General features: G+C 39.4%; 1 long non-coding RNA gene and 1 pseudogene across 1 annotated transcript; one reads left to right on the top strand and one right to left on the bottom strand.

Moving 5' to 3' along the window:
* Positions 1–18,862: 18,862 nt before the first annotated feature.
* On the bottom strand, positions 18,863–23,913 carry LOC136170284 (uncharacterized). The gene is made up of 4 exons (XR_010663626.1): positions 23,835–23,913; positions 21,765–21,871; positions 21,256–21,393; positions 18,863–19,381 (listed from the first exon to the last, which is right to left on the bottom strand). It is a non-coding gene; the product is annotated as an uncharacterized lncRNA (long non-coding RNA).
* Positions 23,914–41,547: 17,634 nt separating this feature from the next.
* LOC136170297 (methylosome protein WDR77-like) lies at positions 41,548–43,315 on the top strand (annotated as a pseudogene).
* The last annotated feature ends 8,111 nt before the right edge of the window (positions 43,316–51,426 follow it).

The following is a 51,426-nucleotide window of genomic DNA, read 5'->3' as shown; positions in this document are numbered from 1 at the left end:
GTATTTCCCCCTGTCTATCCTACAAAGTAAGCTAAAATATCACTTTTTAGATAATGATTTGTTTTAGTTCCCCAGTTGGGTATGAGCATTTAGTTTATATGATCTTTATTGAATTTATTATTTACACCTATAAATGATCAAATGATCTTTGAAATCCAAGGACCTTTCAATATACTTTCTGGCAGCTTCTGCAGTGTAACATAGCACCTCACATTCCAGAGTTCTCAGTAAATATGTATAACAGCGTGAATAAATGAATAAATGTCTAGTCTCTGGTCTTATATTTATGCTATCTATTATTCATAAAGCAACCTCTCAATTTTTTTTATACCAATCTAAACTTATTATAGGAATAAATTATTTTCAAGGACTAGGAAAAAAATCCATTTTCAGTAATGTGACCCATGACACCATGCCATTAAAATAATTAAAATAATGAAAAATATTTTTAAGTATATCTCATATAAGCAAGAAAATAAGGCCCCTCAGAGACCAAAAACTAAGTAAATACAGGAATCCAAAGAAGTAAGCTGAACTTTGACTCTGGCTTTTACTTCGAGGACATTTGCCCATGGAGGTGAATTTGGGTCTCTGTATTCATAGGTTACAAGGAGATAAATCCTGGGAGCTACCTGACCAAGATGAGCAATCTGATAGGAGATGCCTTAATAAATCAGGTACCTCACAGGCCTAAACTTTCCCGGTATATGTGAACTAGAAATAAATCCAGAGGACAGCAAGGAAAATGGCCTATTATAAAATGTGTCATTGGGTAGAAGCAAACACTAAATCGCCGCCTTGGAATACCTACCCACAAGCTGGCCCTCACTTGAACTGGTAGCTGAATCTCATACCATCTGGGTACATCCAAAAAATCCTCAGGCAAAAAAATTAAAGTGTTTCCATGTTGGTAAAGTTACCCAAAATTTGGCAGAAGCAAAAGCAAGTAGTCACTGGAGATATAAATTGCAAATACAGGGCTTAAAAAATTCAAAAGATAAAATTCACAAACATACGAACTTATAGTTTAAAAACTCACACAGGGCTTCCCTGGCGGCTCACCAGTGAAGAATTCACCTACCAATGTGGGAGACACAGGTTCGATCCTGGTCTGGGAAGATCCCACATGCCACGGGGCAACTAGGTCCATGTGCCACTACTGAGGCTCTGCTCTCGAGCCTGAAAGCTGCAACTACTGAGACCACATACTGCAACCACTGAGGCCTGAGCGCCCCAGACTCTGCTCCACAAGAGAAGCCACTGCAATGAGAAGCTTGTGCACCACAGCTAGAGTAGCCTCTGCTTGCTACAACTGTAGAAAGCTTGCATACAGCAACAATGACCCAGAACAGCCAAAAACAAATAAATAAATAAAACAATTAAATTTTTTAAAACTCATACAGCGTATCAGGAAACAAGCCACCTAGAGTCAGTGGTAATAGAAACAACAGATAGCAAAGTCAGATATGTGAAGATTTCAGATATCGGATTTAGAAGACAGGGACGAAATATTAAACTTATCTATTTTAAAAATTAAAAGGAAAATGAAAATGTAAAAGAAAAATAATAATGAATGTTTTAAAAAGACAAAACTAGTTTTAGAGAGAGAGAAAGAAGGAAGGAAGGAGGAAGAGAAGGATAGAGGAAAGGAAAGAGGAGAAAAGGAAGGAGAGAAGGATTAAAGGAAAGAAAGAAAAGGGGTGGGAACTACATTGAACATTTAGAAATTAAAGCTACTAAAGGGGAATAAAAAGACTCAGTAGACTCTCCTTTCCCCTTCTATTTCCCTTTCTCTTGCCCCAGCCCAATAATTCAGCCTTGATTTTTTTTTAAATTATCAAATTGTCTTAACCTAATTAAGAGTATTTATAAAAACTACCAGTAAATGTCATACTCAATGATAAAAAATTTTCCTTTCCTGATCAGGATAATGACTAGAATGTCCAATTTTTCAGCTTTTTACTGGAATTTCTAGCCAATACCAAAAGGAAATAAACAATAGACAGAATATAGGGGAAGAAATTAAAATATCATTAGTGTCACAAGATATGAGTGTTATGAAAATTCAACAGAACTGCAGATATTTTCTAGAATAAGAAGAGTTTATTAAATTTGCAGGGTAAAATCTATTTATACATCAATAATACAGAACTGAAAAATATTTTTGAAACCAAAATAAAAATTTATAGAATACTCAGAAATAGACTTAATAAAAATATGCAAATCATTATGGACAAAAATATAAAGCTATGCTGAAGAACAGTAAAGACCTGAATAAATCAAGAGATATATCATTCCCATGAAATAAAAGAGTAATATCATATAGATGTGAAGAAGGAAATGGCAACCCACTCCAGTATTCTTGCCTGGAGAATTCCATGCACAGAGGAACCCGGCGGGCTACAGTCCATGGGGTCACAAAAGAGTCAGACTGAGTGGACTAAACAACAAACAACAATCATATAGATGACAACTCTGTAATTGTTATGTAAATTCAATGCAGTGCCACTAAAAATCCCGTCAGATGTGTGTGTGTACAGATTAACATGCTGAGGCTAAAATTTGTAGTGAGATTTAAGGATCAAAAAATTGTCAAGCTACTGTTTCAACTGAGGAAGAAAAAAAAAGTTTGGAAAACTTGCCTTACTAGAATATCAAGATTTTCAATACAATTATAGATATTTAAATCAGATGTTGTTTACACAGATTGACAATTAGAGAAATTAAGTAGAGTAAAGAGCTTAGAAATAGACATATATTTATCAGTTGATATATGACCAAGGTGGTTTTAAAAGTTCATGGAGGAGAAATTGACTTTTCAAGGCAGTTCTGGGATAGTTGAGTATCCATAAGGGGAAAAGATGATATTATAGCCTTACCCGATAGCATAAATATTCAGTTTTATTTGGATTAAATATCTACATGTGACTGTTAAAAATATAATTAAAATACAATATAGGAAAATATAATTATGACCTCACAGCACAGAAAAATTTCTTAAAATGTGCAACATAAAGGAAATGATTGATAGAATTTACAGAAAAATAAAGAACTTTTGTTTCTCAAAAGATACCATAAAATGATTAAAAACAAAGGAGCACAAAGAGAAGAAGATATTCCTGGCAGAAGGATTTATATCTAGAATATATAAAGAATTCTTATGAAACAAAAAGAATGCAGAATCCAACCAGTTTATTAAAAGTATCCTTCCAACAGATTTAACCTGTCTACAAAAACTTCCTAAATCTCTACCTCAGTGACCCCTAGCCATATTAATTTTGGTAAATTTAACATTGAAGTAATCTTGTTTTTCCTAAAACTAGAGTCATCCAAGTTCAAAACTTGTAGTCACACTTAACATTTACCTGACTTTGCTTTCCATATTCAATTATTTATTAAATACAGTCAGTTCTTTTTCTGCAAGTTTTCTCACATTTTTGTCCTTTTCACCACCTAGTCATCTTCATCTTCATGAATCAGAACCTCATTTTCTTGACTTGTGGTAAATTCCTAACTGGTTTCCCTGCCTCATATTTCTCTTTTACAATTTTCCTGGCTGTTTCTCAACAGACTTAGATTCATCCACCTAAACCACACTTTATTTTTCAACGAAAACACATTTAATCACAACCATATAACAAAATGTTGTTGAATCTGATCTAAGAACAGGGAGTGGCTTTTTTATTACACAAGTCAAGAAATCTGTTATATGACAGCATTAGCACCTCAATTTGGTAGAGAATGTCAGAATTCTAAGTGGTTAACCATTTGGAAAAAATAAATTATACTCCTAAAGCACACTATATATATCAAGAAAATCATGTATTGAAAAATAAAACATTTTTGAAGAAAATGAAAGAGACTACCAATAAAACCTTAGGATAGAAAGGGCTTCTTAACTGACACAATAAGTACAAATTATACGAGAAACAATGATAAACACAAAAGAAAGTGAAGTCACTCAGTCATGGCTGACTCTTTGTGACCCCGTGGATTGTAGCCTACCATGCTTCTCCGTCCATGGGATTCTCCAGGCAAGAGTACTGGAGTGGGGTGCCATTTCCTTCTCCAGGGGATCTTTCCGACCCAGGGATCGAACCTGGATCTCCTGCATTGTAGGCAGATGCTTTTACCGTCTGAGCCACCAGGGAAGATAAACACAACTACGTCAGAATTTAATACTTGTGTGTACCCAGAAAAATTATTTTAAAAAATGAAAAAGATAAATCATAAATTGAAAGATCTGCATCACAAACTACTGTCAGATGATTAGTATCCAGAAGATATGTTTCAAAAACACACATGTTCAAATCAATGATTAAAAGACAACCCAATGGAAAATAGGCAAAGATCTTCAGACCAAATAGAAACAAGAAGGACCAAAAACATAAGAAACCGTGTTTAATCTCATTAGTACTTGAGATATACAAATTAAAACTACACTGAGTTACCAGATTAGCAGGAGTTGAATAAAAGTGACAATAATAAGGTAACTGTGGAACAACTAAAACTTTTACATGACTCTTGGCAGTGTTCTGATACAACACTCACTCTTGAAAAACATTATGACATTATCTGATAAAGTTGGTGCAACTTTATTATCCTATACAGTTGACCCAGCAAATATACTCCTAAGAATATGTCTCCCCTACAGCGACACATGCACACATGCTCCAGAATACTTGCAAAAATAATGTTCACACCAGCATTTACTTGCGACAGCAAAAGCCCAGAAACAACCCTGCTGCTGCTGCTAAGTCACTTCAGTCGTGTCCGACTCTATGTGGCCCCATAGACGGCAGCCCACCAGGCTCCGCTGTCCCTGGGATTCTCCAGGCAAGAACAATGGAGTGGAGAAACAACCCTAGTGTCTGTCAAAACTACAAGTGAAAAGTGAAGTCACTCAGTCATGTCTGACTCTTTGCAATCCCATGGACTGTAGCCTACCAGGCTCCTCGGTCCATGGGATTTTCCAGGCAAGAGTACTAGAGTGGGTTGCCATTTCCTTCTCCAGGGGATCTTCCCAACCCCGGGATCGAACCTGAGTCTCCCGCATTGCAGGCAGATGCATTACTGTCTGAACCACTCCATCAAAAATACAAGGAATAAATAAATTATGGTATATACACACAAAGGAATTTCACATATGACAGTAAAACTTAAAGAAGTACACCTACACCTATACAGTATGGATGAATCCCAATGACATAACATTAAATAAAAAAGCAAGCTATGGAAAATGCTTATAATATGATTCCATTCATATAAAGCATAAAAGTATGTACTACCTACTGGGATTTTTTTTCATTTATCAATATTGTTCATTCTTCACAATCAGAAGCAAGCAATCTATTTTGCTAAACTGTGAAAATAATTTCACTATATATTACTTTCTTGGGAGTCAACCAAAGAGTGTCCTGTCCATCAGTCTTTTTCCAGAAACTGATGAGATGTAAATCAGAAAGGAAGAAAAACAGAATGAGAGCATTGAATGGTAGAGAGGTAACTATATTTTCTGTGATCAAAATCAGTAAATATCCATATTTTTCTTCTTTTTTTTAAGTTATTTATTTATTTTAATTGGAGGTCAATTACTTTAAAATACTGTAGTGGTTTTTGTCATACATTGACATGAATCAGCCATGGGTGTACAGGTATTACATATCCATCTTTCGCCTTTCTTCTTTCTTTGTTTTACTTTTTCTGTGGCATTCCAGTAACTAATCTTTTACTCTACTTGACATGGCTCAATAAAATGCACAAAATATCGGTCAGAGATTATAATAATCAGTTATATTCATGTCACTATTACAAAGCAAGGCAAAAAAAAAAAGTTCAAAGACTTAGTTTCCAGTTCTGGTTCTCCAAAGTTAGAAATGTGTCCTTCATCAAGTCAAGCAACTTCACTGTGCTTCAGTTTTGTCTTCTGTTAAAACAGGGATAATCATGCCTGCCTCAGAGCATCCTCATGAGAATTAAAACAATAAACTTATTTTTTTTTTAATGGACCAACACATGGTAGACATTCAACCAATGTCAATTCCCTACTACCATCATTGTGCTACCTGAGCACCTGAATCACTTATAAGTACGAATAGAGGCAAGGTGGGTTGGGGTGGAGAATGAGCAAAATTGTACCTCAGGATGCAAGCAGCTGCTTAATTTGCTTTCATTCCATAATTACAAGGTCACCAAGTCTTTTGAAAATAAATGTATGTCTGTTGCAACAAAAAGAAGGTCATGGTAATTCTAACTTGTGTTTTCTTTAGCTATTAATGTCATTACATAATCAATCATTATGCTTATTTCTTTCCCCCCTTATTTTATATAACAGCCCTTGCCAATTTGATGACAATCATCATGTCCTGTCACTTGTTTCCTATTCTTTTATCTAGCTTTCTTGACCCAGATTCCAAGTGCCAGCCTTATCCTCCTTTAAGATGCCACTGACTGCTTCACATGCAGTATCTTATGTTTATGCTTCTGAAAAAAACTAACCTAACATATGCAAGTTCCTCTGACTGCTTAGGCCCACCCTCTTCAGTTACTGAACATGGAGGACTGTTTGCAATCACTACCACCAACTGTGGCATCTAAAATGAGCCCAGAATCCATGTTATCTGATACATACACCATAATTTGTATACTATTTCTAGGGGTTAAATGTGACCCTATTTCTAACAACTAACTCACAATAGAACTTCGAACTCAACCTATTACTGAATGATTTGCTTAAACAGAATAAGTCAAAAAGACTTCTTGCCTTAATTCATTCTCTATATCCACGCATGGGACTTTTGACCTTCTTACCACTTTCATGGTACCTAAACAACAATAAATATTGCTGACTGACCATTTCTTATTTAAAAATATGACAGAGACTATAGGAAGGTCACATTTCCCCACTCTTTGCATCTAAGTCAGGTCATGTAATTTTGGCCAGTGAAATATGGGTGGTCATATAACCACCCATGTAACATCCTGACCCCCATAACATCCCATGTGGCCCTCAACCCTCTTTGCTAATTAGCTGGCCAAATGGAGGGTACCCACTGAAGGAATTGGGAGCCCCTACTAGAATTACAGCCACCAGCTAAAATGGGCCTGGATCCCTGACTCAACACTGGAGAGAACCCCTGGGAGAGCCATCTGACCTGCCTTGGGCTGTGACATGATTAAGAAATAAAGCTTTTTTGTATTATGTCACTGAAACTTGGGATTTGTTCGTTATAGCAGCTAGTGTTAATTATCTTGACTAATAGCATGAACCCGACAGTGTGCATGTCAAAATAAAACACCAAACAAAGCTGTAAACTTTCCTAAAAGAAATTTGGACAATTCGGGGAAATGCAGTCTTTAGACTGTGATTGTCCTAGTCAAGACTGTATCCGTATGTTATCAGCTTTATGTAGTTGTGCTCTTCCTAAATGTTAAATAGGAAAGATATACAACTGTAAAATCAATAGATAATCTGGGAAATATTTGGCAGATATTAAACCAAATTGTTTTATTCATATTAATCCCTGGTTTTTGGTAGTTCCCAAACTTTTACGACAATAGTCAAGCCTATAAGACTCTGAGCATAGACTCTCCGACATAAATCTCAGCAAGATCCTCTATGACTCACCTCCCAGAATATTGGAAATAAAAGCAAAACTAAACAAATGGAACCTACTGAAAATTAAAAGCTTCTGCACTACAAAGGAAACTATAAGTAAGGTGAAAAGACAGCCCTCAGATTGGGAGAAAATAATAGCAAATGAAGAAACAGATAAAGGATTAATCTCAAAAATATACAAGCAACTCCTGAAGCTCAATTCCAGAAAAATAAATGACCCAATCAAAAAATGGGCCAAAGAACTGAACAGACATTTCTCCAAAGAAGACATACAGATGGCTAACAAACACATGAAAAGATGCTCCACATCACTCATTATCAGAGAAATGCAAATCAAAACCACAATGAGGTACCATTACACGCCAGTCAGGATGGCTGCTATCCAGAAGTCTACAAACAATAAATGCTGGAGAGGGTGTGGAGAAAAGGGAACCCTCTTACACTGTTGGTGGGAATGCAAACTAGTACAGCTGCTATGGAGAACAGTGTGGAGATTTCTTAAAAAACTGGAAATAGAACTGCCATATGACCCAGCAATACCACTACTGGGCATACACACCAAGGAAACCAGATCTGAAAGAGACACATGCACCCCAATGTCCATCGCAGCACTGTTTATAATAGCCAGGACATGGAAGCAACCTAGATGCCCATCAGCAGATGAATGGATAAGGAAGCTGTGGTACATATACATAGTGGAATATTACTCAGCTGTTAAAAAGAATTCATTTGAATCAGTTCTAATGAGATGGATGAAACTGGAGCCCATTATACAGAGTGAAGTAAGCCAGAAAGATAAAGAACATTACAGCATACTAACACATATATACGGAATTTAGAAAGATGGTAACGGTAACCCTATATGCAAAAAAAAAAAAAAAGAGAGACACAGAAGTAAGTACAGAACACACTTTTGAACTCTGTGGGAGAAGGTGAGGGTGGGATGTTTCGAAAGCTCAGCATGTATATTATCTATGGTGAAACAGACCACCAGCCCAGGTGGGATGCATGAGACAAGTGCTCGGGCCTGGTGCACTGGGAGGACCCAGAGGAGTCAGGTGGAGAGGGAGGTGGGAGGGGGGTCGGGACGGGGAATACGTGTAACTCTATGGCTGATTCATATCAATGTATGACAAAACCCACTGAAATGTTGTGAAGTAATTAGCCTCCAACTAATTAAAAAAAAAAAAAGACTCTGAGCATAGTTTCTTCCATATTACCCCTTCTAAAGAATACCCCTTCTACCTTTAAGACTGAGCTGGGAAACTTAATGCTTTTGGTTGAAGATGTGTATGTTGAGAGACAGTTTCCCGTTTATCTTTTGTGTTTCTTCACATCATGTAAGCAGAGGCCATGATAGCCTTTTACTCTGGATTATCTCTTCTAGGATAGCTGCAGAGAGAGTAGTCTTGAAAGATAGAGATAGTATGTCCCTTTGGAACACAAGCTTGTTTTTTTACTGTCCAGTAAAACAAAAATAATGTCTCCCTTTAGTTCAAAGTTTAAGCGGGTTTGGGTGGGTTTGGGCTTTCCTAAGCTTGAGTTCCTCGGCTGTGACATCAACCTTGTGTGTGTACAGCACCCATCTAGGGCCATCATCCTTACTCCCCAGGACTTAGGGGAACTGGGGAATGGGCACTCACATGAAGCTCATGCTGCCTCCTGTGCCATGAGTAATTCAGCCCCTAGTCTCTGACCCAGGAGTCTCCTGAGTTCTGCCAGCAACCATGAAACGGTGACAGGCTAACTTGCTAGCCAGGGTAAAATCTCAGACACCTTACGATTCATGATGACATGATGTAGGAGGATAAGTCCACTCCAAAGAGAAGCAGGATGGAGAAACCTCTCCACTCTCACAGTCCAGGGAGAGTGTGAGAAATACGAACAATGAGGAATTAGAGCAGTAACAACAAATGACTGTGCTGCCTCCCTGCCCTCTCAGAGTGGAATGCCTAGACAGAGTGGGGGAATGAGACCCAGTAGAGTATCCAGGTTGGTAAGGGGATTCCAAGAACATCCATTAGGAATCAGACGAGGCTAAGGCAAGCTTACCCAGGGTAACAGATGCTCTGGTATGGCACCCTGTTCTTCCCTTCTTCAAGACTAAGACACCATTTCCCTGGCTGGTGGGAGTATCGATGCTGACAGTTCATAGCTAAATATTTCTCAGAGAACTGTTCTCAACTCAAGACAGTCCCACTACCCAAGGGAATCCCCTCTGGGGAGCAGGAGAGCACCTTTCATCCAGGGACTGGTCAATACAGAGTTACACGTGCCTTATTTAATTCAAGACCACTCTACCATTCATTTCAGCTTCAGAGATTCTCCATAGGATGAGCTGTCTTTACTATATTCCATCATACCGTTGCTGATGTTACTGACCCTGATGCTGGCAAAGATTGCAGGCAGAAGGAGAAGGGGATGACAGAGGATGAGATAGTTGGATGGTATCACTGACTCAATGGACATGAGTTTGGGCAAACTCCAGGCGATGGTGAAGTACAGGGAAGCCTGGCGTGCTACAGTCCATGGGGTCACAAAGAGTCAGATACAACTCAGTGGTTGAACAACATCCATCACACTGTTGTCATTCCCCTCCTCCAGGAATAGTTTCCAGGGAAACTTCTCAATAAACTTCTTCATGCAATGAATCTCTGTCTCAGAGTGTCTCCTGGTAACCTTATCTACAACACATAAGCATAGCTTAGAGACTATGCCCCTAGATGGAGTGCCACATACAGCCTCATCTGGCATGGTGGGAAGAAGTGATGCAGTGATGGAGAGATGAGCCTGGAGCAGCATTCATGTCCTCCTATAGCCCACTCAAAGGATGCAAGGGGCACACAGCACTGCACTAAGAAGCATAAGATTCTGAGAACTGTAGGACCAGCAGAAGTTTGGACTGTGAGGCCACAATGTATGGAGATTGTGACTCCAGAAATACATGTCTAGGACAAGGGTCTAATGTTTGTGGGTTTTTTTCATTCAGTTGCTCATGTGTGTCCAACTCTTTGTGACCCCATGGACTATAGCAAGCCAGGCTTCCCTGTCCTTCACTATCTCCTGGAGTTTGCTCAAACTCATGTCCATTGAGTCAGTGATGCCATCCAACCATCTCGTCCTCTGTCATCCCCTTCTCCTCCTGCCTTCAAACTTTCCCAGCATCAGAGTCTTTTCAAATGAGTCAGCTCTTTGTATCAGGTGGTCAAAGTATTGGGGCTTCAGCTTCAGCATCAGTCCTTTCAATGAATATTCAGGACTGATTTCCTTTAGGATGGACTGGTTGGATCTCCTTGCAGTCCAAGGGACTCTCAAGAGTCTTCTCCAACACCACAGTTCAAAAGCATCAATTCTTAAATGCTCAGCCTTCTTTATGGTCCATACATGAAAGTGAAAGTGAAAGTGACTCAGTCATGTCCGACTCTTTTCTACCCCATGGACTATACAGTCCATGGAATTCTTCAGGCCAGAATACTGGAGTGGATAGCCTTTCCCTTCTCCAGGGGATCTTCGCAGCCCAGAGATTGATACATGACTACTAGAAAAACCATACGTCTGACTATACAGATCTTTGTCAGCAAAGTAATAATGTCTCTGCTTTTTAATATGCTATCTAGGTTGGTTATAGCTTTTCTTCCAAGGAGCAAGTGTCTTTTAAAAAATTTCATGGCTGCAGTCACCACCTGCAGTGATTTGGAGCTCAAGAAAATCGAGTCTGTCACTGTTTCCATTGTTTCCTCATCTATTTGCCACGAAGTGATGGGACTGGATGCCGTGATCTTAGTTTTTTAAATGTTGAGTTTTAAGCCAGTTTTTTCACTCTCTTCTTTCACCTTCATCAAGAAGCTCTTTAGTTCCTCTTAGCTTTCCGCCAAAAGAGTGGTGTCATCTGCATATCTGAGGTTATTTATATTTCTCCTGGCAATCTGGATTCCAGCTTGCTTCACCCAGCCTGGCATTTTGCATGATGTACTTTGTATGTAAGTTACATAAGTAGGGTGACAATATACAGCCTTGACATACTCCTTTCCCAATCTTGAACTAGTCCATTGTTCCATGTCCGGTTCTAACCAGCAGAGTGTCCAGGCTCAAGAACATTTCAATGCATACTAGTCTAGGAAGAAAACCAGAAGAGCCACTCCACAGCAGACAACCCTGTACTCTACTATGATTGTGTAGTCACAGAGCCTCATCCCTAAATACACACAGATACCATTTTGGAAAGGTAGAGGAAGAGGGGAAATAGATTTTAAATCTAAAAATCTGAGTCAGCCAGAAGAAAATACTTAAACCAGAAGATACTGTAAACTGGCAAATTTAAAGTTTACATCTCTTTCTCCCCCACTTCACCATCACTAGACATGAGAAGCCTTCATTTTACTGGTACACTGTACAGTTGGCCCTTAAACACACAGGTTTGAAATGCATAGGTCCACTTATATGGAGATTTTTTTCAGCAGTAAATACTGTAGTACTACATGAATCCAGGGTTAGTTGAATCTGCAGATGCAGAACTTGTGGATACAGAGGGCAGACTATAAGCAGATTGTTGACAGTGTGAAGGGTCGGTTCCCCTAACCCCTGTGTTGTTCAAGAGCCAACTGGATGAGAAAATTTGCAACCACTGGTAAATATAGGTCTATAGCAGTATCATTTTAAAAATTCTAGTTTTCAAATCCTAATGCTCATTAATAACGTATTACAAAGGACTAGAACCTACATGGGTGGTTTGAAAGTCCTCTGCTGCAAGAATATGAATTTTAAATTGACCAGACTACCAACTCCTTGAGTATGGCAACTGAGCTTTACTTATCTTTGAATCTCCCCAGTGGCTAGCAAAGCATATAATGAATAAACATTTCAACATAATTTACTATCAGCCTATTATGAATCATTTGGGAACCTATTGCTCCACTTTTTGTCCTTCAGTCCAACCCTTTTGATACTGTGAAAATAACCTTGGAAGGATCATTTGTTTAGCTCCTATTAAAAAATAATTTATCAGGATTAACCCAGGGCTGAGAGTAAGAAGAGAGCAGAGTTCTGGGAAAGGAGAAATAAAGCTGGAAGGAAAAAAAATTGACAGGTCAGACAAATCGAATCACCATTTTGCCTTGGGCCAGCCCTGAAAAAGAGCTTGCAAGAATAGCAATTTTACTCCTGAAATGTATTTTACACTACAACAGCTGAAGCAGTAAACTAGTATGACTGAGAAACAGCAAAAGGAAAACAGTATTTCCCAATGACTCTGCCCCACTTCAGACATTATCCATTCTTCTGAGTTAAAGTATTTATGGTTGGTAGGATTATGTACTCCACTGGAAAGATGTCCATGTCCTAAGCCCTAGAACCTGTGAACATTTGCCCTTACATGACAAATGGGACTCTGTGACTGAGATTAAGTCAAGGACCCTGACCTGGGAGACTATCCTGAATTAACCAGGGTGGCCCCAAGGTAATCATGAGGGACCTTAAACATCGTGAGAAAGACTGGACAGGCCTTGCTGGCTTTAAAGATCCAAAGGGATGCAAGAGATCCTTAGATACTAGAAAATGCGAGAAATCAGTTCTCCCGCAGGGCCTCTGGAAAAGAACACAGTCCTGCCAACATCTTGATATTTGTCTGGTGAGAACTGTTTCAGACTCCTGACCTCCAGAACTGTAAGATAATAGATGCCTTTTATGCCACTAGATTTGAGGTAATTTGTTTCAGCAGCTATACTAGGGAACCAATCTAGTGTTCACTGAAGATTTCTTTTAAAATGTAAACATAATCTTGGGGAAGAAAAGCAAGGCTAAAGCAAGAATCAAATCATTATTCAGCCAGTGTGTTTGTTTAATCACTTGAGAAGAGGTGTGTGAACTACATCTCCAGACACAGACACTGTCACTCGTTTCTCCATCAGGAAACATCCTACATGGCGTCTCTTCAGAGAACACGTCTGACTGAGCAGCTACCGTGGGTTTTTATACAGGAAACAAGAGGCTAGACGAGAGCTAGAGATACTGCAATGGAGAAGGATCCTAGGGGCTTTTTACATTTCCCTTTTCCTGAGAGATTTTTTTAGTGTGAATGGTGAAAAAGGATCACAGCAGTACATATTCATGCTGGTGGGATAATGAAAAAAATCAATCATCTCAAAACAACTTCATTTCTAGGGTGACCTCAGTAATTTAGGAAATAATGGCCTGTCTTAGATATGAGTATGTTTCTTGACTTTTGGAAAATACATGCAATCTTACATTTCACAATAAAAAAAGAGGCAGGTGACAATTAATTATTTATTGACTAAATATTCTATAAATACATTTGAAGTTAAGCTAGAAACAGTCAGAAAATAATAATGTATCAATTTTTTCTTTCTATTCATTGAGCATTTTTCAATTAAAATTAATGCTAAGAAAGAAACCAAATTAACAATGGTTGTCTGTAGGCAGTCAGTCTAGAGAGTTGTCTATTTTTCTTTCTACTTTTTAATATTTTTCCAATTTTACACAATAAATGTGTATCACTTTTAAATTTGATTAATTAGTAGGCCTTAAAAATTAATGAGAAAAGTTTTTTTAATGTTGTGAAATGTTAACAATTAAAAAAGTAAAGTCACCTCTTAATCATCAGGAGGCAACTTTGCATTGTATCAGTGATCTATAAAAGTTTTCTGAGTAATTATACCCTTAAAATATGCCTGTGAAAAGTAACCCACCCTCTTTAGGAGACAGTCATTCTGCCCTGTCTTCTGAGAAATTTACTAGTGACATAGAGACCATAGATTCTTTAAATCTACAGACATGAAAACACAATATTATTGAATTTGTACTAACAAAAAGGGGTGATCACAAACAACTTAAGCTTTATCTGCAATGTTTTCATTTTTGGAGCAGGGGTAGACAAACTTTTTCCATAAAGGGCCAGAAAATAAACGTTTTAGGCTTTGCTGGTCAGAAGGTTTCTGTTGCAACAGTGCAACTCTGCGTTTGTAGCTCAAAAGCTCAAAAACATGCACGCAGCAGAGTTACTATAATGGATTGCAATTTTAGTTTTTGCATGTTATGGGATGTCTCACAATTTTCTACCCATGAGTCAAATGTGAGGGAGAAAACAAGTATGCATGAATATAAATGTGGAAAATCAAAGTGGCCTTGAGTCTTGAAGGACACACCAAAACAATCTGATGAATTTTGGCCTAAATGAAGTTTTATAAAGGAGTCTCAGAGCAAAAGTAGTAGATGTGGTTTCTTGTTCTACATCTACTCCCAACAAACTTAAATTTAGAGGGCCCTCAGTGTTTTCCTATGTAAAGTGTGTCAAAGCAATCAGATTCCCTCATTCCTAGGCTGCAGAGAACCACCATCACAGTCACACAGTTATTTTTATGGATGCTGGAGCTCCTCTCACTAATGTATTTCTCAATGTCTCAGTGAAGGGAATGATTGCTGGGCCTTCTCTAACGTTACAGTGGAGGGAGTGGGGCAGTGTGAGACTGCGTATAATTAGTCCACTCCAAATTCCCACCTCCCTTAACTTTTGAATTCCTTCCTCAACATTACACCTGGAAATCCTGGCATCTCATCCTCAATGAATGTAGACCACCAGTGAGCCCAACTTTAATTCAATTAATCAAGCAAATGGTTACAGCCACTTTCAGCCACTTGAACCAGTATATTAAATCCAAACTCTCTGTGAACGCGTATCAATAAAAAAATTTAGCCTAATCCAATGTTATAATCCATCTATCTTAATCTAACAAGTAGAAAATCCATTCCCACATAAATTCACCAAGTTCCTGCCAACATATAATAGCAAATTTTGCAACTCTTTTGAACATAGCTATGTAAGCACTTTTTGGCAGGTAAGAGCCCTTTACAGGAAAGAGTTCTGCAGGAGGCCCCGTTGTCTCATCACTAACATTAAACCAGGCACCCCAATGCTCCACTCATCTCTATCCCGTGCACACCTTTCACATCTTTTGATCACATACTACTTCGCCTAACTTGTTTGTTCTTTCCATAGATCAAAGATGTAGAAGGGAAGAATAAATAATTAACAGCTAACAGTATCTCTTCTCTAGCTTCCCCTTCAGTAATCTGGTGGATAAACTGTGTGAACAAAACAGCATTGAAAGAAGAATCACAAGAAGTCAACAAGCCTGCACACAGGCATGCAGGCGGTGGGGGATGCCAGTGACTCTGATACCCTGTCCCAGTGATTGTTGTTGTTTAGTCACTAAGTCAATTCTGACTCTTTCTTGACCCCATGGACTGCAGCCTGCCAAGCTCCTCTGTCCATGAGATTTCCCAGGCAAGAATACTGGAGTGGGTTTCCAATTCCTTCTCCAGGGAATCTTCCTGAGCCAGGGATCAAACCCATGTCTCCTGAACTGGCAGGCAAGTTCTTTGCCACTGATCCACCAATAAAGCTCTATCTCAGTGAATAGCTGATATGATGTCCCTTTCGAAGCTTTCATGGCTGAACAGAATCTTCAGAGATGGTTTTTGGGGAACACAGGAGTCCACCATCTCTCCGGATTGCCGGCATTCTGCTTAAAATGAATTTTCCTTACTACCAACACTTGCCTCTCTCACCAGTACTGATTGTCAAGTAGGAAGCCACCAGACCTGAGCTCCTTGTACTCATGACCTGTACATGTTCTGACTCAAGTTGTACGGGTCAGAACAGATGATGCTGGTGGGTCTTGACAAGGCTAGGCATGAGGTTATTACGGACCTTGCTGTAAGGGAAAGCCAGTTTCCTCAGTGACAGCAGGAGGCAAAGGAGGCTCAAAAAACCCAGGGGTTCCAAACTCTCAACTTTGTCTGCATTTGCACAGTTACTCCATTCCAAGTCCCACTCCTTCCCAATTAAGGTTTCAACTTTCAAGTAAGAGACTGACAGTGTATAAATTCAACTTGTATTGTAATTCTGCAGTCTACACAACTAAACTGTGGCCTGCTCTTCAGCAAAGTCCATCCAGGGGCTATAGTAAGTAAAAGATTCTTTTTGGGCTGCTATAGAAACTCTCTGAATCTCCAAGAGTGTCTTCAGCTGAGAGCTAAAAGGTCTGAATTGGTCATTTTCTCTCAGAAAGCTCATCAGTTCAATCAAGGAGTTACCCTGCCTTTTAGATTTTATAGTTTTCACTACAAACAAAAAAAGATACATATGACAACCACTTGGTCTCCAAGACATTTGCTTCAGCAAATACTTCATCACCATCAACCACAAGAGATTATTTAATTAATCATGACACTAGTGCATGTCATGGACTATTAACAACTCATTTTTTATTGCTAAGGCATTAAGCAGTAATTCAAGGCCAAGAATATAACTGAACCAAATCCAGAAATCTATCTTTTAGGATATGTTTCCTGGGACCGTTTCTGTTACTACACATTGGAATCTAGTCAGGAAAACAGACACCAATGTAAGTATTTCAAGAGGGAATTAAATATAAAGAATTGGTTATACAAGTGTTGGGGGGCTGAAAGGGCAAAATAGAGACACTGGGGTAGGCCAGAGAAAAGTACACACAGAATTCCCCGGTAGCCCAATGGTTAAGATTCCACCACCACAATGCAGGGGGCACAGGTTCCATCCTTGGTCAGGGAACTAAGATCTTGCATGACGTATGGCACAGCCAATAATAATAAGTGTAGCTATCACCCCTTATGCCAGGGAAACACAAAGGGGAGTTTAGATTATCAGAGCCTGGAAGCTCAGAGGAGGGAGACCTGGCTGCTCCAGGTACCTCTGAGCAGACAAAGGAGCAAAATACCTAAAGAAGATGGAGCCTGGAACAAAATGCTCATGTAGATGCCTTACAAACGGGAACAACAAGCCAATAGGATAAAAAAGCTTTTCTCGCCTCCTCTTAATATCCAATTTCTTTGAAAAACCTGCTATTCGAGGAAACTGGCAGGCAAAGATTTCTGGGAAATATAGTTTACAAAGACCTAGCTCCAACATTACAGAGTAGACTAAAATAGGTTAAATGTAAAGTGAAATGAAAATGGCTAAGTAACTGGTACATTGCCATCTCCCAAGGGTATACTCATGTCAGTTCAGGAAACTGAAGCATCAAAAACCAAATGCCCACTTAATATTATACAGTTTTTTTAATTGTCATACAACTAGAATGCACAAAGCCAATAGGATCAGCACATTCTCTCTCTCTTTAGAGGCAGATTTCCATGAGGGTAAAGACAAGAAGCTTTGACCTTCAGTTCCAATTCAACCTTCACATTTAGAGCATTGCATGCAAGCTAAGTCGCTTCAGTTGTGTCCAACTCTGCGACCCCGTGGACTGTAACCTGCAAGACTCCTCTGTCCGTGGGATTCTCCAGGCAAGAATACTAGAGTAGGTTGCCATGTCCTCCTTCCAGGGATCTTCCCGACCCAGAGATCAAACCCATGTCTCCTGTGGCACCTGCATTGCAGGTGGATTCTTTACCACTGAGCCCCTGGGAAAGCCTCACACTTCAGTTCAGTTCAGTTCAGTCATTCAGTCATGTCCAACTCTCTGAGACCCCATGAATCGCAGCACGCCAGGCCTCCCTATCCATCACCAACTCCTGGAGTTTACTCAAACTCATGCCCATCGAGTCAGTGATGCCATCCAGCCATCTCATCCTCTGTCGTCCCCTTTTCCTCCTGCCCCCAATCCCTCCCAGCATCAGGGTCTTTTCCAATGAGTCAACTCTTTGCATGAGGTGGCCAAAGTATTGGAGTTTCAGCTTCAGCATCAGTCCTTCCAATGAACACCCAGGACTGATTTCCTTTAGGATGGACTGGTTGGATCTCCTTGCAGTCCAGGGGACTCTCAAGAGTCTTCTCCAACACCATAGTTCAAAAGCATCAATTTTTCAGCGCTCAGCTTTCTTCACAGTCCAACTCTCACATCCATACATTATCACTGGAAAAACCATAGCCTTGATTAGACGGACCTTTGTTGGCAAAGTAATGTCTCTGCTTTTTAACACGCTATCTAGGTTGGTCATAACTTTCCTTCCAAGGAGTAAGCGTCTTTTAATTTCATGGCTGCAATCACAATCTGCAGTGATTTTGGAACCCCAAAAAATAAAGTTTGACACTGCTTCCACTGTTTCCCCATCTATTGCCCATGAAGTGATGGGACCAGATGCCATGATCTTAGTTTTCTGAATGTTGAACTTTAAGCCAACTTTTTCACTCTCCTCTTTCACTTTCACTAAGAGGCGTTTTAGTTTCTCTTCACTTAGAGCTTTAGATATGTGTAAACACCAGTGTATTTACACTGAATCCTGTGTCAAAATTCTAATTCATCGTCTCCTTTTAATTAGTCCATCCAGAATACCACCTGAGACTTTGCCTACTAAACTCAGAAATGAAAACTACCACTTCTTCAGTTCTTCAGGCCATTGTATTCTTCAGGTTCCCTTGTATTTAACAGAAAAAAATTAACTTCTCAAATTAACTTCTCAAAGCATAATCAATTAGGACTCTTTGTGACTACAAATGACAGAAGCCTAACACAAAGTAGCTTATGCAAAAAGTAGAATTCATTAGCTCATGCAAATCTGTTGACATATGTTTATTAGGTATACCAAGTTCAATTATCCAGGTTGGGGATATAGAGTGAAAAGCTCTCCTCATTGGTGTGGCCTGGAGTTGACTGTAGGTGCCTGCTCTTCTTGCTTAATAGCCTGCAACTATACAAAGGACCTATCATCTCCTATGTTCCAGTTCCCTCTTCTTTTACCTATGCTCCAGCAAAACACAGTTGTCCCCTGAAAAACAAAGGTTTAGGCACACTGCATTATCCAAGTAAAACTTATATAACTCCATTATCCACAGTTTGTACATATCCCCAGTTCCACATGTGAGGATTCAACCAACCTCAGATGGATAGAACCGTAGCATTTACTCTTGAAAAAAATCTACATATAAGAGGACCCACGAAGTTCAAACCCATATTGTTCAAGGGTCAGTTGCATGCAACCACTAGACCCTAAGGACAGTTTCAGCAGTTCTTTATTCAGTGGTTCGACAGAACAGTGCCAATTGTAGAGAACCAGGGAGTAAAGGATATAGGATTAACCACTGAGCCTCCAACCACTTCATTCCTTTCTTCTATAGTCAGCCCTCCATATCTGAGAGTTCACAAGCACAGATTCAACCAGACATGGGTTGAAAATAATTGGGAAAACACATTCCAGAAAGTTCCAAAAAGCAAAACTTGAATTTGCTGCACCGGAAACTTTTTACTTTGCATTTACATTGTATTAGGCATTATAAGTTATCTAGAGATGATTTAAAGTATATATGCTAGGATAAGTGTAGGTTACATGCAAATACAATGCCATTTTATACAAGGGGCCTAAGCAGATTTTGGTATCCATGGGGTCTTGAAACCAATCCCCAGGGGGTACCAAGGGATGGCTGTACTTGGAAGGGGGAGGCCTCTTTGCTATCTGGGGCCTCTGGAGGAAGGAAGTCAAGCACAGAGTTCAACTTTCCCTGCTTTCTCCCTTCTCTCCAATAAATCCTACAGTCCCCTTTTCACCTATAGGTGTCACCAATTCTCTCCATATTCTGAAAAGTTGCTTCCCCTGTCTTCTTATTTCTTACAAATTATGTTGCATATGGAAGCTTTTTCTATCAGAGTCTATTGATTCTGCTAGAGAAGAAGTGAACATGGGTCTGTGGGAAGTAGGGGTAGAAAGAGGTGAAAACTCTACCGCTATCAGTAAAAGAGAAAGTGTTGGAATATGATCTTCAAAAATCTAAAATCAAGGAATCATAACAATAATTGCTAACATTTATATAACATTTGGGCTTCCCTAGTGGCTCAGATAGCAAAAGAATCTTCCTGCAATGTGGGAGACCTGGTTTGGGAAGATCCCCTGGAGGAGGACATGGCAACCTACTCCAGTTTTCTTTTTCTTTTTATTTTTTTTAATTTTAATTGGAGGCCAATTACTTTACAATATGGTAGTGGTTTTTGCCATACATGGACATGAATCAGCCATGAGTGTACATGTGTTCCCCATCTTGAACCCCCCTCTTACCTCCCTCCCCATCCCATCCCTCAGGGTCATCCCAGTGCACCAGCCCTGAGCACCCTGTCTCATGCACCAAACCTAGACTATTTCACATATGATAATATACATGTTTCAATGCTATTCTCTCAAATCATCCCACCCTCATCTTCTCCAACAGAGTCCAAAAGTCTATTCTTTACATCTGTGTCTCTTTTGCTGTCTCGCATATAGGGTCATCATTAAGTCTTTCTAAAGTATTCTTGCCTAGAGAACCCCCATGGACAGAGAAGCCTGGCTGACTACAGTCCATGGAGTTGCAAAGAGTCAGACATGGGCTGGGAAGACCCAGAGGAATTGGATGGAGAGGGAGGTGGGATGGGGGACCAGGATGGGGAATTCGTGTAACTCTATGGCTGATTCATATCAATGTATGACAAAACCCACTGAAAAATAAAAAATTTTAAAAATTAAAAAACAAAAAAACAAAGAGTCAGACATGACTGAGCGACTTTCACATATAACATTTATTATGGACCAGGCACAGTCGTAAGTACATTATAAATACCAATTCACTTAATCCCTACAAAAAGTGCACCAGAAATCCTGGGTCCTTTACTTACTAATGGTGGGATAAGCAGGAAACTCTTTACTTCACTGAACCTCTGCTGAAAATGTGGGTAATAGAAGTAGCTACCCCAAGGCTCATGGGGTTGTTGTGATGAAGAAATAATTAAATACACGATGCACTTGGCTGGCTCCTGTCTGGAACAGAGTAAGCACAGAAAAAATCATTAGGAAAGTTAAAAAACTTAACAAACATGCATTACACTGGCTGATTAATTCCCTTTTGAAATCCCCACTTCTCTTGCACAAATGATTCTTATAACTTCCTACAGATTTCCCACATTTCTCTTGGGGTTCTGCTTCTCCCAGTGGTGGGGGTTGGGGGAGGGTTGGAAGAAGAGGTCTTCTTAGGGACACTGATTTTCTTTGCAATCCAGCCAATTATGTCATGACTTCTCTCCAATCTTTACATTTTTTCCCCAAGTCCTTCCCTTTCCCCCCAAAGACCTAAGTTTTTGAAACTCAGAAAACAGGAAAATATTTCTTTGTCTCTGCTAGACACTACTTCCCTCCAAAGGCAAAAGCATAAAATAGTGCCCCTGGGTCCTTGAAGTGTGGTCTTGAGACCAGCAGCATTGGCATCTCCTGAGAGCTTATTAGAGATGTGTAGATCTAGAAAATTAAAAAAGAAAAAAGTTAGACATATGCAGATCTAGAGAAAAATTAAATCTATGAAATAAAAGAATATGCATTTGGGACCTTGAAGAAAATCTAAGTATAGTCAAATCTAACTATAATCACTTAAGGTTAAATATTGAGATAAGGGAGGTTGTTTTGCATTAATATCTGTGATGGTTAATTTTATGTATCACCTTGAAGAGTATCTTTGAATGTGATTCACATTTAAATCGGTGAACTTTGAGTAAAGTAGATGGCCCTCCATAGTGTCATTGCTGTTATTCAGTCATTCAATTGTGTCCAACTCTTTGCGACCCCATGGACTGCAGCACGCCAGGCTTCCTCGTCCTTCATCATCTCCCAGAGCTTGCTCAAACTCACGTCCATTGGGTCAGTGTTGACATCAAATCATCACATTCTCTGTCGTCCCCTTCTCCTCCTGCCTTCCATCTTTCCCAGAATCAGGGTCTTTTCTAATGAATCAGCTCTTCGCATCAGGTGGCCAAAGTATTAGAGCTTCAGCTTCAGCATAAGTCCTTCCAATGAATATTCAGGACTGATTTCCTTTAGGATTGACTAGTTTGATCTTCTTGCAGTCCAAGGGACCCTCAAGACTCTTCTCCAACACCACAGTTCAAAAGCATCAATTCTTTGACACTCAGCCTTCTTTATGATCCAACTCTCATATCCATACATGACTACTGGAAAAACTATAGCTTTGACTATATGGACCTTTGTTGGCAAAGTAATGTCTCTGCTTTTTAATATGCTGTCTAGGTTGGTCATAGCTTTTCTTCCAAGGAGCGAGCACCTTTTAATTTTATGGCTGCAGTCAGCTTTTGCGGTGATTTTGCAGCCCAAGGAAATAAAATCTGCCACTGTTTCCATTGTTTCCCCATCTATTTGCCATGAAGTGATGGGACCGGATGTCACAATCTTAGTTTTTTGAATGTTGAGTTTTAACCCAGCTTTTTCACTCTCCTCTTTCACCTTCATCAAGAGGCTCTTTAGTTTCTCTTCACTTTCTGCCATAAGGGTGATGTCATCTGCACATCTGAGGATATTGATATTTCTCCCAGCAATCTGGATTCTAGCTTGTGCTTCATCCAGCCCAGCATTTCGCATGATGTACTCTGCATATAAAAGATTTAGTGTAGTTAATGAAGCAGAAGTAGATGTTTTTCTGGAATTCACTTGCTTTTTCTGTGATCTAGTGGATGTTGGCAATTTGAACTCTGGTTCCTCTGCCTTTTCTGAACATCTGGAAGTTCTCAGTTTATGTACTGTTGAAGCCTGGCTTGGAGAATTTTGAGCATTACTTTGCTAGCATGTGAGATGTGTGCAATTGTGTGGTAGTTTGAACATTCTTTGGCATTGCCTTTCTTTGGGATTGGAATGAAAACTGACATTTCCAGTCCTGTGGCCACTGCTGAGTTTTCCAAATTTGTTGGCATATTGAGTGCAGCACTTTAACTAACAGTGAAAGGTTGTTGCTGAACGATAAGACGCTGGGATTCTTGGCCTCCGGAGGAGATGAATTCAATCCGGGGCCAGAGACGAGGCTAGATCTCTCAGAGCTTTTGTGTAATAAAGTTTTATTAAAGTATAAAGGAGATAGAGAAAGTTTCTGACATAGGCACCAGAAGGAGGCAGAAAGAGAACCCCCTTCTAGTCTTCAGCTGTATGTTATATAGTCACTCGCAGTCTGTTAATGAAAAGAAAGGAATGTCTTAAAATTTAGAATGGCACCAGTTAATTCATCCCCGACCATAAAGGGTTGACTTGAATCTTGTAGAAGGGCAGATTACCAAACAAACAGTTTTGTTTACATAGATTAGGGGAACAATATCTGAGTAAGTAGGTTGGGCCATTTGGCGGAACTTACAGAGTCTGGGGTAAATTAACATATCTTAAGACAAATATTTCCATAAGAAAAAAGATGTATTGGTTAACTCACAGTTTGCGAATAGTTAGCTTCAGGTGAAACCAGGTGTCATGGCAACACAGCATTTTAAGAGAAACCGCCTTTCAAATCTGTATAGAGAAGAAAAAAAATATCGCTAGTTTGTTTCCTCCTGCCGCTTAAGAGAGATTAAAAATGTCTGGTGCTTGCAGCCTATTTCCTCCGTTTGGAGACCTTGGCCTTCCTGCCTGTTACCCTCTCAATAGCATCATCTTTTAGGATTTGAAATATCCTTATCACCTCCACTAGCTTTGTTCTTAGTAATGCTTCCTAAGGGCCTCTTGACTTCACACTCCAAGATGTCTGGCTATAGGTGAGTGATGGTAACATGGTGGTTATCTGGGTCATGAATATCTTTTTTGTATAGTTCTTCTATGTATGCTAGCCACCTCTTTTTAATATCTTCTGCTTCTTATCTTATCCAGTAACCTGAAGACCTGAATAGAATAAAAACACTGCCCTCCCAAGGAAGAAGGAATCCTCCAGCAGATTGAGTTTGGACTTTATCTGCACCACTGGCTCTCCTGGTCGTGCACGTGCCAGCCCACATTGCAGGCTTTTTAACTTGCTAGCCTACATAACCATGTGAGCCAAATCCTTATAATAAATCTCTGTCCACCTAATTAAACTTAAAAGCTTTTGCACAACAAAGGAAACTATAATCAAGGTGGAAAAATAGCCTTCAGAATGGGAGAAGATAATAGCAAACGAAGCAACAGACAAAGGATTCATCTCAAAAATATACAAGCAACTCCTGAAGCTCAATTCCAGAAAAATAAATGACCCAATCAAAAAATGGGCCAAAGAACTAAACAGACATTTCTCCCAAGAAGACATACAGATGGCTAACAAACACATGAAAAGATGCTCAACATCACTCATTATCAGAGAAATGCAAATCAAAGCCTCAATGAGGTACCATTACACGCCAGTCAGGATGGCTGCTATCCAAAAGTCTACAAGCAATAAATGCTGGAGAGGGCGTGGAGAAAAGGGAACCCTCTTACACTTTTGGTGGGAATGCAAACTTGTATAGCCACTATGGAGAACAGTGTGGAGATTTCTTAAAAAACTGGAAATAGAACTGCCATATGACCCAGCAATACCACTCCTGGGCATACACACTGAGGAAACCAGATCTGAAAGAGACACGTGCACCCCAATGTTCATCACAGCACTGTTTATAATAGTCAGGATATGGAAGCAACCTAGATGCCCATCAGCAGATGAATGGATAAGGAAGCTGTGGTACATATACACCATGGAATATTACTCAGCCATTAAAAAGAATTCGTTTGAATCAGTTCTAATGAGATGGATGAAACTGGAGCCCATTATACAGAGTGAAGTAAGCCAGAAAGATAAACACCAATACAGTATACTAACACATATATATGGAATTTTAAAAGATGGTAATGATAACCCTATATGCAAAACAGAAAAAGAGACACAGATGTATAGAACAGACTTTTGGACTCTGTGGGAGAAGGTGATCCTGAGGATGTTCCTGGGAACAGCATGGTCAGTCATGGGATATAGTGAGTTCTCCATTATTGGGGGTAATCACATAGAAGCTTCATGACTATGTAGCAAGAATATTGTAGAAGGGTTTTGACATCAGATAAGACATTAGATGACATATTTTGAGGCTTTCCCAGCTCTGAAATCCTTAAATCTATGACTTTAAATACACAAGTAGTAAGTTAAATAGCAAAGCAAGCCAGCATACAACTAGGACCCAAACATATGAATGATGTAGGAGTTTTACAAACAGGCAAGGGTTCTGTTAACAGTGGGCCCAGAAACAACCTCCTGGAGGTGCCTTAAAGCACTGGTCCCCAAACTGTTTGGCACGAGGGACTGGTTTCCTAGAAGACAATTTTTCCATGGATCAGGATGGGAGGATAGTTTCAGGGTGATTCAAGCACATTACATTTATTATGCACTTTATTTCTATTGTTATTACATCAGCTCCACCTCAGATCATCAGGCATTAGATACCAGAGGCTGGGCACCCCTGCCTTAAAGAATGGTTTGGTTGTGGGCAGGACATTTCAAGAGGAGGGAACAGCACATACAGAAGCACAGAGTAAAGGAGATGCCTTTGGGGGACAACAATTATTTCAGCCTATTTTGGGTAGAAAGTTCACACATGGGGGTAAGATTGAGCAACAAGATTAGAAAAATAGAATTGGTTTCAGGTATGCTCAGTCGCTTCAGGCAGGTCTAACTCTTTGTGACCCTGTGGACTGTAACCTGCCAGACTCTTCTGTCCATGGGATTCTCCAGGCAAGAGTACTGAAGTGGGTTGCCATGTCCTCCTTCAGGGGATCTTGATGACCCAGTGATAGAACCTGCAACTCCTGCAATGCAGGCAGATTCTTTACTGCTGAGCCACTGGGAAAGCCCAGTAGCTCTGAAAGCATTTTTTGCTTTTTGTTTTTCCCCTAAGAGTGGACAGTCTTTAGAATTTTTTTTCCAAGGGATCATATAAATAATATACATATTTTGAAGAGACAAGAACAGTAAATAGAAGACAGCTATAATTATACAGGGCCCAAATTGGTCAGCAGCAAGAGGATTAAAAAGAAAGAGACAAGAAGAATCATCAGAACATTTACATGAATTTTAAATGGGTCAAAAATGTACTTGTAAAACTGAAACTATGACTGTACTAGAAGAAAATTTAGGTAACCTCTTTTATAGTCTTGAGATGAAGAAAGATTTTCTAAGCATGACTCCAAAGTAAGAAATAAAGGAAAATATTGACATTTTTGATTATATAAAACTTAACATTTCTGGTAGTATAAAACACAGCATAGGTTAAAAAAAAACAACCGATAACCTGGAAAAATACTAGCAATTTGCATATAACATTACTAGGATTTAATATCCAGATAATATCCTTAATAAAAGTGTTTAAAAGACTGCTTTGAAAGAGATGAGCAATCCAAAATAGAGAATATTTATAGTACATGAATAGGTAATTCACAAAATAAGGGGTATATTAAAAACATTGAATGAAATCTAGAAGAAAGAGGCAATTCAATAGTTCAGTTCAGTTCAGTTCAGTCGCTCAGTCGTGTCCAACTCTTTGTGACCCCATGAACCACAGCACACCAGGCCTCTCTGTCCATCACCAACTCCTGGAGTTCACCCAAACTCATGTTCATTGAGTCGGTGATGCCATCCAACCATCTCATCCTCTATCGTCCCCTTCTCCCCCTGCCCTCAATCTTTCCCAGCATCAGAGTCTTTTCAAATGAGCCAGCTCTTCGCATCAGGTAGCCAAAGTATTGGAGTTTCAGCTTCAACATCAGTCCTTCCAATGAATATTCAGGACTGATCTCATTTAGGATGGACTGGTTGGATCTCCTTGCAGTCCAAGGGACTCTCAAGAGTCTTTTCCAACACCACAGTTCAACAGCACCAACTCTTCTGCGCTCAGCTTTCTTAATAGTACAACTGTCAAATCCATACATGACTACTGGAAAAACCATAGCCTTGACTAGATGAACCTTTCTTGACAAAGTAATGTCTCTGTTTTCTAATATGTTGTCTAGGTTGGTCATAACTTACCTTCCAAGGAGTAAGCGTCTTTTAATTTCATGGCTGCAATCACCATCTGAAGTGATTTTGGAGCCCCCCCAAAATAAAGTCTGACACTGTTTCCACTGTTTCCCCATCTATTTGCCATGAAGTGGCAATTCGATAAACCACTGGTAAAACCAAATTTTGTTAATTTAGCAATAAGAAAAAATAATAAAATCTGTACATTTTTGCCCCAATAACTTTACTTCTAATAATTTAGCCTAAATAAATAATCAGGTAGGGACTTCCCTGGTGGCATAGTGGATAAGAATCCACCTGCCAAGGCAGGGGACATGGACTTGATCCCTGGTCTGGGAAGATTCCACGTGCTTCAGAGCAAATAAACCCGTGTACCACAACTACTGAAGCCTATGCACCCTAGAGCCTGTGCACCGCAACAAGGGAAATCCCTGCAATGAGAAGCCTTCTCACCACAAGGAGTAGCCCCTGCTCGCCACAACCAGAGAAAACCCACACAATGCAACAAAGACCCAGCACAGTCAAAAAATACATAAATTGATTTTTTAAAATTATTTTAAAAAATAAATCATCAGGTATGTGTACATGTGTACATATTTGGGCTTCCTAGGTGGCTCAATGATAAAGAATCTGTCTGCCAGTTCAGAAGACACAGGTTCATTCCCTGGATAGGGAAGATCCCGTGGAGAAGGAAAAGGCAACACACTCCAATATTCTTGCCTGGAAAATTCCATGGACAGAATGGAGCCTGGTGGGCTATAGTCCATGAGGTCGCAGAAGAGTTGAATGTGGCTTAGCAACTAACAACACTAGAGATACTCATTGTGGTGTTGTATGTAGTAGTAAAGAGTAGGTATAAGGTTAATATTTTATAAGAGGATATCAGTTAAATGCATGAAGATATATCCATTTATTTGGATGCTATGACACCATTAAAATTGTTTTGTAGACATAGCTTTATTAACATGAAAAGATGTACACAATTCACTAGGCAATTAACAAGTTAGGAATGACAACCCAAAAATATATATAGTATAATCTAATTTTTTTAAATATGTGGGATTTTAAAATATAGGGAAAGCATATATATATATATATGTCTGTAAGCATATATATGTGTCTATAAGAATGTACATTACAATATTGAGAAAAGGTATCTCTGAATGGTGAGATGACTGATAATCTTATACTCCCTTCTCCATACTTGCTAAAATATATGAAATCTTACATCTCAATGAACTCTTTAATGTTTATTTTACAAAGGCATAATAAATTCATTTCTACTTAGGAGATAGGTAATCTCCTGACTTAACAACTGGATATGGGTGACAAGAGAGATAGGAGAATTAATAATAGCACTGAAGTTTGGACCCACAATTAATGTAAGAATAATACTGGAACTGAAGAAAGGATGACAGCAAGGGAATCACTTTGAAGTTGAGAAATTGAGTTTTGTGTTAATCTTTGTGTCTGAGATGACATGAAAGACAAGCAGAAATATCTGGCAAGCACTCTTTCTTCATTTCTCTGACCAAAACCAAAATGATGAATGTGGGAATCACACAGGTTTCAGCCTACTCTGTGTTGAAATTAGGATTCTATCCTCAGAGGATGGTTTTGAGGCAAGCAAGGACTAAGCTGAGGCAAAGTGAGATGTAAAACTGAAGGGGTGCCAAAAATCTCAGATCAAGATATGTAGTATTTTATGCAGTATTTTAGAACATCAAATGCAAAGAAAATATCCACAATGAACAAAATAAAGACAAGATCAATATTACTAATTTTTTATTCCTTTTACTCCAGGCTCCAATATGCTCAGCACGAAGCTACCACTTATCCTATCCTTATTTAAACTTTTTATATGTTGTTTGGCACTGATTTTTTTTGCATTAATTTCCATTCCTTAAATATTAAATAAGGATATTACCTATATTCATTACTGAAGGGTATTTTTAATGCCCTTTAAATGTTGGACCTGAGGCAAGTGCTTTGTTTTCTTTGCTCTAGTCCCAGACCTGTTCAAGAGAAACAGAGAAAATTTTACCTATGTGTATTAGTTTACTAGGGCTGTCATAACAAAGTACTACAAACCAGCTGGCTTAAATGAAGTTTATTGTATCACAATTCTGGAAGTTGTAAGTCCAAGATCAAGGTGTTGGTAGGTTTGGTTCCTGTGAGGGCTGTGCTCCAGAACCTGTTCCAAGCCTTTCTCCTAGCCTCTGGTGGTTTCAGGAAATCGTTGGTGATCTTTGATCCATAGATGCTTGACTCCAATACTTGTTTTCATTGTGTTCTCCCTGTGCCTGTGTCTGCCTTGAAATTTTCCTTTTTGTGAAGAAACTGGTCATATAGGATTAGGGGCGCACTCCACTCCAATATGACCTCATCTTATTTTAAGTAGTTACATCTACAATCACCCTATTGCCATGTAAAGTCATATTCTGCAGTACTGGAGTTTTAGAACTTCAGTAAATGAATTTGGGAGGGGGGGACACAATTCAACCTGTAACACCATGTTTAGTAAATTTTCTATCTGCTTTAGTCTAATATTCTTTAGAAGTCTTAATACAGTTAAGCTCAGAGTTTCTGTTCTGCATTCAGTGATGAGCAGGGTTGACTTATAGCCTCTGACTTCCTATCTGACTATTAGTTCTATGTCTGCATGCATGCTAAGTTATCTCAGTTGTGTCTGATTCCCTGCGACCCTATGGACTGTAGCTCGTCAGCCTCCTCTGTTTATGGGATTCTCCAGACAAGAATACTGGAGTGCGTTGCCATGCCCTCCTGCTGGGAATCTTCCTAACCCAGGGATCAAACCCATGTCTCTTAAGGCTCCTGCATTGGCAGGCAGGTTCTTTACCAGGAGCGCCACCTGGGAGGCCCAATAAGTGACCTACAAATCATTAATATTAAGTTCTTTAGAAAAAATTATATTCATTCTTCCTATTTTGAAGAGAAAACACTTCATTATCATTTAATGAGTAAAAAACCCCAAGATAGATCAGAATATTCCTGACATTATGGAGGATGTCACTTAGATCTATATGTGGACTTCCCAAAATCTAGTTAAAGAATTATATATATATATATATATATATATATATATATATATATATATATATTGCTGTTATTGTTCAGTCGCTAAGTCATGTCCTACTCTTTGTGACCCCCATGAACTACAGAAAGCCAGGTCCCCTGACCTTCACTGTCTCCCGGAGTTTGCCTAAATTCATGTCCATTCAGTCGATGATGCCATTCAACCATCTCATCCTCTGTCACCCCCTTCTCCCCCTGCCCTCAATCTTTCCCAGAATCAGGATTTTTTCCAGTTAATCGGCTCTTCACATCAGGTGGCCCAAGTATTGGAGCTTCATCTTCAGCATCAGTCCTTCCAATGAATATTCAGGGTTGATTTCCTTTAGGATTGACTGGTTTGATGTCCTTGCTATCCAAGGGACTCTCCAAGAGTCTTCTCCAGCACCACAATTCAAAAGCATCAATCCTTCAGTGCTCAGCCTTCTTTATGGTCCAACTGTCACATCCATACATGACTAGTGGAAAAACCATAGCTTTGACAATACAGACCTTGGTTGGCAAAGTGATGTCTCTGCTTTTTAATAAGCTGTCTAGGTTTGTCATGGCTTTTCTTCCAAGGAGCAAGAGTCTTGATTTTGTGGCTGCAGTCACTACCCACAGTGATTTTGGAGTCCAAGAAAATAAAATCTGTCACTGTTTCCACTTTTCCCCCATCTATTTGCATATTTATATCATATATTGCATATATTTATATTATAAACATATGCACATATTTTATATATAATTTATATAGTTACATAAAAGCAATGGGGCTTCCCTGGTGGCTCAGATGATAAAGAATCTGCCCACAAAGTGAGACTCGGGCTTGATTCCTGAGGCAGGAAGATCCACTGGAGCAGGGAATGGCTATCCTCTCCAGTATTCTTGCCTGGAGAATTCCATGGACAGAGGATACAGTCCAAGGGGTTGCAAAGAGTTGGACACAACTGAGTGACTAACAGTAACTAAAAGCAATACAGAAAGACAAAAGAGGTAGAAACGTAGACCACGGTGAGCTCAAAATATTCCCTATCTTCAGACTTCTGTTCCTTAAACTGAGTTCTAGCATTTCTACTTGGAAAAAATTCCTTTTAAAACTTAAAACACATCTGCCACTTTGACCACCTTCTGCCAACCCCTATGTTCTCCCCAAGGAAGCAGGAATTGCTTAACCAGACTGATAAGGCTCAAAATACTCATCTGGCCACACATAAAATATAAGCATTCACCATGCATTTAAATGCAAAGGGTACACACAGGTGACCTATTTGCCATCTTTATTCTTGGGGTTAAGTGTGTAACCAGGCCTAGAATTGCCAACAAGGAAAAGCAGGTCCTTCCAGCTCTTAAGGAACTGGTTATTGCTTCTTACTGTGGTAATTTGTGGCTTCCCAGAGAGTGGTGACATGCCAAGGTAATAGATTGGGTTTGGGAGCACAGGTGGGAGGCACTGTTTAGGCTTCCATGAATGCTTTTAAAATAAACACTGATAAATTGGGATGTGTCCAGAGGTACAAAGGCAACCCTTTGGGAAACACTGACCTAGGCTATGTGTATCAGGTATTAATAAATGACCCTGAACAACTTATCCTTCACCTTGTCCTCTCCTCTTGTTGAAAGATGAACTGTAAGTCAAGGAAGCAGCCACAGGTGAGGCAGGCTTTGGTTCTGATGGCTAATCTGATATGAACCTTCAACCTGTAAAAATGCATCTTATTTGCACCCACAAAGCTCAGCAGGAGGAGCTCCTCTCCTCACTTCCTTGCAGGCCACAGCCATTTTAAAAACTTTTTTCCTTACCCCCCATCCTGCAATGGCTCAGCGGGTTAAGAATCCATCTGCAATGCAGGAGACACAGGCAGTGTGGGTTCCATCTCCATGGGTCAGGAAGATCCTCTGCAGGAGGAAATGGCAACCCACTATAGTACTCTTGCCTGGAGAATCCCATGAGCAGAGGAACCTGGCAGGCCACAGTCCATGGGGTCACAAACAGTCGGACACAACTGAGTGACTAGCACTTTCACTTTCCCTACCAAGGCTCTCTGTGTTCTTCGTGACTTGGTAGCACCTGATTAACAAAACAGATGGAGCAGAGAAGGGGACACAGCGCCTGATCCACCCCAGGTCTTGCACCCTTCACTCCACCCCAAGGACTGCCCACTTCCTAGAAATAATTAGAAAAAGTACAATCAATAATGCATTAGCCAGTCTTTTGAAATTCCTCTTGGGTCAGCAGGCATGGGCCCTGCTGAATTTTACACTTGAGAAATTAACCAATTCTTGATTTTATTTCAAAGGTCAGAGTAATAGGGAAAATACTTCTTTCATTTCCAAGAAATTCATTTTAAAATTGGCATCTCACACATAATAATATCACTTACAATAAGTCTGGAGCTAAAGTAAAAAGAATTTTTCTCCCTAATCATCCTATCAATCTTTGAAAATATTTAGGTATTAACTGTTTTAATATTTCCCTCCCAACAGCAATGTCACATGTGATTCTGATAAAATACCATTTAAGTATGTATGAATCTGAAGTATTAAAATTTTAAAAGTGAGCAATAAGCAAAAGTACATCAAGATACTAGTATAATTATATTCATTGTTGAATTTTTGAAATGGCAAACTCCTGGAATGGACAAAAATATCTATTGATGCAGGTCTAAATAAATGAATCACAGTACATCCACAAAATAGTAGTATATTCTGCCATTTACTTTTTTATTTTTAATGAAATTTTATATCTGGAGGTCTTTCAGCCATAAAAAGGAACTAGGTAAATTTGTGTGTGTTTTCCTGGGAAAATCTCTGAGACATATAATCTTTTTAAATGATAGCATGATCCCATTGGTGTAACTTTCTTACAGAGTGTGCATGTGTGTGACTGTCTGTGTCTGTTCCTCTGTATGAAACGTAGAGTCATTCATTCAATAAAATATGTATTATGCCCTGCTATGGACCAGGCACTGGGATTTTTTTTTTTAAGATATTACGGAAACAAAGAGGAACAAGACAAAGTCCTCATTCTTAAGAAGCTTATTTGTGAATGGAGAAGAAAAACAGTAAGCAAGTAAATAAATAAATAAGGTACTTTTAGATCGTGACCAACACTATGAAGAAATAAAACTGACCAACGACAAACTGCATAAGATAGGCTGAGGTAACACCTGAAAGCCAGAATAGATCAGGGGAGTCTTTCAGGCAGAAAAACCTTCTGATGCAAGACCATCAGACAGAACAAAGCCAGTGAGGTGAAACAGGGCTAAAGAAGATGGTAGAAATAATTGAAGAAGCAGGCAAAGCCAGATCAAGAAGAATCTTCTAGCTTATTTAAAGCAGTTTACATTTTATTCTATATGCAGTAGGAAACTAAGGAAGTTGGGACTGAGTGATGACGGAGATGACCCAGGATGAATTACAAACCTTAAAAATTGCATAAGCACTCCCCATGCCAGTCCTTAGGATGCATTAGAGGCACCCAAAATTGAGGCAGAAACTTTTTCTCCACTGTTTTTTTAACTATGTGCAAATAATATTTGAAACGTTTAATGAAAAAGTGGGTTAATAATGTAAGGTGGCAAACCAATGCTGAGAATGTTTTCTGGTTTTTTGGTTTAATGTGCAATACTTTTTTCTAAGCATCAGTCTTCATCAAACTGTGAGCAAGGACAATGTCATACTTGCATTGCCTAAGACCTCCAAACTTCTGAACGCCCCACCAATTAAGGAAAAAAAATTACTTTTTAAGTTCATCCTCTTTCTAGCCAATTCAAACCAATTATTTAACCTCTTTAGACCTAGCTTGGGCTTCTTTAAAGAGAGAAATGATGTCTAACTCAGATTTAATGAGTTAATGCAGGAAGAACTTAAAGTTAGGTGCATATTAGAACTACCCAGAAAGTTAGTACAGGTTACAGAGGATCACTGCCATAGGATAAGATCTGAATATCTGCATTTTATTCAAAGTTTCCAGGTGGCTGATACAAACCCAAGCTTGAGAACCAGCAAGTTAGCATGCCTAATCTAGTGCAATTTCTGGCATTGCAAACCCTAATAAAAAAATGTGTGCTCCTCACTCTTCCTTCTTCTGCCTGAACTGCAAAGTAGCTGGTTTCCCTTCTATTATCTGTCTCACCAACTCCTCAGTAAACTCACAAAAAGAAAACTAAGAGAGATAAAATGTATGACCCTTGTTGTTGTTCAGTTGCTGAGTCGTGTCTGACTATTTGCGACCCATGAACTGCAGTATGCCAAGTTCCCCTGTCTTTCACTATCTCCCAGAGTTTGCTCAGATTCATGTCCATTGAATCAGTATGCTATCTAACCATCTCATCCTCTGCTCCCCCTTCTCCTTTTGACTTCAATCTTTCCCAGCACCAGGGTCTTTTCCAGTGAGTCGGCTCTTCACATCAGGTGGCCAAAGTACTGCAGTTTCAGCTTCAGCATCAGTCTTTCCAATGAATATTCAGGGTTGATTTCCTTTAGGGTTGACTAGTTTGATCTCCTTGCAGTCCAAGGGACTCTCATGAATCTTCTCCAGCACAATTTGAAAGCATCAATTTTTCAGTTCTTAGCCTTTTTTATGGTCCAAATCTCACATCTGTACATGACTACTGGAAAATTCATAGATTTGACTATAAGGACCTTTGTTGACAAAGTAACATCTGCTTTTTAATATACGGTCTAGGTTTGTCATAGCTTTCCTTCCAAGGAGCAAGCATCTTTTAATTTCATGGTTGTAGCCACCGTCTGCAGTGATTTTGTACTATTCTGCACAAATAATAAAAGTCCTGTGTGCAAATGTTAAGTTTTATGTGCCCTGCAATTACAGACACATTTTTGGGCGCTTTAGAGAATTTGCATATGCATGAGATGGGTGGGAATAGTGTGGGACCTGCCCTTCTCAATGAGTGACAGTTGATGGTAATGATTTGCTACAGCCCCCTGAGCCTCCCCAACATGGGAGAGTGATTCATTTGCATCCAGACTCATCCACACTGTTGGTGATATCTCCAGACACCAATGACTGACTCAGCCTCCCAGGAAGTAAAGGTCAGGCACTGACAAGGCCGCGGCTGTGCCCACCGTAATGGAGCAACTGAAGTCCTGGAGGTGCTCCTTGAGACTGACTCTTCCCACAATCTCACCTCAGGAGGGCTGCGTGAACTCTGGGTTCTCCCAGTGGAGGGGCCAGAGAAACACAATTCAAGAGTATGGAGGAGGTTACTTCTTCTGAGAGATGAGACAGAAAAAGGAGCCAGCAGATAAAGGAGACCTGCTCTTCCGGGTTCTCTCCCTACTCCCCATCCATGTTATACCCCTCCCCGAGTTCTATCCCCATATCAAATTGATACTTCCATGAATCAGTCCCTAAGGCCAACGTCAGGCCCCCAAACACATAGCAACTGAAAGTGAGATGTTAAAACTAGGCAGCTGACTTCACTCCTCCTCATAAAATATGATAGACAAGGAGGACCCCCTACTCCCACCTCAGGAAGAACCAGAGGTATGAATGAGAGGACAGAGGAATTTCCCAGAAAACAGAAACATTGTCCACTAGATTGACAGAACTTTCATGACGACAGAGTCCTTGCCACTCCCACCCACCAGAGTCTGAATGCATGCTGTGCACCAATGACAGTCAGATATTTTTACTGTCCCTTTCGAAATGGAAATTTCTTTTGCAATTTTTCCTGCTAAAGTTTAATTACTGCATATGTTTGTGTTGAAAACCAATAACTTGTGTTTAAGTTTTTACATCATTTGACACAGGGGAAACACAAGGGGACCAGATGGAAAGGAATGAACATCACTGAGAGACCACAGACTTTAAAGAAGACTTTATATAACTATAAAGAGGGTTATATAAGTGGAAAGAAAAATGTGATATTGAGTACCAAACAGCTGGACTCTGAAAATTCACTTCTACTAGCATACCCTTGGCTTCTGCATCACTGCTTTCAATAGCTATTATTGCTTTTTATATCTTTTCTTTTTTTTTCCCGTCAGCATTTTGTAGTCTGAGAGGTATAAAGTGGTACGTTAATGTTAATTTAGTTTACACTTTTATGACTACTAGCACATTAGAGCATCTTGTAATATATTTATTGGTTGTTTGGATTTGCTCTTGTGAATTGCATAATCATATCCCTTGTTTGTTTTTCTTCTTTGTCAAATTGTAAGAGCTCTCTGTGTATTATAGTTATTAACCCTTGCTAAATCCATCATCTGCTTTGCAAATATTTGTTCCAAATTTAATGACTGTTTACAAGCATTGCTTATACTTTATTTTGCATAAAAATTTTAGTATTTATGTGCTCAGATATATCAATTTTTAAATTGATGCTAGAAAAAACTTATTATAGAAGTTCTGAAAATAGATGCTAGGCTTATTATTATTTTATTATCATCACCATTAAGGTCTTTCTTTCCCCATAGACTGTATGCCTTGTCTCTTAGATTTTTTTCTAAAATTCTTAACATTTTAATTTTTATAATTAAGTCTTTGAACTGAAATTTACTTTCATATATGTGAAACATAGGAATCCAATTTTATTTTCTTATAGATGAATACCAAGTCATACCAGCACCAATTGTTAAATAAATTGTTTCTCCATGAATTAAAATATGCTCTTTATGTGTTAAATTTTGATGTTTCCTGTATGTCTGAATGAACAATTTGTCTACTCCTGTGCCAGTTTCATATTACTTGGGTTGTAACGGCTTTATGCTATGTTCTAATATCTAGGAAGTCCCCCTTACTATTCTTTTAGATATATTTCTTGACATTTTTAAGCTTTTTTTCTTGCAACTGAACTTTCATGTTATTGTGTCCAGTTCCACAAAACAAATCCAAGTTGGTATTCTAATTGGAATTGTATGATATTTATAAATTGATTTGGGAATAATTAGCTCTTTACAACTACATCTTCTCATCTAAGAATATACTATGCTTTTCAGTTTGTTCAGACCTTGATTTTATACTGACAATGTGATAGTTTCTTTCATGTAGAGCCTTCGTCTGTTTTGTTAATTTGGAGCATAAATTGATGGCATCAGTGACATTGTAGAGGCAACTACCTTTCCGCACCTCATGTAACTTGCTTTGGCCTAAAGAAGGGGGCAGAAGTGACAGAATGCTAGTTTCAAGCCTAGGTCTCAATAAGCCTTGCATATTCCTGCTTGTTCTTTTGCACCTTTCCCACAGCCATGAAAAGCGCTTTCTCTATAACTTTTTCTCTATAGCCACTGCCCCTTCAACCTAGAGACAGACCTTAAAGCAAAGCCACTCAGTCAAGTTCAGACAAGAAATATGGGTGAAAATACCTGCCAGGGTGGTCCATGCCAAGATCCTGTTTGTCATTCCCACTGCGCTCTTGCTATCTCTGTTGTGACTTACACTATGTACATCGAATACAACCAAGACTGCCATTTTGACCACAGAATACTGGATTCTTTTTTATGCTAAAAGCACATATGGTTACCTGAACATTAGGGAGAGTTAATCCTTTGAGAAGCTTAGAATAAAACTCTGCCCAATAGGGATACCCTGTATCAAATGGTAACAAATCAACAAACTTCATTCCTCTTGCTAAGGATGAGGCACTATGTACACAGAAAAGGGTCGGTATAGCCATTGTGTCATAAACAATTGCTCCACTACTCCACATAGTTTGCTTCCATGCCAGTTTTGGAAGTGTTGGCTATTCTCTTGGGTTTAGCCTATGAATGTCAACAAATCTGTACTTTCTAATCTTTTATTTTCCAACAACAAAATAATAGCTGGTATATTTTAGTATTTACCAAGCAACAAAAATAATACCAAAAATACCCTATATAAATAACATATATATGTCGTTTTGTTAAATCCTAATAATCTGTGAGGTAGTTAGTATTATTATTTTCTTTTAACAGGTGAGGAAACTGAGGTTTAGAGAAGTAAAATAACTAGTAAAATAACCAGTTCATTGTCACATAGCATGGAAGTAGAACTGGGATACAAAATCAGACCTGTCTGGCTCCCAGGACAGTCTATAGCAATGGTTCTGAAAGTGTGGTCCTCAGATTAGCACATCAGCACCACCTGGGAGCTTCTTAGAAATCCTTGGGTCCTACCCAGACCTACAGAATCAGAAACTCTGAGAAACGGACAAAAAGTCCACATTTTAACAGGCTCTCCTCAGCGGGATTTTGATGCCTGCCTTAGTTTCAGAACCACTGCCCTAGACCATACTACCTCTTCAAAACAGTTTTAAAGGCAGGAATAAACCTGTGAACAGAAATGATCTGAAAGTCCTCCTGGAGACTATAAGCTGAGCTTTAGAGAATGGAGAGAATGAAAGTGGGTATAAAAAGGAGATGGCAAAAATTAAACATACTCTAACCAAATGGACTTCCCTGGTGGCTCAGATGGTAAAGCATCTGCCTGCAATGCAGGAGACCTGGGTTCTATTCCTGGGTCAGGAAGATACCCTGGAGGAGGAAATGGCAACCCACTCCAGTACTCTTGCCTGGAAAATCCCATGGACAGAGGAGCCTGGTAGGCTACAGTTCATGGGGTCACAAAGAGTTGGACACAACTGAGTGACTAACATTTTCACTTTCAACCAAATGACCCAGTAATTGCATCCTTCGTTATTTACCCAAAGCAGTTGAAAACTTATGTGCACACAAAATGTAGCACATGGATATTTACAGCAGGTTTATCCAGAATGCCAAAATCTTGGAAGAAACCAAGATGTCCTGTAGTAGATGAGTGGATAAATAAACTGTGGTATATCTACACAGTGGAATGTTATTCAGTGAAAAAAAGAAATGAGCTACTAAGTCATAAAAAAAAAGAGGAAATCTGCTGTTTTTGTTCAGTCAGTCGCTAAGTCACATGCAACTCCTTGTGACCCCATGGACTGCAGCATGCCATGTTCCTCTGTCCTCCACTATTTCCCAGAGTTTGCTCAAATTCATGTCCATTGAGTCAGTGATGCCATCTAACCATCTCATCCTCTGCTCCCCATTCTCTTTTTGCCTTCAATATTTCCCAGCATCAAGGTTTTTTTTTTTTTTTTTACAACAATTGGCTCTTTGCATCAAGTGGCCAAAGTCTTAGAGTTTCAGCTTCAGCATCAGTACTTCCAATGAATATTCAGGATTGATTTCCTTTAGGGTTGACTGGTTTGATCTCCTTGCAGTCCAAGGGACTCTCAAGAGTCTTCTCCAGCACTACAATTCAAAGACATCAATTCTTCAATGCTCAGTCTCCTATATGGTCCAACTCTCATATCCATACATGACTACTGGAAAAATCATAGCTTTAACTATATGAACCTTTGTCAGCAAAGTGATGTCTCTGCTTTTTAATAGACTGTCTAGGTTTGTCACGGCTTTCCTTCCTAGGAGCAAGGGCCTTTTAATTTTGTGACTGCAGTCACCATCTGCAGTGATTTAGGAGCCCCAAAAATCAAAGTCTGTCACTGCTTCCACTTTTTACCCTTCTTTTTGCCATGAAGTGATGGGACCAGATGCCATGACTGTAGTTTTTTTGGTTTTTTTTTTTGTAGTTTTTTTTTAATGCTGAATTCCAAGCTGTATTTTTTTTCACTCTCCTCTCTCACTCTCATCAAGAGGCTCTTTAGTTCCTCTTCACTTTCTGTCATTAGAGTGGTATCTTCTGCGTATCTGATGTTGTTGATATTTCTCTCTGCAATCTTGATTCCAGCCTGTGATTCATCCAGTCTAGCATTTCACATGACATACTCTGCATGTAAGTTAAATAAATAGGGTAACAATAAACAGCCTTATAGCACTTCTTTCCCAATTTGGAACCAGTGAATTGGTTCCATGTGAATTGGTTTCCATGTCCAGTTCTGTTGCTTCTTGACCCACATACAGTTCTCTCAGGAGTCAGGTAAGGTGGTTTGGTGCTCCCATCTCTTGAAGAATTTTCCACAGTTTGTTGTGATCCACACAGTCAAAGACTTCAGCATAGTCAATAAAGCAGAAATAAAAGCTTTTCTGGAACTCCCTTGCTTTCTCCATGATACAATGAATGTTGGCAATTTGATCTCTGTTCCTCTGACACTTTGAAACCCAGCTTGTACATGCGGAAGTTCTCAGCTAAACGTGCTGCTGAAGCCTAGCTTGAAGGATGTTGAGAATAACCTTGCTAGCACGTGAAATGAGTACAATTGTACAGTAGTTTTAACATTCAGTTGTACAGTAGAGGAAATTTAGATGCATATTAATAGGCAAAATAAACCATTTTGAAAAGTCTACTTACTTGTAGTAGATGACTCCAACTATATGACATTCCGGAATACACAAAATCCTGGAGGCAGTAAAAAGATCAGTGGATGCCAGGGAATGGGGACTCTGAGAGATGGAGCAGAGAGATTTTTAGGGCAGTGAAAATACTTTGTATGATAATATAATGGTGGATACATGTCATTAGGCATTTTCCAAACTCCTGTAACATACAACATCAAGAGTGAACCCTAGTGTAAACTATGGGCTTTGGATGGTTACGATGTGCCAATGGAGGTTTAGCAATTGTAACAAATGTACCACTCTGGTGAGGGATGTTGACGTGGTAGAAATTACACATATATGGGAGCAGAAAGCATGGGAAATCCCCACACCTTCCTCTCAATTTTGCTGTGGATCTAAAACTGCTCCTTTAAAAATTGCCTTAAATAAATAAAAAATAAAATATTAAATAGAAAAAAAACTACTTTGCCTGAGTCAAAAGAGTGATTATGTGGATGGAAAGACCAAGACCAGCTTTCATGGAGGAGGTAATCATTAAAAAAAGCTATAAAGAACCGTTAGAATTTGAACAAAGAGCAAAGGACAGGACTCTCTAGCTTGAGATTCTCAACCTTGGCACTAGGAATGTTTTGGAAGAGATCATTCTTTGTCATGGTGTCTGCATTGTAGAATGTTTAACAGCATCCCTAGCCTCTATCCACTAGACACCACTGACATCCTCGAGTTGGGCCAACCAGAAAGTCTCCAGATACTGCCAAATATCCCTGGCAGTAAGAGGAGGGAAAGAGCAATGTCACGCATGGTTAAGAACCAGATAAAGAGCCAGGTGAAAGGAACAGCAGTTGGAAAGGCAAGGAGACAAATAACTCAAAGCATGAGAATGCTTTGGTTAAAATACAGTGTTGTCAAAACTATTCATTATGAAATTCAAAGCTGGAGTGTCATAAAGTAATGAATGGTGGGGCTAGAAAACTCTTCTGGGACCACAGGTTTTCATGAAAAGTGAAAGTGCTAGTTGCTCAGTTGAGTCCAATTCTTTGTGACCCCACGGACAGTAGCCCATCAGGCTCCTCTGTCCAAGGAATTTTCCAGGCAAGAATACTGGAGTGGATAGCTATTCCTTTCTCCAGGGGATCTTCTCGACTCAGGGATTGAACCTGGGTCATTCACATCGCAGGCAGATTCTTTACCATCTGAGTCACCAGGGAAGCCCCACAAGGTGTCATACTTTCAACTTAAAAGTTTGGAGTACACCCTGTAAACAAAGAGGAAATACCAAAGGTCTTTGATCTAGAAGTAACAGCTTAAGAGCACTAAGATTTGTGGATAATGCTTAGAAAAAATTAAAATGACTGCTCAGTGTCCTTCTTTGGGAGAAGATTTTAAAGGGCTGCTACATAGTTAAACCATTAACATTCAATATTTTCTTCTTCAGGAGATATAGAGGCTGTTTAAAAGACCAGAGGCCCAGAGAGGAACCACATGGGGGCTCGCTGAGCTGAATCTCAGGCGGGCATCCAGTTTGTGTCTAGGCTGGAGTTAGAATCGTGGAAATTCAGAAGGAAACCCCATCCTTCCTAGTGCCCACATCCTGTGGCCAAAAGTGGAACCTTCCCCCTAACGTGCCTGCCTATGGAGCAGGTACTGGAGGCTGTGCTGTACCTGTTTTGATGGGATGTTCCTACTCCAGGCTTCTAACCTGAGTTATGGCCCCCTCAGGCTTTTCAAGGCCGCTTTGTGCCACCCCCAAGGAAGGTTTCTGCTTTGCTGGAGTCCAGACGGAGGCCAGAGTGGCTAACCTCACTTGGATAGGAGGCAGAGGTATCCTAGTGGCTTCTGACCCAGGTGCTGTTGAATTGTGGGAGCTGAATGAGAATGAGGTGCTCGCTGACAAGCTCTGAAAGTATAAGCACGATGACACTGTGTCTACAGTCAGTGTCCTGAGCTCTGGCATACAAACTGTGAGCTGGTAGCGAAGACTTCTGGATCAAGGTTTGAGACCTTGCTCATCAGATGGTTCAAAATTCCTACCGAGCTCATTCTGGGCAGGCCACCTGTGTCGTTGCCTTTCTCCACAAGGATCCTGTGTTTCTTTCATGTGGCGAGAACAATACAATCTTGCTGGAGGATATCTGCTGTCCCAAGCCAGCCTCACAGATGGGCCATGGTGTCTCTGGCTACCTTCTTGACTCCCTGACGTTGTGTCCTCAGCAGGCTAGTCTTTGTCTTTGGTGATGAGAATGGGACTGTCCCCCCGTGGACACCAAGAGTGCAAGCTGTGCCCTCAGCTCGGGGGTGCAGTCCTAGTGCGTCACTGGGCCGGTGTTCTCTCCACACAGTGCTCCCCTCCTGGCCTCTGTCAGTGACAAACCACTCACTTGCTGTACTGGACTTAGACCCTTCGGAGGTTTAGAAGCCAAGCCCATAGAAACTTTGTGAGCGATGCTACTTGGTCCTCACTGAATCACTCCCTTCTTACCACAGTGGGCTGGGACCATGAGGTCCTCCACCATTTCATGCCCACAGAACCTCTCCCAGAGCCTGGAACTAAGAGTGTTGCCGAGTAGGTTGGATTCCAGACAAAAAGCAAATCCCCCAAGAGTATCCACTCCCTTTGCTCCTGCCTTCTCGTTGTGTGAGACGACACAGGAGCCTTATATAGTGTGTGAGTATACCAGATCTGTGCAGTTAGTAGGCATTGTCCCTCAGGCTGGGGGAGGCTGGATTCCGAAGCCCTATAGTCAGGGAAGAACAATTTCCTTGAACATGAAAAAAGAATATTTTCTACATCAGCTAGAGGGTGGTGAAAGTTTTTTGAACAAAAGTTTATGGAATTCTTCAGGAAAGAATACTAGAGTGGGTAGCCATTCACTTCTCCAAGGAATCTTCCCAACCCTGGGCTCGAACCTAGGTCTCCTGCATTGCAGGCAGATTCTTTCCCATCTGAGACACCAGGGAAACCCTGTATAAAATATTTCATACTAAAATCTTTTTCTTTAAAAGCTATTAATTTTTATGTTTTTAAAAAGGGAGATTTTTAACATTTACTACTGTTTTTTCTATCATACTATGAGCTCTGAAGAAAGTGACTATTCTCAGCTCAGAACTGACATAAATGGGAGCTGCAGCTGCTGCTAATGTGCTTAGTCACTCAGTCGTGTCCAACTCTTTGCGACCCCATGAACTATAGCATGCCAAGCTCCTCTGTCCACAGGATTCTCCAGACAAGAGTACTAGAGTGGGTTGTCACGTCCTCCTCCAGGAAATCTTCCTGACCCAGGGATCGAACTCAGGTCTCCCACATTACAAGCAGATTCTTTACCGTCCAAGCTGTCAGGGAAGCCCAAGAATATTGGAGTGGGTAGCCTATCCCTTCTCCAGGGGATCTTCCCGACCCAGGAATTGAAATGGGGTCTCCTGCATTGCAGGTGGATTCAATGAGTAAAGCTTCTGGCAAAAGATAATGAAATATACATCTTGTTCTAAGATGTAAATGAAATTAACTTTTGCATTTCTGCATTACCTATGTCCAGTGATTATACTTCAATTTTCTGGTCTTTAGAGTCTATCTCTGGACCCACAAACCCCTCAGCACAAAATACTCATGCCCTCATTTCACATGGCTCTCAACATAATATCACGTGCTACTGTACCACTGTGAAGATAATATGGTAATTAATGCTCAATCAGCTTTAGCAGCAAGTGAATTATTGTTTGAGAAGATGAAAGAGGACAGTCCAGAATGAGTTCTGTTAAACTAAAAACTTTTAAGAATTGGGGAAAATTTAAATCACAAAAAAAGAAAAATAATATATTTCAAAGGACATGAGATATTAAAATCTGAAGGAGACACAAATTTACAAAGTAGAAGATTATAAGTGGCATTCCCATTCTAATTCACACAATGCAAAAATGTTAGGATTATTAATTCTATTAGTAATAGTCCTATTGAAGCAGATCATATGATAGGATATGTATATTTTCCATAGAGGTAATGCCCTTTCTGTGATTTTGATAAGTGCATCTTTAGTTATGCATTAATACATAAATAATAATACAATTTTGAATTTACAGAGCTCCTCTAAAAAAATCACGTCCTGAGAAATTATATTCAAAGTGACCTGAGTGAAAAAAGATTTTTTCCACTGTGAAAGAATTTCCTCCCTCTCTCTAAAGTAACTGGGGAATGAACAGTAACAATCGAACAGAAGGCAGACAATGCATGTCTAAACCAAATGTAAATATGTTGTCTTAAATATTTTATGGACCTTTTGAAAGTCAGAAGAGACTTCTTTAGGAAGATGATTATTTTAATTAACATATAAATATGCATCATGACTTATGCATGCGTGCTAAGTCACTTCAGTCCTGTCTGACTCTTGGCGACCCCATAACCTGCCAGCTCCTTTGTCCATGGGATTCTCCCAGCAAGAATACTGGAGTGGGTTGCCATGCACTTCTCCAGGGGATCTTCCCAACCTAGGGATCAAACCTGTGTCTCTTATGTCTTCTTCATTGGTAGGCAGGTTCTTTGCCACCAGCAACACCTGGGAAGCCCATGACTTCTTATAGGATATTTTAAAGGGGGATTTAACTTGATTGAATCCAAACTAGAAAAGAAATAGTTCAAAGGTAAGATGAATAAAGGACTTCCCTGGTGGCTCAGACGGTGAAGTGTCTGTCTACAAAGCGAGAGACCTGGGTTTGATCCCTGGGTCAGGAAGATTCCCTGGAGAAGGAAAGGGCAACCCACTCCAGTACTCTTGCCTAGAAAATCCCATGGACAGAGAAGCCTGGTGTCCATGGGGTCGCAAAGAGTCGGACATGACTGAGCGACTTCACTTCACACTTTTTAAGATGAATAAACAAAATTCAAAGGACAGAAACAAATATCTATGAAATTTGAGATGCTTTGAGTCAGCATTTGAAGGTTGTATTAGCCCATGACTTAAGATAGAGAAGTCCTGGGCAGAGCAAATAAGAAATGCACTGATCCAAGCAGTCAAGGTTTGCAATCCTTTCATTTTGAGTGTGGGCAGGATTAGTGGCTTCCCCTGAACAGACTATGCCACAAAGCGATGGCTTATTACTGAGGTTCGGTTCTACAAAGACCACGGCTTCTGTCTTTGATGTCCTTTCTCACTCTCTCACACATTCGTTCTGAGAGAAGTCAGCTGTCAAGTGAAGAGCAGCCCTCTGAAGCGACAAAGCAAGGAACTGTAGATCAGGCACAGAACTCATTAACAGCTAGCAAAGAGCACACGCCCTCAGTCCAGCACCCTAAGAGGAACTGAACAAACTCACAAGTGCGTGTTTCCCCAGTCAAGCCTCAGATGAGAACTGAAGCCTCACAAGGGACCAAGGGCCGGAGGCATCTAACATCTGACTCACAGAAAATGTGAGATAATAGCCATTTGTTACTTGAAGCTCCTAAGCTTTAGGGATAATTTTTTAAGCACTGATAGATAACTAAAATCAGGGGTGGTTTGAAGTCCTGAAAAGAAGCTAAAATAGAACTCATATCTACAGCTTGGAACTGGCTCCATGATAAAAAGAGTGTATTTTCAAAATGTGCAATGGAGGGGATTGATTCTTGGTCAAGTGATAAGATCCTGAGACCAAGGTATAGTGATGGCAGAGGAAATTGGAAAAGATTCCTGGTTTCTAAATAAATTCATCTCAATTAACCCAGTTAAGTAAGAATTTACTTTTAATTTTGCTTAAAATATATGTCATTAAATCTCTTTATAAAATAGAAACATCTAGTTGTACCTTGGAATGAACTATTCTGGACTATATTTAATAAAAAACAGAGAGAGCAATGGGGAGCTACCAGAAGAAAAGAAAGACCATGGAGACATCTAGTTCCAAAGAGCTTAGCCTTTGAAAAAGTTCACTTCTTGGGGTTTCTACCCACTCCCATAAAAGAAAATCCAAGATCCACGATAGCACTTATTCTGTGCTGCAATTACTGGTATATCTGTCTTCTGTACCTGACAATGAGAAACTTGGGTAGAAACTGGGATTTATTTATAAATATATTCTAACACATTTTTAAGGTGTAGAATACAGTAGGTATTCAAGTATTTACTGAAAAGGTAGATCAACAAATAAGTAATTCTAGTGGATTAAGGATCTTTATATCGCAATACACAGTGAACATATCAGATCACATACGTATCAGCTCAGTTTAAGAGCTAACCAAGGAATTTCTGTTTCCATTTAAGATGGTTTAAGCCCACTACACTCTAACTCTCCTGGTAATTACAAATAAAACCCCTGCAACAGAATACATAAAAAGCAACTATCTGAGGATTTTGAAAATAAATAAGAGCAAGCACATTGAAGAAGGCAACCAAAACTCAAAGAACAACCTGAACAGCAGTTTCCTAGCCTGGCCCAATGGCAACCCAAATCCTGGAACTGTGCAGCAAGTGTGGACATGAAAATCTCCAAAAGAAATGCTTTTGCTGATCAGAGGATGGGGTAGTGACATGTCTGTGTGCTTTGGTGAAATCTCTCTGCTTTGTTTTATTTTCCTGTATTCCAGCCTTCCCCAAAGCAAACCCCAGTATGAGGGCAGTGACAATTATGGTTGGATGGACTCCTAAAACTCTGAGAGAAAGCCTTTACCTTCAGTCGGAAGATCCAGGAAAGAGCTTGCTCCCCACCCTCAAAAATGTTTGGGGGAAACCCAGGATATTTCTTTCTTTTTCCTCCTTCCTCTATGCCCCAGGTATGGGAAATGCACTACAGTGTGAAGAAGCTAAACTCTGAGTGAAACTGCAGTTTTCCAGTCAGGGGACTGGGATAATGAACCTTAGACACTGGGGAAACAACAGGAGAGGAGCTCAAGGAGAATCTCTCAATCTGGGTATCCCTTATGAACCCACACAAGTCCTAGGCTCACCTCCAAGATGTGAATGCACAAAATAGACCCAAAACAGCATAATGAAGGCTTTAGAGCTGAACTACAGTGTAACTCCACCCAGGTCCCAGACTCACATCCAGTGGGATACACATGAGATGGGATCCCAGGAGCTGGAAAGACTTTAAAGACTGAACCACTTAGCACAGAAGACAGTCAGAACTTGTAGTCTGAATCTAACTAGGCTTACTGCTGCTAAAATAACAACAACAAAATCCACAATTTCCAGATGAATTTTACACAACCCAGAGGTTCACAGCATAATGTTCAAAATGTTCAGGATAAAATCCAAAATTACTAGGCATACAAAGAACCAAGACAATCTAAACAGCTCTTAAGAGAGAGTGAAAAAAAAAAAGAGAGTGCAATCACCAGATCCCTGGAAGCAGGTAGAAATGTTAAAGAATATAGAGGTCTCCTATAAATCTATAATTATGCAAATACACTTGACTATATAAGCAGTTTCACAAACTAAGAATGACTTTAGCCACAAGAAGACTAATTTTGAATAAGGAAGCTTCAGGGCATACGGTAGGAACCCCTAGAAATCATTAGAACCTCCAATTGGGCTCTGGCTACACTCACCCTCCACAGACGCCAACAGTACAGACTAACCCAGGTCCAGCCTGACTTCAGCACATTTGCCAGCTCTGAAACCTTGACAAAGCTACAGTGAAGTAACTTCTTAGTGCCAGCTTCTGAATTAGCAAAATGGACATAAAGGCACTTGCCTTAAAAGTACTTGTGAGGATTTATAGGGTTAAAACATATAAAGCACTTAGAGTAGTTCCTGGGGAGATTTTTGTGTAGAAAACAAATTGATAACATTTCTTGTGTGCCCTATGTGCCTGCTCCTTCCTTCTCCACCCCCTGTAAGCTCTTATTATGTAGCAGGCACTGTACTAAATGCTTTACACGCTTCATTCCATTTAATCTTCGCAATGCCACTGTGAAATAGGATGGTGGCTCAAATGGTAAAGAATCTGCCTGCCATGCAAGAGACCCAGGTTTGATCCCTGGGTTGGGAAGATCCCCTGAAAAAAGGCATGGCAACCCATTCCAGTATTCTTGCCAGGAGAACCCCATGGACAGAGGAGCCTAGCAGTCCATGGGGTTGCAAAGAGTCAGACATGACTGAGCAACTAACACTTTCAATTTTATCTGCATTTTTTAGATGAAAAAATTTGGATTAAGATTAACTCACTTTATTTCTGTACACACAAAGACACACATATCATTATTTTTTACTTTTATTTGTGAGTTTTCTTTCTTCCTGAGTAATATTTTATATACCTTATGTATCTACTATATATTTATTTTATAGATTAAATCTCAAAGGAAAACCCCATTTCTCTTACATTAAAATTTCTTGGGTGGCAACACACTGTTGCCTCCATATACCACCTAACTTACTCTTGATTATTTACCCCTTTAAAAATGTTATTTTATAGACTTTCCCTGACCTCCCTTGATCCGGGTCCTTTGGCCTCATGATAGATAGTCACACCATGGTATATATGCAGAAATCTGGACCAAGGTAGGTGTTTACTGCATCTGGGAGTACGCATTCTTGGAGGCAGTGTGGGGACAGTTCTCAAGAGCCATTTCATGTTCTAAGGACAGAAACATTGTACTAATATTCAGGCTCTCTCTGGTCTTTGAAATAGACCTGACTCCTTTGGAATATATTCTTTAAAATAAGTTGATCAATTATTTTGTACTTAATGCCAATGGCTGTGTCAGCATTACTGATTTGGAGACTAATTATGTGATTTCATAGCTATTCTGGGAAAACATGAACATACTGGAAATAGAATGAGGGAGGTTATGGAAATATTGAATGAAAAATGGAGACAAGCCAAAACTATTAATGACTTTCATTCTGCTCAGCAGAAATCACCTTTCATGTTCTCTGTTAATACAGTTAGAATCTAGGGATTACAGATTTCCAAGTTACGGATTCTCAAGAAGTAACTACAAGAAGTTATCTCTTCCTATAATTTAAAAATATAAGATCTATTTAAAATAAATAATCATTATTCAACATTTTATTAACCAAATTTTTGCATTGTTTCCTATGGGAAAGAAGTATGGTAGGTCTCATACAAGAATAAATTACATCTAAGGACACAATAATCTCAGGAAGTCCTTCAAAACTAACTGGAGGAAGAGATACAAGTTAGGGAGAGATGAAAGCAGAACTACTTATGGAGGTTAAGGAATCATTTTATGGGGTTCCTTCCACTATCAACATTTATATACAGACAAAATCAAGTAAAATTACATTACATGCACCCTTTTTTGATAACTTTTATTGAAGTATAGTTAATTTTCAATGTTGTGTTAGTTTCAGATGTGTTAATTTCAGATGTAAATTGAATTAGTTATATATATACATATACTTACTTTTTTTTAGACTCCTCCCATACTGGTCATTACAAAGTACTAAGTAGATTTCCCTGTGCTATACAGTAGGTTCTTATTAGTTATCTATTTTATATTTAGAAATGTGTATATGTCAATCCCAATCTCCCAAGTCACCCCTCCACCCCTTTTACCCTTGGTAACCATAAGTGTGTTTTCTATATCTATGACTATCCTGTTTTGTAAATAAGTTCATTTATGAAAAAGTTCATTAAAAATAATTAAAATGTTGGATCCACTGACAATCATTATATTTGAGAGAAAAATCAACTCAAACTGACTTTAACAATAAAGGAATATATGACATCAAAGTCTCAGTTTCACACTACGTCTCCATTCTGCCTTACATAATATATCTTTAGACTGGCCTTCCTGGGAAGCTTCACAGTTTCGCTGCTGGTGGTAGTAATATGCTACAATACAACCAACTTTACATTTGTTATACCTCAACATCCAGTACCAAAAAGATGTCTCCTCTGCCATTTCTCATGTGTGAATTTTTATTTACCCTCCTTTTAACAAGATAGCAATTGTCACACAAAATATCATTGTTCTGATATGGTTATACACCCATGATTGAAACAATCACTGTGATCAGAAGGATGGGATACAAAGATTGGTCATTTGTCTTACCCTTCTAATAGATAGAACCCTTCTAAAGTACTAAATGCTCTAACTTCAATCTAATTGTCTCAATTAATATCGAACTATTAAATAGCTACAAATTGATTTATCTATAGTTCTAGAATGAGGCTTCCTTGCTGGCTCAGCAGAAAAAAATCCACCTGTAATGCAGGAGACATGGGTTTGATCCCTGGGTCAGGAAGATCCCCTGGAGAAGGGCATGGCAACACACTCCAATATTCTTGCCTGGAGAATCCCATGGACAGAGGAGCCTGGCGGGCTATGGTCCACAGAGTCATAAAGAGTCGGACACGACTCAAGTGACTGAGCACACACACATAGCTTCAGCAACATCCCATTTAATTAATGTTTATTTTGCTCTGAAAGGTAAAGGCGACATACAGATAATGCTACATTTACTGCTATGTTTAAAAATGCTGAAATGGAATGCTTTTTCTTTGTTGTTTTTATCATTTATGTTATGCATTTATTTTTCCAACTGATTTTCATCTGTTAGGTAAGTACTTCAGTTAAAATTCAGTTAAAGGTTCTGAAATAGTTTTCAAAGTAAATATGATATTATAGAATAGAATTTGAAAGAAATGTAATTCCCTTTAAAGTAGTAATATAACTTGTATCCCTGTTCACATTTTTGACTGGTTACCTAGAGATACAAATATATTTGGACTTTTAAAAAATATT

This window comes from Muntiacus reevesi, chromosome 6, assembly GCF_963930625.1.
Source record: "Muntiacus reevesi chromosome 6, mMunRee1.1, whole genome shotgun sequence".
NCBI classification, from domain to species: domain Eukaryota; kingdom Metazoa; phylum Chordata; class Mammalia; order Artiodactyla; family Cervidae; genus Muntiacus; species Muntiacus reevesi.
Note: the sequence above shows the minus strand (reverse complement) of the source record. Positions and strands in the feature narration are given on the sequence as shown.